The 59632-nt window shown below is 40.9% G+C and overlaps 4 protein-coding genes and 2 pseudogenes across 4 annotated transcripts; all 6 read left to right on the top strand.

Moving 5' to 3' along the window:
• Positions 1-20724: 20724 nt before the first annotated feature.
• LOC130437714 (zinc finger protein OZF-like) lies at positions 20725-25874 on the top strand. Its single transcript, XM_056769215.1, has 4 exons — positions 20725-20829; positions 22925-23083; positions 23227-23509; positions 24877-25874. Exons 2-4 carry the CDS (start codon positions 22925-22927, stop codon positions 25605-25607), a joined length of 1173 nt encoding a protein of 390 aa, XP_056625193.1. The 5' UTR covers positions 20725-20829; the 3' UTR covers positions 25608-25874.
• A 2222-nt stretch (positions 25875-28096) lies between these two features.
• LOC130437789 (zinc finger protein 501-like) lies at positions 28097-31337 on the top strand. Its single transcript, XM_056769375.1, has 2 exons — positions 28097-28514; positions 28704-31337. The coding sequence occupies exons 1-2, from the start codon at positions 28322-28324 to the stop codon at positions 29630-29632; spliced, it is 1122 nt and encodes a 373-aa protein (XP_056625353.1). The 5' UTR covers positions 28097-28321; the 3' UTR covers positions 29633-31337.
• LOC130435443 (zinc finger protein 501-like) lies at positions 30954-34573 on the top strand (annotated as a pseudogene).
• A 2162-nt stretch (positions 34574-36735) lies between these two features.
• On the top strand, positions 36736-56677 carry LOC130437855 (zinc finger protein 239-like; annotated as a pseudogene).
• LOC130411421 (zinc finger protein 239-like) lies at positions 41288-42694 on the top strand (the record flags this gene model as incomplete). The annotated part of the gene is made up of 1 exon (XM_056736043.1): positions 41288-42694. A coding segment is annotated over one exon (1092 nt), but the record flags the coding sequence as incomplete, so codon positions are not given.
• On the top strand, positions 55298-57780 carry LOC130435452 (zinc finger protein 239-like). Its single transcript, XM_056766108.1, has 2 exons — positions 55298-55301; positions 56541-57780. The coding sequence occupies exons 1-2, from the start codon at positions 55298-55300 to the stop codon at positions 57518-57520; spliced, it is 984 nt and encodes a 327-aa protein (XP_056622086.1). The 3' UTR covers positions 57521-57780.
• The last annotated feature ends 1852 nt before the right edge of the window (positions 57781-59632 follow it).

Here is a 59632-nt window from a genome sequence, read left to right on the forward strand (position 1 = left end):
ATATTACAAAACACACCAATTCGATTAGAGATTCCACCCTTTGATTTAAGATGTTCAGCAGAGATATGATCTAGACCAGTAGCTTTGTCATCATACAGCTTACTTATGACATGATACACCTCATGCTTTTATCAATATTGGATCATTTACTTCAATATTCCCCACATCGTGAGAGTTATTTTGAACACAGTTAAATAAGTTACAATAGTACTGCCTCCATAAATCAGCAATATTATCTGGTCTAAAAAAACGTATGAGTCAAGTAAAGTCAATATTAATATTAATAACTGACTATTTTTATTGTCACAAAGCAGCAGTACAACATAATTGACTATATGCAAAAAATAATAGCACACATTTAAGATAAGGGAGAGAGAAAAACAGCTCAAATATTAAACAGGCTAAATTCCTATATGAAATATGAATGTAATGCAGCCCCCCCCCCGGCCAGACAAACAGTATGCAAACGGTGGTGAGGAACCCAAAACTCCTGAGGAGAACCCAGGCCCAACCAGGGGATTCCAGTTCCCCTCTTGCAGCAGCTGCAGCCCCTGCACAAGCTCAACAGTGCTTGCACAACAAGGCTAAATAAAATAAAAAATTAATAATAAAGAAAATTACAGATTTAAGATTTTTATTAATAATCTAGTAGCAGTTGAATTTTTGTAGTGAAGACGTGTCAAGTTGCCGCGTCATTCTCTATCCAGCTCTATCATCTCAACTCTTGTCATGTCGCCACTCCCCATTCTCCACTTATTATGACATCTATCATAACGTTGATACTGGAAAAGGAAGATCATTATATGTGGAAGATGGAGCACTATGGAAAAGGGGGCGAAATCTTCTATTTGTGGAAAATAAAATGCAAAAAGCAGTGAATGAGGTGGAAAAATGGGCGAATAGTTGGCTTTTCATTTTTCTGTGGCAAAAACACAAGTAATACGTTTTTCGAAAAAAGTTAAATAATCCAAGCTTGAATGTCAAAAGGAGCCAGGTAGGATGACACTACAGTGTTTATTAAGGAGTTTATTAAAGTGGTAAATCTGAAGCTAGGCAAGACTTAGTATTTAAAGTTTGGTTAGAATAAGGCAGTTAAGGAGAGAGGTAAATTTCCTCTGGGTACCTGAACATGTGGGTGTGGAGGAGAATGAAGAAGTACACTTGATAGCAAGGAAAGCAATAAATCATCAAAGTTAGCTTTAAGTAAAGATGAATTCAAGAGAGTGACATCCTCAGAAGTAAGTAAGAAATGACAAAAGTTATGGAAAAGTGGGCTTAAAGGAAGACATGGTTTCCAGATTCAGGAGTATGTTGGAAATGAGAGAAAAATATATGGAAATAGGAAGAAGGGTGTCATTATTTCAAGACCAGGAATTACAGCATTAAAATATACTCTTTTTAAATAGGTAAGCATGAATCAGGAAAGTGTGACGAATGTGGAGAGTTAGAAACAGTGAGGCATATCATTAATGAGTGTTCTAAAGGGAGAGACTCAAATTAATACAAGAATTCGAATGGTTGGGAGTGGATAATATTTCTTTAAAAGTATTGTTAGGAAACAGGTCAAGGCAATCAACAGTACATGAAATATTATTTCCTGAAAAATTATTATACCTGAAAAACACAGGAACAATAGATAGAATATAGATTTCTTTTGTATTTCTTCCTTCCAAATCTAAGGAAACTCCACACACCAGATCAGTAGGAAGCGGTAATGCGCCCTTCGTGAGTTTACCAAACCACCATAAAACACCAGAAGAAGAAGAAGTCACTGAACTGACGTGTTTCTCTCCAGTCCAGCAGGAGTCGCTCTGCAGCTCTTCAGTCCGCCGATAAACCCACTAAAGAAAGAAAGAAAGACAAACATCAAGCGCTGCGTGTTTACATCACTTTGATTTTCTCTCTTTAGTGTTTTATTGACATTGGATTCAACGTTCTCTCGCTGTTTTGTGTTGGTCGCTTTGAGTCATTCACAGTTTCACAACAAACGAGAAGAAATGTAAGAATATCGTGTTTAAATCTGACGTGGTGTGATCCAGTGACCGATGTGTGTAAATTAAATGTTGTCTATCATCTGATAATATAACTGCTCAGTGACGCCACGATAAACGATAATATCAGTTTTAATATTGTGGTAGAAAAACAAAGTTACAAACAGTTGAGTTGTGTGTATATGCAGCCGCTGTCAAAAAAATTATGTTTGTTGTGTTTGTGTTGAGATGTTGCCGATGACGTCACAGATGTGCTGTAAATCAGTGGGAACTGATCTGTCCATGCTGGATATTGATGATTTCATCACAGAAATCTGTCAGCTGAAGAAAGAGGTGAAGTTACTGGAGGAAAAGCTGAGGACAAGAGGAGATGAACTCAACACAGAGGTTTGGACACATTCAACATCATTTACCTCAATCACTCACACTGTTTTTATTCTGTCATTCATGTCAAACTAAATGAAAGTTATATATCACACATATATTCTCTATAAAGCTCCAGTGCTGATGATGTGTTGTGTGTTTGTCAGATTGTGGTAAAGGTCGAGTCAAACCCCACAGACGCTCAGGACACTGTGTGTGACAGTAATCACACCTTGAATCAGGATGAATCTACTGATCAAACCTCCACAGAGTCTCTGGATTCTGTCTGTAACGCTGGAGAACAGCAGATCCTGAACACCAGACCACTGAACATGTGTTCGGTCACACTGATGGAGATCAAAACAGAACCCACAGTGAAGGAAGAACAGACTGATGAAGATGTTGTTCCTTCAGGTTTGTTTCTTCTGTTATCTTTTTTTACAATTTTTCATTGTCATGTGTGTTCCTGTTTCATATAATCAGGGTTGTTTCAATCAAGTCAAGTTTCTTATTGTCAGTCGACACTGATGTAGTTTCAGATGTGCTGGAGCTTCTTCTTAACGCTGTTGTGTTTGTTTCAGATGAGAGCGGTGATTCATGTCATGATGGAGAAACGACCTCTACATCAAAACACACAGAACAGAAACTCTTCACCTGCACCAGATGTGACATCAGCTTTCCTACCTTACAAGAGAAGAAACTTCATTCACAAGAGCACAGAGACAAGAAACACTTTCACTGTCAGCAGTGTGGGAGAGCTTGTGTCTCTGCTTCTAGTCTGAAGATTCACATGAGGACACACACTGGAGAAAAACCTTTTCACTGCAGTGAATGTGACAAATATTTCAGCACCAAAGAAAATCTTGTTGTTCATCAGAGAACTCACACGGGAGAAAAACCGTACGCGTGTCCTCACTGTGATGAGAGATTCAGTCTGAAATCCTTTCTGAAGACACACGTGTATCTCCACACCAATGAGAGACCGTATCAGTGCAGTGAATGTGAAAAAGGCTTCAGGGATTCAGGTAGTCTAAAACGACACCAAAAAATACACTCCGAGAAACTCTATCAGTGTTCACACTGTGATAAACGTTTCCATTATTCATCTCATCTGATAACTCATGAGAGGATTCACACTGGAGAGAGACCTTACCTCTGCCCTGAATGTGGAAAGAGCTTTTATGATCCATGTCATTTCAAAGCTCATCAGAGAATTCACACTGGAGAGAAACCTTATCACTGCTCTCACTGTGGAAAGAGCTTTACTCGGTCAGGTTCTTTAAAAGATCATCTGAGAATTCACACTGGAGAGAAACCTCATCACTGCAGTGTTTGTGGGAAGAGTTTCAGTCGACGTTACCATTTGGTGTCACACCAGAGAACTCACACAGGAGAAAGACCTTACAAATGTTTTCAATGTGACAAGAAGTTTTCTCAAAGAGTTCTCCTGAAAAACCATCAGAGAGTTCATATATAAGACAAACCTCAGCTCGATCTGTGGCGAGAAATTCACGTATTTCAGAAGTTTTCACATTCGGATGCTGAAGAACAAACTGCACTGGATTGGTTTTACAATCCCTAAAAGACTCCGTCTTGTCAAGAAATCTTGCAATGTAAAATGAGTTCATATTTTAATACAGAATCGTATCACAGAATACAAAAATAATTATCTCAGTGTGTGCATGATTCTACTAATAGTCTACATGATTAAAAGTGAATAGTTTGACATTGTTTGGTAAAGGTTGTCACAACGCTGTCAAAATGTTGTTTGTACTCTCCAAGGAACCTCCTCGTTGCCTGTTTGTCTCTTGTTGTACATTAGAGGTGTTCAGCTTGCTCATTATAAATCATATTGGAACATTTTTATATTCAAGAACCATCTGTAAAAAACATTAAAATAGTATTACGTTTGTTAAACAACACCTGTGAATAACTGTGAACCTCTTTGATTCGCGATAGTTTTGCAAATTTATTTAGTTTATCTCTTTATTTGGTAACTTACAGATGTGATAAATATATATCCCTGTTAGCAACATACATCTGGTTTATGTCTATTTGAGGTCTGCAATGCGTAGTTTGCTCATCTGCAATACGTCTCTGAGACGTCTGTACGTCTGCTGAAGATCTGGAAAACATCTGCTGCATAAAAACGTCTGAGCAGCGTCTGAGCAGCTTTAAATCCATTTTAAATCATAAACAGACATCTAACAGACGTCTTCTGGAGGTCTAAATGACATCTGACAGCAGACGTCTCCGAGATGTATTGTAGATGAGCAAACTATGTCTTGCAGATATGAATGCAGACGTTAAATAGACGTATTCCAGATGTATGTATGCTATCAGTGTTATGATTTCTGAAAGGTTTGACACATCTAACAGTTCCTGCCGTGATAGCACACATACATCTGGGAGATGTCTTTCTGATGTCTGTTGCATTACCATCTGCAATTTCTCTTGTCAGGTATGCAGTTCTGATCTTCTCATCCTAATATCATGTCTGTATTTAATTGGCTGTAGGTTTTCCGTTTATACATTTGGCAGACGTTTTTATCCAAAGCGAGTTACAGTGCATTATACTCAACTAAACTTTATTTATATAGCGCTTTTTACAATTTTCATTGTTACAAAGCAGCTGTACATGAGACACATTGAATACAAGAAAAACAACTAAAGGCATACACCTGTTAAAACAAGAAAAAGGTGAAAACAACAAAAGACAGACATACAAATGCTCCACACGCACAATATGCATACATACACACATTGACATAGACACACACACGCAAACACACACGCACATTGAAAGCACACATTTGAGATAAAGGAGAGAGAAACACAGGTGAAATATTAAACGGACTATAAATTCTTGTAATATTAGTTGTGTAAAACTTTTGAATTCTATAGCAGCCCCCCCGGCCAGGCAAATAGTTCAAAACAATATGCAAATGGCGGCGAGGAACCCAAAACTCCAATCGAGAAAGTTGCCGCCTCTGCACAAGCTCAACAGTACTTGCACAACAAGGCTAAATAAAAAATAAATAAACTTACTAATAAGATAAATTATAGATTTAAGATTATCATTAACAATATTATAGCATTTGAAGTGTTGTAGAAAAATCGTGTCAAGTTGCCGCGTCCTTTATCCAGCTCTATCATCTCAGCTCTTGTCAGGTCACCACTTCCCATTCTCAGCTCTGCCAAAAGGTCTGGGCATGAACTCCATCCTGCAGTAACCTTGGAACAAAGAGACAAGACTTGCTGAGAGTAGAGTACTGTTCTGCACTCTTTGATGCAACAAGTACATCATTTGTTGTTGGATGTGTTCCTGGTTCCGGTTGATCTAAATTATGCAGCCTTAATCCTCTGAGATACTATACATTTGTTTCATGTATGTGCAAATTGATTAATGAATGAATTAAATCTTAAACATCTGAATATTTTCTTAAGAAATGGGTCAACCTGGATGTCCAAGGAGTCAATATATAATAATCAAATCTTAATAAAAATGTCAAGGTTTTAATCTTCTAGCGCTGGATAAAAGTTTGTAACGTCAAAATAAAACAAAGTGCCTGTAAAGACAGAAAACGCTTAAAACTTTGCCAAGCCACTGGATTCCTCCATAAGGCCAGCGGGTGGTTGTGTGGGTGGTCTTTCCCGATCACTCCAACCTGTAAAGAGACACAGTCAGATGTCATATACAGTGGTGTTCAAAATTATTCAACCCCCACTGAAATTGATTGTTTTGGTCAGTTTGACATTGATTATGATCATTCAGTCATCCTGCTTACAATTAAATCAAAGAGGCACGTGTAGGTCAGACAAATATAACATAACATTTATAATGAAATAACCACAAATGTCTTTTCTGAGCTCACATCATTATCAGTTTTATTCAACCCCCAAGTGACATTCAATCTTAGTACTTAGTACAACATCCTTTTACAGTTATAACAGCTTTTAAACATGAAGCATAGCTTGACACAAGTGTCTTGCAGCGATCTACGGGTATCTTCGCCCATTCATCATGGGCAAAAGCCTCCAGTTCAGTCACATTCTTAGGCTTGCGCACTGCAACTGCTTTCTTTAAGTCCCACCAGAGGTTCTCAATCGGATTTAAGTCTGGTGACTGCGATGGCCACTTCAAAATGTTACAGCCTTTAATCTGCAACCATGCTCTAGTGGACTTGGAGGTATGCTTGGGATCATTGTCCTGTTGAAAGGTCCAACGTCTTCCAAGCCTCAGGTTTGTGACGGACTGCATCACATTGTCATCCAATATCTCCTGGTACTGAAGAGAATTCATGGTACCTTGCACACGCTGAAGCTTCCCAGTACCTGCAGATGCAAAACAGCCCCAAAGCATGATTGACCCCCCGCCATGCTTCACAGTAGGCAAGGTGTTCTTTTCTTCATAGGCCTTGTTCTTCCTCCTCCAAACATAGTGTTGATCCATGGGCCCAAACAGTTCTAATTTTGTTTCATCAGTCCACAGAACACTATCCCAAAACTTCTGTGGTTTGTCCACATGACTTTTGGCATACTGCAGTCGACTCTTCTTATTCTTTGGGGACAGCAAGGGGGTGCGCCTGGGAGTTCTGGCATGGAGGCCTTCATTACGCAGGGTGCGCCATATTGTCTGAGCAGAAACTTCAGTACCCACATCTGACAAATCTTTTCTCAGTTCCTCAGCAGTCACAGGGGGACTTTTCTCCACTCTACGCTTCAGGTAGCGCACAGCAGTCGAAGTCAGCATCTTCTTTCTGCCACGACCAGGTAGCGTTTCAACAGTGCCCTTTGCCTTGAATTTGCGAATGATGCTTCCTATGGTGTCTCTTGGTATGTTTAACATCTTTGCAATCTTCTTATACCCATTGCCCTTCCTGTGAAGAGTAATCACCTGTTCTCCTGTCTTCCTGGACCATTCTCTTGACCTCACCATGTTTGTAACCACACCAGTAAATGTCTAGAAGGAGCTGAGTATCACAGTCATTTTAAAGCTGCCTAATTGGTGCTTATTAGGCTTTATTGCTGCTCCCTGATATCCACAGGTGTTTTCAATACCTGATTGAAAACACTTCATTTAACCTCTGTTCTTCAGAGTGGTAGTCTTTAAGGGGTTGAATAATTATGTCAATGAAGAATGAACAAAATAAACATTTACTACTGTATTACAAAACTAATTGATGTCATTTTAGATGCATATGGTTCTTTAAGAAGTCCTTGTAGGATTTCATTCTGAATACAATTACAAATGTACACTAAATTCCCTAAAACCATTTACAGCATTGGGGGTTGAATAATTTTGAACACAACTGTAGACATCTAGAAGTCGTTGTAAAACCTCTGTTGTAATACAATACTTTAAATCTCAGCTGGAAGTTAATTGTTTTCAGAATCAGAAAGAGCATTATTGCCAAGTATGTTTGCACATACAAGGAATTCGTTTTGGTGACAGGAGCATCGAGTGCACAGAATCAGCAACAACACACAGAGACCATCAAAATCACTTAGGCCTACGTGGAATATAGTACGTAACTGGACCGTGGTTATCTTGTAACGTCAGGATTTAGTTCCCTTTCGAGAGCGGTCACTTCGGCATTGCGGAGAACCGCATATGAAACTCCTCCCCTTTTTCACTTTTCCTGAAGTCTAATAGGATAACGGCAGTAAAAAAACTGGCCAATTGTCGCAAGAATGCAACTGTATGCAAATACTGACGAATCCAGACAGTATAAATACAGTGCATGTGACGACAATCCTCAGAATCTTCTTTTTCACGCTGCCATCGTCGAAGACGCAACTGAAAACTTCTTCACCGCATCCGATGGCTTCATTCTGTTGTCTTTGCGCGGGTCCCATTGACCCGCAGGATACGCACGAGCACTGCATTGCCTGCCTGGGCCTGGCTCATGCTGAGGCTGCATTCTGCGAGTCCGATTGCGCGCACTGTGCGGACCTACCCATCCCAAGGGGGAGCGGCGACGACACGGCTCCGGGCCGCCGTCCTCTGCCGTCACCCCATTCCCCAGTCCTCTTCGTCGACGAGAGTCTTCGTCCCCCGCCTTCCGTCGCGGGCACCTTTTGCTTCGGCGCTGAGGAGGACGATGACTCCATGTCCATCTCAGCTTCGGACAAGGACTGGGCAGGATCGGAGCGGGATCGCCCCGAGACAGAGAGCACCCCGGACCTCCACAAGGAGTTCATAAGGGTCCTCGAGAAGGCCGTCAGCGAGCTCGACATCACCTGGAGTTCACCTGAGGAGCCGGCAAAAAGCAAGCTTGACTCCTGGTACCTTCAGGCGGGCCGCCGTCAGGCCACATCAAAGAGGAGTGCGCCATTTTTCCCAGATGTCCACGAGCACGTGGTGAAATCGTGGTCTGCTCCTCAGTCAGCGCGCGTTCACGCTGTTACACAGTCCATGTTCGCCCACGTAGTCGGAGCGGAGGCCCACGGTTACATGCGCATGCCACCCGTTGAGGAGACCCTCGCCGCTCATCTGTGCCCCTCCACCACCTCGTTGGGCTCGGACCCAGGCCTGCCGTCGAAGCCGTGCAGGTTTACCGCCCATCTCGCCCAAAAGCGCGCCAAGGCCATGAGTCACGTGCTCCCGCGACGCTCTTATCAACCGTCTCCGAGAGCCCGTCCTTCATCCGCGCCGCACTCCACACAGAGACCGGCTAAACAGCACACTGCTTCCGCTCCGGCATCTCGAGGTCGTGAGCCGGATGCCCGGCCTAAACAATGGTCGGGCCCGCCTAAGAAGAGGTACGGGCCGAAGAGAGGACCGCCGCGCCACGACGGCGGAGCGTCATCCTCTACCAAGCCGTCGTCCTGACGGACCTATAAAGAGGAGGAGAGAGTTTGTGAGCGTTCCGGTGGCCCCCAAACGCCGCTGTTTGCATCAGTTTTCCCCCGCGGTTGCGGGCGAACATTGCAATGTTGTAAATGTTTGTGTAAAAGCAATAAAAACACATACCTGTTCACAAAAGGAGCTCTTTCCCCCTCACCCAGCCAATGCTGCGTTCCTTGCCCTGCCACGGTGCAGCGCGAAGCCGCAGTTAATCCCGGCTATAACCAGCCTTCCCTCGTCCACAGTTTTTCCCGTGGGCGAGATAAGGCTGGAGTCTCTCGCACGGGCCAATTCCCCGCCAGTGCTATTAGCCTCGCTGCACCAGCGTGCTTCCCTAAACGGTCCGCTGACGGTAACGCCCAAAGAGATTCGGCCATTATGTCTGTTTCTGGACGCGTGGAAAGCCATTCCGGGCATTTCTGAGTGGCTACTAAATGTGGTAGAACCTGGGTACACCCTGCAGTTCAGACGCAGACCTCCCCGCTTCAGCGGTGTGGTTCCGTCGCTTCCGTCAGCGCAAAATGCGCCGGTGTTGAGACAGGAAATTTGCAGCCTGCTCGCCAAAGGAGCAATCGAGCGCGTCCCTCCGAACGAGCGAGAAAGCGGGTTTTACAGCCGGTATTTTGTAGTGCCCAAGAGAGATGGTGGTCTGCGTCCGATTCTGGACTTGAGACCCGTCAACCGAGCCCTTCACAAGCGAGCGTTCAGAATGACAACTCTAAAACAGATCCTGGCACAAGTGCGTCCCGTGGACTGGTTTGCATCCGTGGATCTGAAGGATGCGTATTTTCATGTTCAGATAAACAAGCGCCACCGAAAGTTCCTGCGATTCGCTTTCGCGGGTTCAGCGTACCAATTTGCTGTACTCCCGTTCGGACTGGCATTAGCTCCGCGCACATTCTCGAAGTGCGTGGACGCGGCGCTTTCCCCTCTCAGAGCGAGCGGTATGCGCATTCTGAATTATCTGGACGATTGGTTGATTTTAGCCCATTCACGGGAGGCGCTATCCGGTCATACGCAGATGCTGCTTCGTCACTTGACATCCCTGGGGCTGCGCGTGAACATGCAGAAGAGCAAGCTCACTCCGAGTCAGTCTATAACGTATCTCGGGGTATGTTTCGACTCAGTGGAGATGCGCGCTCGCCTCTCTCTAGAGCGGACGGAGTCCATCTCTTCAGCTCTACATTTGCTCAGGCCGGGTCGGTCTGTTCCCCTGAGGGAGTTTCAGAGGCTTTTGGGTCTCATGGCGTCAGCCTCGGCGGTCTGCCACCTGGGTCTTCTGCACATGCGACCGCTACAGTTTTGGCTGAAGGCTCGGGTTCCATGGAAAGCATGGTCCTCGGGTCGAGTGCGAGTCCCGGTTACACTCAGTTGACTCAGTGCTCTGAGCCCGTGGCGCGACCCGAGCATGTTCAGTCGGGGAGTTCCCCTGGGGCTGGTTACGAGACGCATAGTCGTTACGACGGATGCGTCGTCCTCCGGATGGGGCGCGGTGTGCGAAGGCATGCCGGCATCCGGCCTTTGGACACAGTCACTGAGAAAATGGCATATAAATTGTTTGGAGCTGAAGGCCGTGTCCCTAGCTCTCCATACTTTTCAGTCGAGGCTGCAGAAGAAACATGTCCTGATTCGCACCGACAACATGTCCGTGGTTTTGTACATAAATCGCCAGGGAGGAGTCCGCTCAGGAACTCTTTTCAAACAGGCTGCGAGTCTCCTACTGTGGGCAGATCGGCATCTACTCTCCGTCAGGGCAGCGCATATCCCCGGTCGTCTGAACTGCGGAGTGGACATGCTTTCGAGGAAGGGTCTTCCGCACGGGGAATGGAGGCTTCATCCCGACTCAGTGCGGTCAATTTGAGAGCGCTTTGGGAAGGCGGAAGTGGATCTATTCGCGACGAGCGAGAACGCGCAATGCCCGCTGTATTTCTCGCTGACCCACTCCCCAATGGGGAGCGACGCTCTGACGGTGCGTTGGCCGGACGTTCGGCTTTGCGCGTTTCCTCCGGTGAAGATTTTGCCCCTGGTGCTGTGCAAAATCAGAGAGGAGACGGCGACGGTGATCCTCGTCGCTCCGTTTTGGCCGAATCAACCGCAGTTTCCGGACCTGAGCGAATTGTTAACGGCACCGCCGTGGCGGATTCCCCTCAGGAGAGACCTGTTGTCCCAAGCGAACGGCACGATATTTCACCCCAGCCCGCAGCTGTGGAGCCTTCATGCCTGGCCTCTTCGGGGGTTTTAAATGCACTTCCTCAGCGTGTACTTGACACTATTTCAGAGTGTCATGCGCCTTCCACCAGGCGTTTATACGCTCTCAAATGGGGGGTGTTTGTTAAATGGTGCAGTAGTAACAATATCGACCCGATGTCCTGCCCCGTGTCTGATATTTTATGCTTCCTGCAGCACAGGCTGGACAACGGCGGACTTCCGTCAACACTGAAGGTTTATGTGGCTGCTATCGCCTCGTTTCGTTCCCCGGTTGATGGGCAATCGATTGGAAGGCACATGCTGGTGGTCAGATTCCTCAGAGGAGCGAGGAGACTTTTTCCCCCGCGATCCTCTTCGGTGCCGCCTTGGGACTTAGCGCTGGTGTTGAAGGCTCTCTCTTCTCCCCCATTCGAGCCTTTGGACGCGGCTTCCATGAGAGAGCTCACTCTAAAAACTGTTCTCCTTCTGGCCCTTGCTTCGGCTAAGCGCATAGGGGATTTACATGCGCTCTCAGTTGGCGCTGATTTCATTCGTTGTGGTACCGGCGACTGCAACGTCACTCTCCGGCCGAAATCGGGTTATGTGCCAAAGTCTATGTCTACCCCATTTAGAGCACAGGTCATATCTTTGCCTGCTTTGTTTTCCGAGTCGTCAGACTCGCAGAATGCTAACGCTCAGAGAGTGGTCTGCCCGGTAAGGGTTTTACGGGCTTACATTGATCGCACGGCCGGCTTTCGGCAGTCTGAACAGCTCTTCGTCTGTTTTGGTGGGGGAACTAAAGGTCGGGCTGTATCAAAGCAGAGACTCTCTCACTGGGTGGTGGACGCTATTACCTTAGCGTATGAGAGTCAGGGACAGAACTGCCCCTTCGGTATCAGAGCTCATTCTACTAGGGCTATCGCCTCTTCGTGGGCCTGGTCTAAGGGCACATCTATTCAGGACATATGCTGTGCGGCTGGCTGGTCTTCACAGAACACTTTCGCCAGGTTCTACAGATTGGACGTGTCCTCTTTGTCGTCTCAAGTCCTCTCGGTGAGTGCTGATCACTCTTTATCTTCTACATTATAATCGCTTATGTTACACAGTTGTTGCCGCGTTGCTGTTTACGCTGTGCTTGGTGTACTTTTATATCTCTGTTATATCCGCCCGGGAATCCGTGCTGGCTTATACTGTTGTGGTGTCTGCCCTGTTTCAGCGCAGCCCGCTGCATTAGTTGGGTTTGGATATGCAAATTTGGCAGGAGCCCGACCTAGCAGTTCATTGGCCGGTTCAGTGATTTAGCAGTTCATTGGCCGATTTAAGCCAATCAGCTGTTGACGCTTGGTGACCTCGTGAATGGTTAAAATAGTATGCTTCCCATGCTTGTGTGTTTTAACCCAGTTTTTCTGGCTGATTTTGCAAGCTCTCACGGCGGGATTGTACTACCGTTCCATGTGCGGTTCTCCGCAATGTCGAAGTGACCGCTCTCGAAAGGGAACGTCTCCGGTTACTTCCGTAACCTCGGTTCCCTGAGAAGCGGGAACGAGACATTGCGGAGATCGCCGTGCTCGCCGCTTATCACCGTGCAGGCGTTCTTCGTAGATTCTGAGGATTGTCGTCACATGCACTGTATTTATACTGTCTGGATTCGTCAGTATTTGCATACAGTTGCATTCTTGCGACAATTGGCCAGTTTTTTTACTGGCGTTATACTATAAGACTTCAGGAAAAGTGAAAAAGGGGAGGAGTTTCATATGCGGTTCTCCGCAATGTCTCGTTCCCGCTTCTCAGGGAACCGAGGTTACGGAAGTAACCGGAGACGTTTAGGCTACCTCATTGGTCGTTTAATGGTTATTATATTACGTGCATGTGACGTGCCAGCTACGTTGTCACCTGGTAAGTAATGAAATGACCATTACAATACCAATACTTAACCGGTGCGTCATGTGTTAGAATGTGTAGTAACCATGTTTTGTTGACAAACTGATTGGCAAAACCATGGTAATTTGTGTTTAATATTAAACCATATGGTTTTTTTACGTAAAGTTTTTTGACTTTGATGTGATTTGATCACAAATCACTGAACTGACGTGTTTCTCTCCAGTCCAGCAGGAGTCGCTCTGCAGCTCTTCAGTCCGCCGATAAACCCACTAAAGAAAGAAAGAAAGACAAACATCAAGCGCTGCGTGTTTACATCACTTTGATTTTCTCTCTTTAGTGTTTTATTGACATTGGATTCAACGTTCTCTCGCTGTTTTGTGTTGGTCGCTTTGAGTCATTCACAGTTTCACAACAAACGAGAAGAAATGTAAGAATATCGTGTTTAAATCTGACGTGGTGTGATCCAGTGACCGATGTGTGTAAATTAAATGTTGTCTATCATCTGATAATATAACTGCTCAGTGACGCCACGATAAACGATAATATCAGTTTTAATATTGTGGTAGAAAAACAAAGTTACAAACAGTTGAGTTGTGTGTATATGCAGCCGCTGTCAAAAAAATTATGTTTGTTGTGTTTGTGTTGAGATGTTGCCGATGACGTCACAGATGTGCTGTAAATCAGTGGGAACTGATCTGTCCATGCTGGATATTGATGATTTCATCACAGAAATCTGTCAGCTGAAGAAAGAGGTGAAGTTACTGGAGGAAAAGCTGAGGACAAGAGGAGATGAACTCAACACAGAGGTTTGGACACATTCAACATCATTTACCTCAATCACTCACACTGTTTTTAAATGTTTGTATTTTAATAATGTTTTTAATCTCACTGTCATAGTTTATATCTTTATCTCAATATATTTCCTCTCTGAACAGAAGTCCAGACACACACAGGACTCAGAGCTCAGCCTCACTTTACTCTGTTATACTGACACAAACCCCACAGACGCTCAGGACACTGTGTGTGACAGTAATCACACCTTGAATCAGGATGAATCTACTGATCAAACCTCCACAGAGTCTCTGGATTCTGTCTGTAACGCTGGAGAACAGCAGATCCTGAACACCAGACCACTGAACATGTGTTCTGTCACACTGGTGGACTGCAGGAAACTGATGGAGATCAAAACTGAACTCATGGTTAAGGAAGAACAGACTGATGAAGATGAGAATCATGATGATGATGGTGTTGATTATTTGATTCCTTCAGGTATGTTGCTCTTTTTATGTAGTTTCATTCTTTAATGATTTTATAGTCATATGGAGAACGTGGCCATGTCTCACAGGTGTTTGTGGAATTTTCACCTTAATTTGGACCCAATGAGTTTCAAAAGATAGCAGCATCATTATTTCAGTTTTACACAGAGATTGGAAAGATAATAACAGATGTTTTTAACAAACTTGTCTTCTGGGGGGTACATTTATAAGGCACTGTATGGTAAAGTCTCATAGGTATGACGATCTCAATGTGGCTCCATATGCAAATTGTAGAGTTGTACCCATTATCACAAGTGTTGTTCACTTTACATACAACTGATACTAGGGGTAGGGCAAAGATTAGATTTTTTAGATGCATTGATGCGGGCGTGGACAATTTTGAATTGATTCACAAATGTCAAAAATCGACTGTAATGCAGTTCAAATCAATCAAGGAAGGAGCCGGGAACTGGTGAATGTTCAACAAACTTTTAATAATATAAACAAACCACAAAACGAAAGTAAAATGTCTACTGCCAGCCACACAAACATTATAAAACATAACATATTCTAGACCTGGTTTTCTCACATTGTACACTCCTGTCTCTCCTCCTTTTATGCTTCCAATGCTTCGGAACAGTGCAGGATTAAGAGTGGGTTTCTTAAGTAGTGGGGTAATACAGGCCTGGGAAATGTACCACGGGTGTGAGACACGAGTTGATAATGTGGGTCCGAGTGGGAACAACCGATGGAGAGATGGCCTGGAGGAGATGGGTGGGGATGGGATCTAGGGGGCAGATAGTCGGGTGGTTAAAAGAAATTACCATGGAATCGTCTGCAGATAGGAGAGAGAAGGAGGAGAGCGAGCATGTGTCAGGGTATTGGGTGTGGTCAAGAGGCGGCGGCCCAAAGAAATGAATGCTGATGGTGGTCGTTTTCCTCTAACGACCTTTCCTCTAAAGACGCTAAATCTTCAGCTGTTAAGTCCGATGGAGGTGAGGGAGCAGGCGGGCAGAGAAGAGCAGAGAAGGTTTTAAAGAGAGTACGAGAGTCAGGATAGTTGTTGAGTTTAGCGTGGTAGTCAGGGCCTGAAGTTAACTTTTTTGACCACCAGCCACAGTAACTTTTTACCAGACAGTTTTTTTGTTTAGTTTTTTTGCCTCATAAAGGTGAAAAATAGAAATCACACAAACATTATTCTTTAACTTGTAAGAATACACAGTTGAGTGCTGTAAATTTATTAACTAAATCATTATAAGTAATAACAACTCTTAGACTATATATTTTTAAATCTTTTTATTCATTGATTTGCTGTTTCACAGACATAATCATTATCTCATCCCATCTCACCAACTGTTTAATACTTACTTGCACATCCAAACGTAGTCAGAGAAGGGCCTCATCTTCTTGCCAATCGCGTGAACATTCCGAAAACAGGAGTCGCATCTTCTCAAACTGCCTTGAACGCAGCGGTCTCCTCCGGAAGTGCAGTCTTTGATATTTTGCAACTTATCGTGTGTAGGTGGCTTTTTGATGACTCGTGGTCCTTAATTGCTTCTAATTTTAAGTTTTTAGTCCCGATTACAAAGGGATTTGACTTCGCTTTCTCTAAGCCATACGTACGGCAGTCACTGCAGTAAATTTCTTCTGTACTGCGGTCATAAATCAGCCACTCAAGAACCTTGCCATTGGTGCAAATTGTCCACTTCGTATTAAAACGTCGTCTTTCACTTTTCTTTGACTCATCCTCATCTTTTTGTTGGTTGTTCGTTTCAGCTGGCCTCTTTACCCCAGTAATGTACCGCCACATTTTGAGCTAAAATGCAACGAAATGGCGGACTTTAAAAAAAGACGCAAAAAACAACAACTAATGAATCACTCAATTCTCTTTGGCTACCCGCCAATTGCAAAATTCACCCGCATTTGGCGCATTTTGTCTGGTGTTAATTTCAGGCCCTGCTGTAAGTACTGGGTTTTCGCAGAGGAGACATCAGCAGAGAAAGAAGAGTGACTGATAGAGACGGAGGTCAGTAGGTTCTTTAGATTAACCAGGGGGCAGAATGTTACGCACGAGATGGCCTAGATGTAAGAGGGAAAAGCTGTCTAAGCAGGAGGTTAGTGTGGAGCAAAGGTCGTGGGTGGTGCTGTTAGGATCAAAGAGAGAGAGAGCTGTTCAGAGGGGGGGAGCGTGGCAGAGACCGCAGAGGATAAGCAGGAGGGAGAGAGTGATCGTATGTTCTGCCGGAATGGGACAAGTGGGGAAGCATGTGTAGTTTCTGGAGAAGTAAGGTCGAGATCAAGATTTATGAGCAAATGATCCGACATGTTCAGCGGGGTGACCTGTAAGTCATGAGTGGAGCAGTAGCGTGTGTAGATAAGATCTAGTTGATTACCAGATTTATGGGTTGCTGTGGGGACCCGCTTTAGGTCAAACGATGCAGTCAGGTTGTTGAAGTCGGCAGCCTGTGGTTTTTCAAGGTGGATATTGAAATCTCCAAGTACCATCCTCGGGGAAGGATGACGGAAGCGTATCCAACTCCTCCAAGAAATGTCCAAGCTGACCTGAAGGATGATGGATAACCACAACATGAGTTTTAACAGGGTGGATGATAGTAACAGCATGAGACTCGAAGAGGATATTGTCGCATGAGGGTGCCATCCGTTTGAATTTCCAGTCGTTAGGAATGAGTAGACCGGTTCCTCCACCCCTCCCTGATATGCGTGGGCTGTGGGAGAAAGTGTAGTTATTTGAAAGGGCAGTAGGTGTTGCACTGACCTCTGGCTTGATCCAGGTTTCAGTAAATACTAAAAGAGAAAGACCAGAATGTTAAGCATAGGTGTGATGACATCTGCTTTGTTTACAGCACATTGGTTAGTGTTAGTTAGTTTAGTTCCATAAACCAATGGGAAATGTAATTGAGGTAGTTTTGGATGCTGAAAGAGTGCGCAGATTATAAGCATTAAAATTACATTTACATTTAGGCATTTGGCAGACGCTTTTATCCAAAGCGACTTATATTGCTTTATCCTATACATTTTACATAGGTATTTGCAATCCCCTGGGATCGAACTCACAACCTTGCGTTGTTAACACAATGCTCTTACCACTGAGCTACAGGAAAGCTTTGCTTTGCCTTCTACATTGCGTTGCCTTATACGTGATACAGGTGATTTACGATTTGAAGTGTCAGTAGGGATTTGAAAACACATAGTGAAAAACGGGTAATAAGGAAAAACAAATAACAAGTGAATAAATACAAGTGCAAAAAGTTAAAACTGAGGTGCCTTGTCGCTGTCCTTGTTTGGTGGAGTTGCGCAGGTAGAGTCTAGGGTGGTGAATTACACTCAAATACCTGTCCGATTCACCCAATTGAATTCAGCAGGACACGCCTTCTAATATCTCCCAATAACACGCAAAACCAGCACGAGAACAAACGCAACTGACAACAGGTGACACGGTGATAGTAAACAAAGCAGCAAAACTGCGTTTGAACTCATAGGACAAGATTAATCAACTACACTTACGCGCTTCAGTTGATACTTCAGCTGCAACAAACTGCTTCTCCCACAAACTGGGCGGAGTGCAACAGTTTAAATACTTTAGCTGGTGTTTAACACGCCTTCCAATATCTCTCAATAACACGCAAAACCAGCACGCGTTGGTTTCGCATGCTCTTGACCGCGCTTTAAAGAGCGCTTTTTTGTGTTCTCATTAAACCGAGGAAAAACACTGTGTACGTGTGGACTAGGCCATTCACAACATGATATTTGCTCAGTCTAAATTTGTTGTCTTTGCAGTGGGAATTTGTACGATTTGAGGTTTTTGTGAAACGTTGTGTCTGTGGTGGATTTAATTTTGTTTTGCTTCTGAACCTACACGAGTGTTCACCTATGCAGTATAAAAAACTAGGTTTAATTGCTCTTAGGGCAACTTGCGGTTGGTCTCTGCACGCATGTTTATTGAATAAACCAACAATTGCCACACCTGGATTATTTTCTGTGTTTGTAGTTTTACATATTTTAATGCCGTTGTGTTTGTTTCAGATGAGAGCGGTGATTCATGTCATGATGGAGAAACGGCCTCTACATCAAAACACACAGAACAGAAACTCTTCACCTGCACCAGATGTGACATCAGCTTTCCTACCTTACAAGAGAAGAAACTTCATTCACAAGAGCACAGAGACAAGAAACACTTTCCCTGTCAGCAGTGTGGGAAGAATTGTGTCTCCGCTTCTAGTCTGAAGGTTCACATGAGGACACACACTGGAGAAAAACCTTTTCACTGCAGTGAATGTGACAAATGTTTTAGTACCAAAGAAAATCTTGTTGCTCATCAGAGAATTCACACGGGAGAAAAACCGTATGCGTGTCCTCACTGTGACAAAGGTTTCAGTCAAAAATCCTATCTGAACAAACACGTGTATCTCCACACCAATGAGAGACCTTATCAGTGCAGTGAATGTGGAAAAGGCTTCAGAGATTCAAGTTGTTTAAAGATACACCAAAGAACACACGCTGGGGAGAAACTCTATCAGTGTTCACACTGTGATAAACGCTTCCATCAGAAACCTCAGCTAACATGTCATGAGAGAACTCACACTGGAGAGAAACCTTATCTCTGCTCTCACTGTGGAAAGAGCTTTTCTGATTCAAATACTTTTAAACGTCATCAGCGAGTTCACACTGGAGAGAAACCTCATCACTGCAGTGTTTGTGGGAAGAGTTTTAGTCGACGTGACCATTTACTGTCACACCAGAGAACTCACACAGGTGAAAGACCTTATAAATGTTCTCAGTGTGACGAGAGGTTTACTCAAAGAGTACTCATGAGAATCCATCAGAGAGTTCACACTGGAGAGGAACACACCACTGCTTGATCTGCGGCAAGAGATTTGCTTATTTATGAGATTTTCAGACACATCAAAAGAAACATGCTGAAGAACAAACTGCACTGGATTGGTTTTACAATCCCTTCAATGCTCGGTCTTATCTAGGGCTCTTGAATTGTAAAATGAGTTTAAATTTTAATTCATCATCGCATCTCAAAAAAAAAAAAAAGCATATTTTTAATATGTGCAAGCTTCTAATAATAGTCTAGCGACATGATTCAAGGTAATGTTTCTTATTTACATTTAGTCATTTAGCAGACTCTTTTATCCAAGGCAAATTACAAAAGATTTAAGGAGCAATAAGTGATATGTCATACAGTAGCAATTATACAGTAGGTGGCGATACAAAGTTACTGGTTTCAACAAAGGCCAGATCACTACCTGTTGAGAGAAAGAGAGAGGGTTTTTTTCCTATTTTTTTTTCAATTGTCTGTCAGGTATTCACAGAAGAGATGGTTTTAAGTAGTTTTTTTAAATGTTGTGAGAGATGTGGTTGAACGGACAGAGATAGGAAGAATGTTCCACCAGGAAGGAGTTGTGAATGAGAAAGAGCGGGAGAGCGATTTACTGCCCTTATGAGAAGGCAATACAAGACGGCGCTGGTTTGCTGAACGCAGGGATCTTGATGGGGTGTAGGAGTGCAGGAGAGTGTGGAAGTAAGCCGGTGCAGATCCAGTGATAGTCCTGTAGGCAAGCATTAGTGACTTGAATCTGATACGGGCTGCAACCGGTAGCCAGTGAAGAGAGATGAAAAGGGGAGTCACGTGAGCCCTTTTGGGCTGTTGGAAGACGAGGCGTGCTGCTGCGTTCTGAACCAGCTGAAGTGGTTTGATAGCCTTTGCAGGAAGATCAGCAAGGAGAGCATTGCAGTAGTCCAACCTTGAGATGACCTGGGGATTGACAAGGAGATGTGCTGCATGCTCGGTGAGATATGGTCTAACCTTTCTAATGTTGAATAAGGCATATCGGCATGACCGTGTTGTCTTTGCAATGTAATCATTGAAGGACAGCTGTTCATCAAATATGACTTCGAGGTTCCTGACTGTTTTGGAAGGAGTGATTGTGGTATTGCCAAATTGGATGGTGAGATAGTGTTGCACCGTGGGGTGTGCCGGAAATATGAGTAGTTCTGTCTTTGCAGGGTTCAGCTGGAGGGGATGATCTTTGATCCAAGCGGAGATGTCTTCGAGGCAGGCTGAAATGCGAGCTGCCAATGAGATGTAGATCTGGGTGTCGTCCGCATAACAGTGATGTGAGAAGCCGTGCGCCCCTGTGATGGGTCCCAAGGATGTCATGTAGATGGAAAAAAGCAGCGGTCCAAGCACCGATTCCTGAGGGACCCAAGTGATCATGTGGAGAGCAGTGGACAGTGAGCCCCTCCATGACATCCTGAAGGATCTGCCGGCGAGGTAGGATTTGAACCAGCGGAGAGGAGAGCCTGAGATTCATAGAGATGAAAAATGTACCTTATCGGTAAATTTTAAAATTGACCTTATCCAGTAAATTAATTTAATTACATTTGTCATTATAATTTAGTAAAAGCTTTCCTGCAGCTCAGTGGTAAAAGCATTGTTTTAGCAAGGTAAGGTTGTGAGTTCGACCCCAGGGGTTTGCACATTCTTAGTATGAATGTATAGGATAATGGAATGTAAGTCACTTTAGATAAAAGCATCTGCCAAAGGCATACATCTACATTGAAACATTGAAGTAGAGACAGGTCTGTAACTGTCGGGAGTAGAGGGGTCCAATGTGGGTTTCTTCAGTAGGGACGTGACCTGGGCCTGTTTGAATCTGGATGGAAATGTGCCAGTGAGCAGGGAGGTGTTGATGATGTCTGCAGGTGTGAGTGTGCTGGATATGGCCTGAAGGAGATGGGATTGGGTCAAGGGGACAGGTGGTGGGGTGGCTGGAGAGAAGTCTTGAAATCAAAATGCGATGAAAGCCTGAGTAAACATTTCAATGTACTATAAGGTAATGTATTTAAACTGACCGTGATGTGACAAATATTGTCAGCTATAAAGTCAAAAATTGTATTAATCGAGAAGAGAGCTTGATAAGCTTTTTAAAACTATACATTAAATACAATTTTTAAAGTCATTTCATTACTTGTGATGATAGTTCTTTAGTCCATTGTATTCTGTCATGCAAATAAAATGGATAATATACACAGTCATATTTTATGCCTCATATGCCATAGACGGTTTCATCTTAACAACATAAACAAACGTTACTGCGCATGCGCTCTTTTGTGAACCCCCAACTGAACTTGCGGTACACTTTCACTAAGAATAGAGTGCCTTTAGATGATTTCTGACCATAATCAAAAGAATCCGAGAAGAAACTTGGCTCTCCAATATTTTCGGAATTTAGACTGCGATACCAAGCTCAACCGCTAGATATCAGTGTACCATACCGTTTCTTTAAAGGGGTAATTTTTTGAAAAAAAAAAACTTTTTCCATGTTTAAATGCTAAACTCGGGGGTTTTGGTGCACAGGCCAACTCAGAAAACGTAAAAAAAGACAAATTATTAACTTTTATTATGTGAACCTATCTCTGCAAGCCTTTGAGAAAACGAGCGCTTCAGAAATCGCGCTCTTACTGATGTAATTAGCCGTTCTTATTATAATATATCCGCCCCTTGTTCTGAATGTGTCCAATCGCGCCGCCGCCATTGTTGTTTTCACATGTGTGGAGTTTCAACAACATGACAAAAGTAGCAAAGCTTACAAACTGTTGTGTTGTTGACTGCACAGAACAATGTTCCCAGACTCACAGGAGTTTTCAATGGAAATCATCCACACTGAGCGAGGCAAAGCTACAAATAAAGACATTGTAAGTAGTGTGGCAGGGTAAGAGACACGACAGACACAAGACGGCAGATATCACAAACCCCAGAGGGGAGTTTATTCAAACACACAGTGAGAATGTCCAGACAGTGATATCCCGGGGGTGCTTGTGTTGAGTGTTTGTCATCCGTGCTCGTGCAATCTGGTCCGTGTTCTCTTACTCGCTCGTATCTGCTTGAGATATCAGACCCAGATATATTCACCCAGATCATATTTTAATCACAGAGTTGTTTCTTCTGGTAATGGAATTTGTTGGTAAATTACTAAAATAAGAATTTCAGGGTGAAAAAAACGTTGTTGTTTAACGAGTGTTACTGAGATTGTAACGGGTATAATAATACCCAAATTGTATTAGTAATGCGTTATATCACAGCGTTACAGTAAAAACTAATTAATTACTAGAATATCTTTACTTTTATAATGCGTTACTCCCAACGCTGTTTGGGAATGATCCGAGTCAGATATGAACTGTGTTGAGTGTGATGTGTCTCCAGTCCAGCAGGAGTCGCTCTGCAGCTCTTCAGTCCGCCGATAAACCCACTAAAGAAAGAAAGAAAGACAAACATCAAGCGCTGCGTGTTTACATCACTTTGATTTTCTCTCTTTAGTGTTTTAAACACAGTGTTGTGTGTCTGTGTGTTGTGTGTTTGTGTTGAGATGTTGACGATGACGTCACAGATGTGCTGTAAATCAGTGGGAACTGATCTGTCCATGCTGGATATTGATGATTTCATCACAGAAATCTGTCAGCTGAAGAAAGAGGTGAAGTTACTGGAGGAAAAGCTGAGGACAAGAGGAGATGAACTCAACACAGAGGTTTGGACACATTCAACATCATTTACCTCAATCACTCACACTGTTTTTATTCTGTCATTCATGTCAAACTAAATGAAAGTTATATATCACACATATATTCTCTATAAAGCTCCAGTGCTGATGATGTGTTGTGTGTTTGTCAGATTGTGGTAAAGGTCGAGTCAAACCCCACAGACGCTCAGGACACTGTGTGTGACAGTAATCACACCTTGAATCAGGATGAATCTACTGATCAAACCTCCACAGAGTCTCTGGATTCTGTCTGTAACGCTGGAGAACAGCAGATCCTGAACACCAGACCACTGAACATGTGTTCTGTCACACTGATGGACTGCAGGAAACTGATGGAGATCAAAACTGAACTCACAGTAAAGGAAGAACAGACTGATGAAGATGAGAATCATGGTGATGGTTTTATTCCTTCAGGTATGTTTCTTTCTTTGATGTTGTATTTGTATTCTTTTTTTATTGGGAGTCAATTTGACAATTTAACTCAATATTTTATGCCATAGCAGACGGTCATTATTTGTTTTTACAGAGATTGATAGATCTGTTAGTAGGATCATCATCTTCAACATTTCTTTTGCATGATGCCAAATGTTACAGTTTCAAAATGAGGAAACGCACATGTGTTGATTTCCCTTTACAAACTTGGCAAAAACACAGTCCATGATCAAAGGCTTTGTCGAGTGCGGGCACAATTCTCTCTATGCTCTCGCAACTGCTCAACACTTGCTAGCTCGTCGAGTTGACTTGTGAGACTTTTAAGGCGGGACAACGGCAGACTTCTCCGATCGTTTGATTGGTCACTTTTAACATGCACTCACCTACAGATGAATAACTTACCTAATATTTAGTGTATTACCTTGCTTTAGCTGTGTTTTAGTATTTTAACAAGTGATATTTTGATTTCTTACATCTGTCAACAAAAAATGATGCATTATAATATAATTAAACTTACATTTCATGTATGACCTATTTAAAGACAATAGGCTACTATAATAATATAAATAAATGTCTCCTGTAGTCGTTTAATTTGAGTTATAAAATAACATTGGTAATCCTTAATTCTATAACCCGTTTTAATATTTTCAAAACAAATAAATTGTTTAAATCACATTTTATAGAGCACATCATATTGTATTTATAATAACTTGTGCTTTAAGTTATACAGTTGAAGCTATTATTAATGCTCATTTTATAACAATTCATGAAAATTATTAACAATACACAAGCAATTATGAAAACATACCGAAATTTAAATTCCTGCCAAATATGTAGATCCAAAGCCAAGGGCAAACATAACTGTAACCCAAGTTTAAAAACTGAAAAAAGTACATGTGGTAGGATCAGGTCGGAGACTGTAGGTGCATGTTAAAGGTGACCAATTAAGGATCACAAGTCTGCCGTTGTCCCGCCTCGAACATCTCCGAAGTCAACTCGACATGTGAGCAAGTGTTGAGCAGAGATGTGCTCTCGCAAGGATTCTTTTCCGTGCGCGGATGCTGTTCTGCTCGCACGTGGAGCAAAAATGCACTCTCGCAAGGGTTTGTTTACACTCGGAACTGATCTGTGTGGTTTTCATGCGCGCAAGTTTTGGGTCTGAATAAACGCTTTGGAAGTGTCTTTAAAGTGCTGTTGAAAGTGTGGCAAAATGACTCCACCCCACGTTGCACAGTGCATGTAACATTCGTGTTAAATACAATTTCCTTTGCAACTTTCAATTTTCATTAAACATCTCCTAGAGATATAATCAAGTCAAAAAGATTTGAACGCTGTTGTGTTTGTTTCAGATGAGAGCGGTGATTCATGTGGTGATGGAGAAACGGCCTCTACATCAAAACACACAGAACAGAAACTCTTCACCTGCACCAGATGTGACATCAGCTTTCCTACCTTACAAGAGAAGAAACTTCATTCACAAGAGCACAGAGACAAGAAACACTTTCATTGTGAGCCGTGTGGGAGGACTTTTCTCTACCCTACTAATCTGAAACGTCACATGAGGACACACACTGATGAAAGGCCTTTCCACTGCAGTGAATGTGACAAATGTTTCAGATGCAAAGAACATCTTGTTGCTCATCAGAGAATTCACACGGGAGAAAAACCATTCAAGTGTCCTCACTGTGATGAGACATTCAGTCTAAAGGCCTATCTGAAGAAACACGTGTATCTCCACACCAATGAGAGACCGTATCAGTGCAGTGAATGTGGAAAAGGCTTCAGGGATTCAAGTTGTCTCAAGTCACACCAAAAAATACACTCTGAGAAACTCTATCAGTGTTCACATTGTGATAAACCCTTCCATCATAAATCTAATCTGACACTGCATGAGAGAACTCACACTGGAGAGAAACCTTACCTCTGTTCTCACTGTGGAAAGAGATTTACTAATTCAGGTTCTTTAAAACATCACCAGAGAATTCACACTGGAGAGAAACCTCATCACTGCAGTGTTTGTGGGAAGAGTTTCAGTCGTCAAAGCGTTTTAGCAAAACACATGCAAACTCACACCGGATAAAGACCTTAGAAATGTTCTCAGTGTGACAAGACGTTTACGCAAAGAGTTCTCATGAACACCCATGAGAGAGTTCACACTGGAGAGAAACATCATCACTGCTTGATCTGCGGGAGACATTTTCTGAGTCATCAGAAGAAACATGCTGAAGAACAAACTGGACTGGAATCATCTTAGCTCAGTGATCCATAAACTGTAGAGTCTTGGTCAGAAGTGATCTCAAATTTTTGGCACTTAACTTGAAATTAATAAAAGATGAAGATGAAGGACTATTATTAATATTTGTAATCATGTTGTATTGGGTATAAAATGAACATACATACAGACATTGATCAGGAGAACGGCTAAATATTATCACAAGAGAACAAAAACAAACATTATTAACATAAAATGTACAGTCAGTGTAGGATTTATTTCCTGCAGTGTCTTGTTTTTTTTTTTTGTAAGACATGCAGTTTTACATCCGTTCTAAATCATAAACATCTTACTGACGTCTTCTAAATGTATTGCAGATGAGCAAACCATCAAAAGAATACGTCTAACAGATGTGAAGTCAGACATCTAATAGACTTCTCCCAGACATATGTTTGCTTTCTTCCCAGCTAACACATAACGTACCAGTTACGTAATGTATTGCTCCTTTTTGGTAATTGGAAGTAAACGCCCACTACATGATTGGACAGTCCCAAAAGACCGGAGTGTGCCCTGTGATGTACATTTCTTTGTGTGTGTTTGACAAGAAACATACTTAGTTTGAGGATTGTGTAAACGTGGTTAGACACGTAGGTGACACTTGATCAGGACATATAAAGTGATCTCTAACATACCAATAGTGACGCTTATATATTTTTACATATATGTAAAAATGTATTTTTACGTACATATATTTTTTCTCACGTAAGATTCCGGTCAGATTCAATATTGACCGCGCAGCATTACTTTTTCATCTCTGTCTCTCTGCAAATCCAGCATCAACATGTGTGTTGTTTTTTGGGGTTAAAGGAATCCACGGTGAAATAAAGCGAACAAACCCAGTTTTACCAAGGTGAGCTGGAACGACTCTAAAAGTAAACTTCAACCAAATATTCCTAACATCAGAATCCTAATATTCTTTCACAACCAGTTACTGCACCATGTTGCATGTTTGTTGCTTGGGGCGCTCTAAATAAAAATAACAGTAAAAGAAGACCAAACAGCAAGCATAAATGAGCTTTTATATTCAATTCAAGTTTCATTTTTATAGCGCTTTTCACTATGTGCGTTGTTCTAAGGCGTTACAGCTTTACAGGAGCAAATAAGAAAACAGAAAACACAGAAAGGTGAAAAACAGCACAGTGCATGCAGAGAACAAGCAAGATCATTCTTATACATCATATCTAATAAATAAACATAATAAATGCAGTCTCCCGGTGAGCAAGCCAACACTGGCCTATATAAGAAAAGCTCAGGTTGAAATGTATTTCTTTAATCGTGACACCTTTAACATGCTATACAGGCTACTCTGTGTTGAATAGGAATTTTAATAGCGCGCGCCTCCCGCCTTGTTCAGAGCAGCGCGCGCACAGCTGAACTGCGCCTGACAGGACCGCTCGTTTCTCCTCGTGAGACATGTTTTAATTTCACAACAGTGGATAAAAAGTTGTAAAAAACCGCCTGGCAGCATTATCACCACTTTTGATGACGCGCTTATGAAAATAAGAGTAATTATTGCCTGAAAACACTGTTTAAGGTTTTGTTTTATTTTTAAGGTGTCAGCGGCGGGAACAGGAACATTTCCTCTGACAAAAAAAACATTCAGGTCAGACATAAGTGTTTTTTTACATCTGCGATTGTTTAGTGTCGAGATGCACACCATGTTTTAAAAACGACTTTAATAGGCTATTTTAACTAAGGCTTAGTCCTGGTTTGAGCTATTCCTGTCTGGGAAAACTTCCCTAAATGTATAAATGATATGTTCAGAAATGATCACGAAGCTTTGAAGAACGTTCTCGGAACTAATGTGATCAGAGTTTAGACAGCTTTACTGTGGAACTCTTATGAGTGTGATGTGTCTCCAGTCCAGCAGGAGTCGCTCTGCAGCTCTTCAGTCCGCCGATAAACCCACTAAAGAAAGAAAGAAAGACAAACATTAAGCGCTGCGTGTTTACATCACTTTGATTTTCTCTCTTTAGTGTTTTAAACACAGTGTTGTGTGTGTGTCTGTGTTTGTGTGTGTTTATGTTGAGATGTTGGCGATGACGTCACAGATGTGCTGTAAATCAGTGGGAACTGATCTGTCCATGCTGGATATTGATGATTTCATCACAGAAATCTGTCAGCTGAAGAAAGAGGTGAAGTTACTGGAGGAAAAGCTGAGGACAAGAGGAGATGAACTCAACACAGAGGTTTGGACACATTCAACATCATTTACCTCAATCACTCACACTGTTTTTAAATGTTTGTATTTTAATAATGTTTTTAATCTCACTGTCATAGTTTATATCTTTATCTCAATATATTTCCTCTCTGAACAGAAGTCCAGACACACACAGGACTCAGAGCTCAGCCTCACTTTACTCTGTTATACTGACACAAACCCCACAGACGCTCAGGACACTGTGTGTGACAGTAATCACACCTTGAATCAGGATGAATCTACTGATCAAACCTCCACAGAGTCTCTGGATTCTGTCTGTAACGCTGGAGAACAGCAGATCCTGAACACCAGACCACTGAACATGTGTTCTGTCACACTGATGGACTGCAGGAAACTGATGGAGATGAAAACTGAACTCACAGTAAAGGAAGAACAGACTGATGAAGATGATGATTTATATTCTTCACTGAAACTGATGAACGGCGGGAACATGATGGAAATAAAAACTGAACCCACGTCAAAGAAAGAACAGACTGATGAAGATGAGAATCACGGTAAAGATTATGATAATTTTATACCTTCAGGTTTGTTTGTTTTTCAGTTGTGAGTTCACTGTCATGTGAGTTTCTATTTCATAAAAAAAGTTTTTTTTACATCCTTAAAAAAAATTCATTCAACATTCAACACTGATGTAGTTTCAGATGTGCTGGAGCTTCTTCTTAACGCTGTTGTGTTTGTTTCAGATGAGAGCGGTGATTCATGTGGTGAATCTTCATCAAAACAGCGACTGACAGCACAAACTCTTCCCTGCATCACAGAGGAACATTTAGGGGGACATGAGAGGAGTCACACAGAACAGAAAGTTTCACAAGATCAGCGACATCATTCTGAAAAGCACAAGGAGGAGAAAGAGTTTCTCTGTGAGCTCTGCGGGAAGAATTGTGTCTCCTCTTTCAGTCTGAAAACTCACCTGAAGACACACAATGGAGAAAAGTCTTTCCACTGCAAAGGTATCAGCATCGAAACCTATCTTGTTGCTCATCAGAGAATTCACACGGGAGAAAAACCTTACAAGTGTCCTCACTGTGAGAGGACATTCAGCCATTCATCTGATGTTAAGAAACACATGCGTGTCCACACCGATGAGAGACCGTATCAGTGCAGTGAATGTGGAAAAACCTTTAAGAGGTCAGACGTTTTAAAGTCACACCAAAAAACACACTCTGAGGAGAAACTCTATCAGTGTTCACACTGTGATAAACAATTTCGTGAGAAACTTTATCTGATAACTCATGAGAGAATTCACACTGGAGAGAAACCTTATCTCTGTTCTCACTGTGGAAAGAGCTTTTCAAGACGAAGTACTTTAAATTTTCATCAGAGAGTTCACACTGGAGAAAAACCTTATCACTGCAGTGTTTGTGAGAAGTGTTTCACCACATACGGGACCTACTCCAGGCATCAGAGAACTCACACAGGAGAAAGACTTTATAAATGTTCTCAGTGTGACAAGACGTTTGCTCGACCAGATGTCCTAAAAACCCATGAGAGAGTTCACACTGGAGAGAAACCTTATCACTGCTCCATCTGTGGAGAGAAATTCAGTTATTTAAATGGTCTTAAAGCTCATGAGAGGAAACATGCTGGAACACAAACTGCACTGGATTCATAATCATAGCATTTTCGATCAATATGATAATTTTGCTTGAATTTAAAGTTCTAATATTTCTGTGATCTTGAATAATAATTTGCAATCTGCAGACTTAATTATCAGAGTAAATCGGTAAGGGAGAATTATTTAAGTTTATTTTGTAACATGATACATTTGCAAATGTACAAACATACTAAAATATCTCATAGGGCTGCACGATAATTTATCGCGATACTACTAAATCCTATTGAAACTGAGTGTGGCTGCGATATGCAACGTGTCAATATTTTTTCATGCGTATCTTGCCCCTTAAGCACAGCTCTGGGATCAGTAGGAAATGCCACTCGATCTAAAAGCAGTGTGAGTTTGAGTCGCTTATAATGTGCACTTGAAAAAGCAACACCCGTCAAACAAGATCATAATAAATATACTTTATTATCATAAGAATCCCTGATGAGGCTTCAGTGAGAAAAAGATGTCCATAGGCATTTCCTTGATTCTAGAACTTCTTATGGTCTTCTTCTGCAGTGTGTATTTGGAGTTTCTGCACTAGAGCGCCGTCGGGAGTTTTGATGCAGCTGCATTTTCCCGTACTTCACTCAAAAGCTGTGCATAAATCACGTGATATTTATCGTCGGTTTATCGTAACACCCCTAATATCTCATCATAAAATCTCATTTGTATTTGTAATACCGAACATTTATCTGATTTATCGTTTTCTTGGATTTACAGGTTTTACCATAATAAATCGCTGTGCAAAACCACCTTGCTTCATTGATATGTTGACATTACTTTGGATTTATGAGCTCTACATTATTATACCGGTGTCTGTGACACAAAATAAACACATCTGTGCCTATAACATTGTTTGAGTAGCAATTGTGTGGATATTACAATGATAGCCGCGTCCACTGCGCCCATATCTGTATACCTTAATGCAGATATTAATCTGCATATAATCACTTCTATAGTTCCGTATTAGCCAAACATTTATTCTAATTGTTGTTTCCCTGTAGACACCCTAATCAGATGTGCTGGTGCCTCATTGGCATGGCAAATTACCCCTTTATAAAAAAAAAAGATTTGCATTTTAAAAGGAGAATGGCCCACACTGATATATTTACAATAAGCGCTGCAATATTTCATGAAAAAATAGGCATTGTTTTTTTATTTCACTGGGACTTTAACGCCTTCTAGCATTTAAGGCTGTATTAATGGCGAGAACTAGTCAATCCGTACACTCAAGTCGACCATACACACGTGGGGAGAGGGACAGTTTGGAATCCTCAATTAACCTAAACTGCTTTTTTGATGGGGCTGTGGGAGGAAACCGGAGTACCCCATGAAAACCCACGCTGACACAGGGAGAACATGCAAACTCCCTGGGCCGGGAGTTCGAACCGGAGACCTTCTTGCTGTGAGGCAACAGTGCTAACAGTATTGATTTAAAAATTGGACTATACACTATAAAGTATCAAAATATTTCATTGAGCACAAACCATTGCGATATCCACTCATGTGTGTTACACACAGTGTTGTGTGTGTGTGTGTGTGTGTGTGTGTTTGTGTTGAGATGTTGAAGATGACGTCACAGATGTGCTGTAAATCAGTGGGAACTGATCTGTCCATGCTGGATATTGATGATTTCATCACAGAAATCTGTCAGCTGAAGAAAGAGGTGAAGTTACTGGAGGAAAAGCTGAGGACAAGAGGAGATGAACTCAACACAGAGGTTTGGACACATTCAACATCATTTACCTCAATCACTCACACTGCTTTTAAATGTTTGTATTTTAATAATGTTTTTAATCTCACTGTCATAGTTTATATCTTTATCTCAATATATTTCCTCTCTGAACAGAAGTCCAGACACACACAGGACTCAGAGCTCAGCCTCACTTTACTCTGTTATACTGACACAAACCCCACAGACGCTCAGGACACTGTGTGTGACAGTAATCACACCTTGAATCAGGATGAATCTACTGATCAAACCTCCACAGAGTCTCTGGATTCTGTCTGTAACGCTGGAGAACAGCAGATCCTGAACACCAGACCACTGAACATGTGTTCTGTCACACTGATGGACTGCAGGAAACTGATGGAGATCAAAACAGAACCCACAGAAGAAGAAGAGACTTTCATTCCTTCAGGTATGTTTCTAGCTTTAATGTTGTTGTTGTATTCTTTTTTTATTGGGAGTTAAAGTGACAATTTAAGCTAATATTTTATGCCAGAGCAGACGGTAATTATTTGTTTTTACAGAGATTGATAGATCTGTTAGTAGGATCTGTTGGCTTCTAATTTTTCAGTTTCAAAATGAAGGAACGCAATTATGTTTATTTTCCTTTAAAAACTTGTCTTTAAATGTCTTTATGGTACAATCCCAGCCAATTGTAGATTTGTACCCATTTTCAGTGGTTTAAAACTAAATGCGAGTCAATTTACATGTACAGCTGGTAGCTATGCACAACGATATTGTATTTAAACAGATGTGTCTAAATGTGTTTAAAGTGTTGTTGAAGGTGTGGCAAAATGACTCCACCTATAAAGTTTCATCTATGTTTCAAAGTGCATGTAACATTCGTGTCAAATACAATTTTCTTTGCAACTTTCACTTTTCACCATGTCCAGTCATTCTATATCTCCTAGAGATATAATCACATCGACATTGTATTCGGTCACTCTAATCTTATTGTCTTTGCAGTGTCAATTTGCACAAGTTTTTCTTAAATGTGGTGTGCCCAACAAAATGCTCAAAATCACTCCGGCTTTCCCTGTGCATGGAATGATTTTACTTCACTTCCCGATACAAACACGCATATTGCAAAAGCCCATCCCGCCATTGATTGACAGGTTTCTGTCTCAGAGGGCATGCAAGTGCAAAGAGATTTGCGATTTCATTTGAGATTTGGCAGAGTCATTGAGAGAGAGAGAGTTCTGCCAACGGAAGTCCAAAACGCGGGAGAGTCATGTGATTCATGGACCTTTCAGATAGTTCCAGGAAGTTATGCTTTGTCTTTAAATGCTTTATTTCCTTCATTTTTTTTTATTAATTTAAAGTTTTTCGTCTTAAAATGGGTAAAAAGTTTACCTTAGTGGGTCTGTTTAGTCGCAGCTCAATGCGTTACTAGTAACTTCCGGGAACTATTAAAACGGTAAAAACTGTTCCATTGGAGTCAACGTAGAAGACGCGACTCTCTCTCTTACTGGCTCTGAGTTTTGGCAGGCTTATTATGTGACGCAAGAGGAAGTGAAATAGCATATTTGGAATTGCCATTGCGAATTAAATATGGCAGGGTTGCAACTCGTTAGATAGAGATCACTTATTTGTGAAAAGACTTTGCTTCTCCTTTTGAAATTTGGCAGACATGGTATGTTCGAGTAAATGAAAATGTAAACGGTTTCTTACGTCACAATTTTGACACAAACAATTAGAAAACACATTTGCAAATGCATTTAGCAATTCCTTTTTAATTTAGTCTGCAAAATCATTCCAAAGATTTGAACGCTGTTGTGTTTGTTTCAGATGAGAGCGGTGATTCATGTAGAGATGGAGAAACGGCCTCTACATCAAAACAGCGACTGACAGCACAAACTCTTTCCTGCATCACCTGTGGAAAGACATTCAGTTCACAGAGACGTTTAGAGACACATGAGAGAAAACACACAGAACAGAAACTCTTCACCTGCACCAGATGTGACATCAGCTTTCCTACCTTACAAGAGAAGAAACTTCATGCACAAGAGCACAGAGACAAGAAACACTTTCCCTGTCAGCAGTGTGGGAAGAATTTTGCCTACTTTTCTAAGCTAAAGGTTCACATGAAGAGACACACTGGAGAAAAACCTTTCCACTGCAGTGAATGTGACAAATATTTCACCACAAAATGAAGTCTTGATGCGCATCAGAGAACTCACACCGGAGTGAAACCGTATGCGTGTCCTCACTGTGATGAGACATTCAGTCTAAAATCCTATCTGAAGAAACACGTGTATCTCCACACCAATGAGAGACCGTATCAGTGCAGTGAATGTGAAAAAGGCTTCAGGGATTCAGGTTGTCTCAAGTCACATCAAAAAATACACTCTGAGAAACTCTATCAGTGTTCACACTGTGATAAACGTTTCCGTCATAAATCTTCTCTAACATGTCATGAGAGAGTTCACACTGGAGAGAAACCTTCCGTCTGCTCTCACTGTGGAAAGAGATTTTCTCATCCAAGTACTTTCAAACATCATCTGAGAGTTCACACTGGAGAGAAACCTCATCACTGCAGTGTTTGTGGGAAGAGTTTCAGTCGACGTTTCTATTTAGTGACCCACGAGAGAACTCACACAGGTGAAAGACTTTATAAATGTTCTCAGTGTGACAAGACGTTTACTCAAAGAGTTCTCATGAACACCCATGAGAGAGTTCACACTGGAGAGAAACCTTATCACTGCTCCATCTGCGGAGAAAGATTTGCTCAGTTAGGACGTTTTCAATCTCATAAGAAGAAACATGTGGAAGAAAGAAACGCACTGGATTCATTTTAGAATCTCTACAAGGCTCGGTAATCCAGAAACGTTACCGTATTAAAAGTGAACTCAAACTTTGGACAATTGACATTCTTGAGGATGTATTAATAACTTTGCATTCGTGTTACATACAGACGTAGCTCAGGAGAATGGCTTCCAAATATTATCACAATAGAACACAATTATTAACGGAGAAAATTTAAGTCAATTTGTGATTTATGTCCTGCATGCTGTTTGTTTTCTTTTGTATATTCAAAAACATATTCCCTAAAATATATATAGTGTAGTATGCTTTTTGGCCAAACTTTTTTTTCAGGTTTCATCGAACCTGAGGGAGCATTTAAAAGCGAATAATGCAAAAAATAAACGAACGTCAATTTTGGCTTTACATGGCTTTGTACTGCCAGCATTTGGCGGTTTTGGAAATAAAGATGAAACGCAAAGTTGTCCGGTTGTGTGGTCTTTTAAGGTTCATTGCGAATACATACTTTAACACACTGCTATGTCTCTCCAGTCCAGCAGGAGTCGCTCTGCAGCTCTTCAGTCCGCCGATAAACCCACTAAAGAAAGAAAGGACTCGTGTGACGTGTTTATAATTCAAGTGTCTTTTGCTGAATTGTTTTGTATTTATTTCATATCTTGTGTGCCAGTTACTCTTAAAACCTATACAAGCCGTTCTCCATTTCCACGGCGTTCGGTCAGGAACAACAACATTTGGTCGACATGAATGCATTGGAGTGTCGCATTGCTGCGCTCGTGCAAATGTATCCGCACCTCTACGATCGCGAGCGTCGAGATTTTAGAGATCCGGAGAAGGGTTTCAATTCATGGAAAGAAATTGCAGCCAAGCTCGGTGTCGACGACCCGAAGACCTGCAAAGCGACCTGGAAAAACGCCCGAGACAAGTTTTGCAGAGCAATGAAAAAAGTGAAGGAAGAGAGAGGAGATGGAGCGTCGAGTAACGTTACCAAGGTGCCCAAGCGGTTTTTCGAGATGTCTTGGCTCAAACCTTTTATTCAGCACCGACCGGCTCAATCTAACCCAGCATCTACTAAAAAGGTAAATTTAACTTAACACTATAACGTTTGTAATGACTTTGCTCCAAGATGTAAATATCATAAGCGGACCGCAGTCAAGTAAGTCATACCTTAGTAGTCATACCATGGTCTGTTTCAACTAGCGATACCACTTTTTTGATGCGATATCATACCGATACTTTTTCTTGAAATTTTATCGATACCGATATCGATACTGATGATGGAGATTATTTTTTATATATATATATTTTTAAATAAAAATATAATTACAATTAAAGAGAAATTACATACTTGTACTGGCTATTATTAGCAAATTTACTAAAAAAGTAATTTAAAGAAATAAATACAATGTTTTATCAACCTTCTTACAAAAATATTGATTAAATAACATAAATCTTAATAAAATAAACAAAAATACCACCAACAAAAAATTGCATATTTTCACTGCCGTCTTATTTTTAAACAGGGCATTTTTCTTAGGGTTTAACATTTTGTTTGTACTGTAATATATTGTAATTTGAAGGAAAAAAGATTGATTCACTAACAAAAATCTTAATAAAATTAATAAAATTACAAACAATATAAACTGTGCATACATTAACTTAACTTTTACGCTTCCTCTAAGCCATCTTGCAATTCTCTCCTCTGTTTAATGCGGAAGTGTGCAATTCATGTGTGCGCTGCGCAGCCAGAGACCGATCCGTGTGTGACGTCAAACTGTCGCGAGAGCGAGTACTTTCATAACATAGTGTCACTGATCGGCATGCACAGAGCTAACAACATTTAGTTAAGCTGAAACTATTAACGTAATTAACCAGATAATCAATACTTTTCTGAAAATATCGATACCTAAATAGCATCTTTTGAGTATCGATAAATCGATAAATCGATACTGCAGCATTGATGTGCACATCCCTAGTTTGAACACTTCTCATTGGCTGGAAGGTGTGCATGAAAATTGAAAACCGTTATTGCGCGGGTAGTTCCAGTTATTTTGATCAATGTTTGAAATTAACTGATGAAAATAACCTGAACACCGTAAACCACAGCTTTAAATGGGCAAATGATCATGGTATAAATGGGATAATCCACGGTTAGCCCTTAGATATATATAAAGTAAAGAAAGAACATAAATTATCCGCTAAAGCAATATGTCAGGCAGTGAGATAAAGCACGATGACCGTTAATGTTTAAATGATGCTAGCGCACGGTTTTGTCCTCTAGCAAAGAAACAGTGTAAACACAGTGTTGTCTGTGTGTGTGTTTATGTTAAGATGTTGCCGATGACGTCACAGATGTGCTGTAAATCAGTGGGAACTGATCTGTCCATGCTGGATATTGATGATTTCATCACAGAAATCTGTCAGCTGAAGAAAGAGGTGAAGTTACTGGAGGAAAAGCTGAGGACAAGAGGAGATGAACTCAACACAGAGGTTTGGACACATTCAACATCATTTACCTCAATCACTCACACTGTTTTTAAATGTTTGTATTTTAATAATGTTTTTAATCTCACTGTCATAGTTTATATCTTTATCTCAATATATTTCCTCTCTGAACAGAAGTCCAGACACACACAGGACTCAGGGCTCAGCCTCACTTTACTCTGTTATACTGACACAAACCCCACAGACGCTCAGGACACTGTGTGTGACAGTAATCACACCTTGAATCAGGATGAATCTACTGATCAAACCTCCACAGAGTCTCTGGATTCTGTCTGTAACGCTGGAGAACAGCAGATCCTGAACACCAGATCACTGAACATGTGTTCTGTCACACTGATGGACTGCAGGAAACTGATGGAGATCAAAACTGAACCCACAGAAGAAGAAGAACATCTAACTGAAGAAGATGAGAAACATGACAATGATGATTTTATTCCTTCAGGTATGTTTCATCCTTAAATGTTGTTGCATAAATGTGTACACTTAGTAAGAAACTAGAAACGTATAGATTATTGAGATCTGCATTAGAGGTCAAGTAATATTGGATTTTGCTGATAACTAAAGGGGGATTTTACTTCTGTGTCAGACCTACGCCGACAACGCTTCGGTTCTTGTTTATCATTTTTCGTCGTTGGCAATGGCCACTAGGTGTTGGTGTCCACAGGCGTGTTGCTTGTGTAACCAAGCCAAGAAATAAAGAAGCAGTTTGTTGTGGACTGTGTCTGAAGCATTTAGCAGGGATAGCGGCAAGTACACAGTTTTGTTAAATACAGCAAAAGAGTAATTTGTTTAGATAATTCATTCGGAAATGCGTTTGAGTTAACCCGGTGCTATCGCAGAGTTTTTTCACCTGAAGAGAGGGGGTTCAAGCAGACCAATCACAGTGCTTGTGGTTCACTTCACATGGAGGCACAGTTACATTTTTTGAGGGGTCAGTCACGTCCCACGCAGAAGTAAAAATCCCCCTGATAATGATTAATTACCAAATGTTTTTATAATAGATTCTGAATCAAAACAACATGAAGTAAATTAGCAATCCAGTTTATTGAACAATCCACAGTATTTCCTTTTTGAGTTTTTAAATAAAACGACTACGTTAATAAACATTAAACTTTAGTGTAGTGGTTGAAGAAAAATGATAAGTAGGTGGCACCAAATTAATGACATCTGACAGATTACAGTATATACAATACTGTTTTTACTAAGATGTAGCCTTTGTGAGTATAGTCTATGAAAAGTAAAATACTGTTCTTTAAAATCTGCATTGCTGGTCATAAATGAGTCCATAATATATATGGTGTCATCTGCATCTGTGTGTAGCGTAGACTGGAAATACTGTCATTATATTGATCAACACAAGAATACAAAGCGCTTTACCAAACTTGGTCTCTCAGCAATATTCAGAAGTGTGTGCTTCAAGAGTCTCCGCAGACTGTCAGAGGTCATTTCTTTGCAAGCGGACTTTTCCCCGAGCACATAGATATGCTGGTTCTCAGTTAAACATGTCGTCATATTTACTTCATTGATTTATCACATGAAATATAAACATGACATCCGTGATTAATCAATTTGTTTAAAAAGCAAATATTTGTCACACCCTTTACATTTAAAGGTCCAGTTTGTAATTTTTTTGGAGGATCTATTGACAGAAATGCAATGCAATACAATATACTTAACTATGTCTTCAGAGGTGTATAAAGAACTAACACAATGAAGCGTTATGTTTTTATGACCTTAGAATGAGCTATTTCTATCTCCATACACCCCTTGCATATAATTCCCCATGTTCTTTCTGCCATCGTAGTGTTTCGAGCGGGAGGGGGAGGGCTGGAGTGAGCGATTGGGTGCAATTTGCAACCTTGCCGCTAGATTTTTCTGACTGGACCTTTAAGTCCATTGCACGTTGACTCTGAAAATTGAGTCCGAAATTTCCGAAATCTTTGTTAGAGATCGCAATCACAATTTTTTCCTGCTATGCCAATGGCACATGTCTCTGCTACTTTGGCGAGGGATGGAACACGGAACGGTTCTGCTTTACACAAACAGTATTAACAGTAGCATCAGTTCAGACCCGAGCTTGATAATAAAACGAGCAGATTGACCAGAAGACATTTGAAAGCAGGACTTCAAAGGACATAGAAGTGTTTCTGGAGGTACGTGAACACACACACACTCACACTATATCAGTGTTTTACACAGAAAAGCTTTCACAGCAGATGATAAAGTCTTGGATGAAATCAGTGGCCGTTAGCTATCTTTTAGAACGCGTGTAGCTGAATCTTTACAGCAGTAAACAGTAGGGGTGGGAATCACAGGTTACCTAACTGAAGGATAGAAGTGAGAGACTATGAAAACAAAATGCCCATGAAAAGGTAAAGTGTCTCTTTATTCAAGTCCAAAACAATTTTTCAATAGATAAATTAATAACAGATTACAAAATGAGTAACATTTCAAGTAAAATAAACATTTTACGCCTAAATTAATCTTTGTATACTAACACATTAAAAAAAATTGTATACTCGCACATTTCTAAATTTGACCCCCACTTATTTAAACTTGGTGGGAACGTCATGTTAACCAGCTTAAATAAAATAAAACGTGTATTAAATCTAAGCACGTTTACGATCATTCACAAATATGCATAAAGCATATTTTATTTTACCTGCAATCCTAAACTCTTTCTCAGACTAGTTTGTTCATGTTTCCCTCATTTGGGTGTTAAGTGTCACCCAGTGAAGCCATGATGTAATAACGCTTGGAAATAAATTTAGAGCATCTTGTTTTATAAATTAATTAAAATATCGATATTTGCCGCAGCGTATCGATTCTGGTATAGCACAGAGAAGAATGACGATATATCGCAATATCGATATATTGTCACACACCTAGTAAAGCACGCAGTTCAGTCAAGCGTTTTTCGCAGTAACACTACCGCTCTTCGTCTTCTCTAAAGCATCTCAAAATTGCCTCCCCCCTGTTTTGCGTGTTCCCTGGGGCAGAGGTTATTCAAATTCTCGGACATCGTTACGTATGGATCACCGGAAAAAGAAAGTTGTAGTTCGTTTCAGCCGTTTCTGAAGTCTTTAAAATGATTTCTATTAAAGAGAATTTCTCTCTTCCCAGTGAAATTAAACTTTGTAGATGTGTCTTTATACCCTCTAAAAAATATAATAAACACATATTTTAAGTGTTTTAAAAAAAGGAATTTATAAAACATGAGTCCTTGAACATGCTTAAAAACTCATGAAGTAGGCACAAATGTCACAGTCATCAGCCATTAGGACCCGGCAAAGGCTGGCACATGTGTACGGCAGGACACGTGTCTGTAGCGCTGCCCAGTATGTAAAAAAAAATTTGGTGCATAGATCACACATACGTGAGTGCACACATACAAAACTTGGTACGTATATACACTCACCTAAAGGATTATTATGAACACCTGTTCAATTTCTCATTAATGTAATTATGGTGGTGGTGTAATGGTGTGGGGGATGTTTTCTTGGCACACTTTAGGCCCCTTAGTGCCAATTGGGCATCGTTTAAATGCCACGGCACACCTGAGCATTGTTTCTGACCATGTCCATCCCTTTATGACCACCATGTACACATCCTCTGATGGCTACTTCCAGCAGGATAATGCACCATGTCACAAAGCTCGATCATTTCAAATTGGTTTCTTGAACATGACAATGAGTTCACTGTACTAAAATGGCCCCACAGTCACCAGATCTCAACCCAATAGAGCATCTTTGGGATGTGGTGGAACGGGAGCTTCGTGCATCCCACAAATCTCCATCAACTGCAAGATGCTATCCTATCAATATGGGCCAACATTTCTAAAGAATGCTTTCAGCACCTTGTTGAATCAATCCCACGCAGAATTAAGGCAGTTCTGAAGGCGAAAGGGGCTCAAACACAGTATTAGTATGATGTTCCTAATAATCCTTTAGGTGAGTGTAGTTCTCATTAATACATTAATTAATAAACATTAACTCATTAATTAATAAAACAACTTTCACACCGACACCCATTAGCTCCACCCATCAGGAAGTAGTCACCCACCATTTAAATATTCCTAGCCAATTCATGTGGTTACCACCAAAATTTGTGAATATGATGCCAAAGCATTTGAGATGGTAAATTGTGAAAAAGATCTTTGATATCTTGAACCGTGTCGGCACGGAGAGGCAATACATTTATTATCTACTGCATACATTCAGTGATTTTGATTAAACTTGAGATTCATGTTAAGTCATGCGGTCTGATCACTTTGATGTAGCTATGGTGAGTCCCATGGTATAGCGCCACCATCTGGCAACAAGTATATCACTCACAACATACTTTCAAATCGTTATATTTACTTTAAAATTTGAAACTTTTTATTAGTTTTGGCTGTTTATTTACATGACAATGGCGCTTTGGGGGCTCGAAAATGCTACCTTTTGAAAACATACTATAGCTGACATAAAATTGTAAAAGATTTTGTTCTTAAATAGTGTTGCCATGGTAACGGGTCACATTTTAAAACTGTGTTCGATGTTTTTGAGGCTTTTGGTATTCTTAGAATGCCGTCAAACTCAGTATGCATAGACAACGGCTTACAAAGGAGATGAAGATGCTCAATTACAAAAATGTTTTTGAAATCTTGAATGATGTTGCCATGGTGAAACACATTGCACACAGACTTTAAACCAGGCGTGACAGTTGTTTTCCTTTTCTGTTTGTGTGAACGCAAGTCGGAAGAGGTTATTAACTCTGTTGTGTTTGTTTCAGATGAGAGCGGTGATTCATGTGGTGATGGAGAAACGGCCTCTACATCAAAACAGCGACTGACAGCACAAACTCTTTCCTGCATCACCTGTGGAAAGACATTCAGTTCACAGAGACGTTTAGAGACACATGAGAGAAAACACACAGAACAGAAACTCTTCACCTGCACCAGATGTGACATCAGCTTTCCTACCTTACAAGAGAAGAAACGTCATTTAAACATTCACAGAGAGAAGCTTCAGTGTGAGGTGTGTGGGAAGAGTTTTTTCAGCTCTTCTCATCTGAAGGTTCACATGAGGACTCACACTGGAGAAAAACCTTTTCACTGCAGTGAATGTGACAAATGTTTTAGCACCAGAACATATCTTGTTATGCATAAGAGAATCCACACAGGGAACAAAGTGTTCAGGTGTCCTAACTGTGAAAAGAGATTTTATACTCCATCCAATCTGAGGAAACATGTGCGTGTCCACACAAATGAGAGACCATATCAGTGCATTGAATGTGGAAAAACCTTCACACAGTCAAGTTCTCTAAAGTCACACCGAAGAACACACTCTGATGAGAAACTCTATCAGTGTTCACATTGTGATAAACGCTTCAATCATAAACCTCCGCTGATATGTCATGAGAGAGTTCACACTGGAGAGAAACCTTATCTCTGTTCTCACTGTGGAAAGAGATTTACTAATTCAGGTTCTTTCAAAGATCATCTGAGAGTTCACACTGGAGAGAAACCTTATCACTGCAGTGTTTGTGGGAAGAGTTTCAGTCGACATTACAATTTTAAGACGCACCAGAGAACTCACACAGGAGAAAGACCTTATAAATGTTCTCAGTGTGAGAAGACGTTTACTCAAAGAGTTCTCCTGAGAATCCATCAGAAAGTTCATATTGGAGAGAAACCCACATTTGCTCCATCTGCAGCATGTTTAAAACCTCTGAAAAAGACCTCAAATGATACAGATGGCAAAACACCAGTCTCATGTTAGAACATCTAGAAATCCCACATCAAATTTGAATTTATATGTCTTGTTTTCTCTTTACTGTGGTTTACTAACAGCGGCTCTATATGGCTCTCTACATTCTTAGATTAGATTTAAGTAACAAATCAGATTTATATCTCAAAACAGTTGATGTGCTGTGAGGTTCTGATAGACTCAAGCAGATGTTAATACTGAACACATCACAGATTCACTTTGACTGGATCATTCATGACAGTTTAACAATAACTCTGTTGTACATTTTTACTACATTTCTGCTTATGTTATTAATCAAATTCTTTATTAAAATGTGTATTAACTCTGGTGAATTGTCTGCTGTCAGTTGTCTTGAGGCACCTAGGGACACAAACTTGACCTTGTTGTAAATTTTCAGAACAGAAAATGTCTTCTCCTGTTTGACGTGGTAAACTTGTCAAAAAACGAACTGGACTTATTTTGTAGTATTAATTAGGGGTTTAACAAAACATCCATATGGATCGATACATTTTGTAATGATACGATGCACCGATGCCACGTAAAATATTGATATGAGGAATCTTTATTTTGACACTCTCCGTGTACCCATTCCTCATGTAACGTCTGTAAAAGTGGGTTTTTTGTCAGTTCCGATTTCGCTGTATTCATTTTGCTCTGGAGCGCCGTCACACTAAAAATTCTGACCACCATTGCTGCAGCTTCTTGATTACGGACTGTTTCCCATTCGTTCCTAATTTGTCCTGCCAGTGTTGCTAAATTGGCAACTCTTTCACTAGTTTTAGTGACTTGTGTTCAGTAGAGGCACATACAGACAAACTTGCCGTCTTTTGGGATAAACCGAAGCCTTCATTCAGTGGGAAATTGTTGGCAGTACTACTGCCCCGTGAGGGCAAGGTCTCGCTTTCCCGGAGCAGGGATCACCTCTCTGCATCTAACTTACTACTCTGCCACTAGATGTTAAGCGTAACTGCTAATGCTAAAGTCCTGGATTCAGCAGGACAGGGGTCCATATATAGTTTTCCATCTCTATTTAATAAGAGTGTTTCTGGGGAAGCAGTATTTACATTTATATTTAGTCATTTAGCAGACACTTTTATCCAAAGCGACTTGCAGAGAGTTGAAATCATACTATAGCTGACATTTACATTTAGGCATTTCGCAGACGCTTTTATCGATTTACATTGCTTTATCCTATACATTTTACATAGGTATTTGCAATCCCCTGGGATCGAACCAGGGGATTGCATAAAATTGTAAAAGATTTTGTGATATCTTAAATAGTGTTGCCATGGTAACGCGTCACATTTTCATGGCTTTTGGTATTCTTGTGAGGCTATTTTGGAATGACATATCTCTTATTGTTTGTATAGCAATAAGAGATATGTCATTCAACAAAAGCTAGGCCTTTCCCTTTTGAGAGAAAGCGAGAATTTGTCCTGACAGAGATTTGTCTGTCTCCTGACAGAGATTTGTCTGTCTCCTGACAGAGATTTGTCTGTCTCCTGACAGAGATTTGTCTGTCTCCTGACAGAGATTTGTCTGTCTCCTGACAGAGATTTGTCTGTCAGGTATTCACAGATGAGTTGGGTTTAAAGTCGTTTTTCGAATGTTGTGGAGATGTTGTTGACCGGACCGAGTTAGGAAGAATGTTCCACCAGGAAGGAGTTGTGAATGAGAATGAGTGGGAAAGTGATTTACTGCCCTTATGGGAAGGCAATACAAGACACCGCTGGTTTGCTGAACGCAGGGATCTTGATGGGGTATAGGAGGGTGTGAAAGCCGGTGCAGATCCAGGTATAGTCCTGTAGGCAGGCATTAGTTACTTGAATCTGATACGGGCTTCAACCAGTAGCCAGTGGAGATGGATGAAAATGGGGTATATAAATATGAAACAAACAATATGTATACGAGAACAGCTGTTTTAAAATCTGCATAGTTTTGTTGTGTGCAATTTCAGACCCTGTTTATTTCTTATACAGCTCATTTCTCCTGCCACAAGAGTAGTCCAAAGTACTGTACATTACATTCGATAATCATACACGGAAAAAAAATGGACAGAGCCAATAACAACAAAGGAAATAGAAAATGCATAGCACAAAGCTCCATTCATCTCAACACATACAGAAATACATTAAGACAATACAGATGTTACCACTCTCCTAAACCTGTTTAGAGTGCCACAATACTTTGCCAGAGCCCACTTAATCATGATTAAACGACATGTCAAGGAAATGCTTAGTCAAAACAGATTTGAACAACAGATGGAGATGAAAGGGAGCGAATGGCTAACCGAAGGTTTTCCATTAGCGAGGCCCTGCTATTGAAAAGGCCTGATCACCCTTCCTCTTTGATCTGGAGGAAGGAACCTGGAGCAGTAATTTATTAGCCGATCGTAGAATTCTTCCTGGTTTATAGAGGATAGTCAAATACAAGTGAGTACACCCCTAAGATAAAATGTCAAAATTGGGCCCAAGGTGTCAATATTTTGAGTAGCCAACATTATTTTCCAGCACTGCCTTTACCCTCATGGTCATGGAGTTCACCAGAGCTTCACAGGTTGCCAGTGAAGTCCTCTTCCACTCCTCCATGACGACATCCCGGAGCTAGTGGATCTTAGAGACCTTGCGCTCCTCCACCTTCCATTGAGGATGCCCCACAGATGCTCAACAAGGTTTAGATCTTCACCTTTACCATCAGCTTCTTAAGCAAGGCAGTGGTCGTCTTGGAGGTTTGTTTGGGGTCGTTATCATGTTGGAATACTGCCCTGCAGCCCATTCTCTGAAGGGGGTAGATCATGCTCTGCTTAAGTAAGTCACCGTACATGTTGGTATTCATGGATCCCTCAATGAACTGTAGCTCCCCAGTGCCGTCAGCACTCATGTAGCCCCAGACCATGACATTCCCACCACCATGCATGACTGTAGGCAAGACACTTGTTTTTGTTCTCCTCACCTGGTTGCCGCCTCACACGCTTGACACCATCTGAACCAAAGAAGTTTATTCTTGTCTCATCAGACCACAGGACATGGTTCCAGTAATCGGTGTCCTTAGTCTGCTTGTCTTCAGCAAACTGTTTGTGGGCCTTCTTGTGTATCATCTTTAGAAGAGGCTTCCTTCTGGGACGACAGCCATGCAGACCAATTTGATGCAGTGTTTGGCATATGGTCTGAGCACTGACAGGCTGACCCCCACCCCTTCAACCTCTGCAGCAATGCTGGCAGCACTCATATGTCTATTTCCCAAAGACAACCTCTGGATATGACGCTGAGCATGTACACTCAACTATGCCATGTTGAACTTCCAGTGAAAGAGAGAGAGCGATAACACCAAGTTTAACACACTTGCTCCCCATTCACACCTGAGACCTTGTAACACAAAAGAATCACATGGCACCGTGGAGGGAAAATGGCTAATTGGGCCCAATTTGGACAGTTTTATTTAGGGATGTACTCACTATTGTTGCCAGTGGTTTAGACATTAATTGCTGTGTGCCGAGTTATTTTGAGGGGACAACACATTTACACTGTCACACAAGCTGAACACTCACTACTTTACATTGTAGCAAAGTGTAATTTCTTCAGTGTTGTCACATGAGAAGATATAATCAAATGTTTACTAAAATATGAGGAACGTACTCACTGCTGTGAGATACTGTATGTGCTCGATACACATTGAGCACATTCTTAGTCCCTTAATGGGCATGTTTCCTGGAAAAGAAAAATCCTGCCCACGCGTCAACCGACAAGAAAAGAGAACTGTGTCAAGGTCGGCTGCAATGTAGGCCTTCTGCTTTAGCTCGTTACTCTTGTGATAGTGAAGTTTAGGTGTGTTTGTTTGTACACAGCATTTCAGGGATGGATGTTATATAAACGGTGGATATAATGCTGGATTTCAAGATGGTTTGAAACTGATAGATGGATCGATCCCAGTGCTAAAAGATGCCGGACATGAACTCTAGGCGGTAAGTGAAACTGAATCATGTGTCTGTGTTTTGTTGGCAATGGGTGCGCACTAGGGGTGGGCGATATGAACAAAAAATAATATCTATATATTTTTGGCGATTTTAACGATAACGATAATTAGACGTTATCCATTAAAAATGTGATTTTAAAAGTCTGAGTTAGTTAATAACTGATAATAATAATGGGCCCAATTTTTAATGAAGACAGTGCTTATTTATTTTCTTCAGCATATAAGTATTCAAGCAAAAACAATTCAAAGACAAAAAAAATACTAATTGAACTAGTGTAAGAACATAGAACTCTGAGTAAACATTCAGTTGTACACCTCTGCTGTAATGTAAATTGTGCAGCATACAAGCAAGATGAAATAATAATAATAATGAACAAATAGCATCTGTAAACAAAGTACTCTGATCTGTAACAGATTGCACACAACCATGTCTCCTTACGGCCTTATTGCCTTACAACCTATGGCCTTATTGAACAAATATCTAACTTCGAGTACTGCCCAGTACAAAGATTGCACAAATATAAAAAGGAGAATCTGCCCAAAAGGTGCATTTCCAAATCAGATTATCTTAAATAATATAATATTAATTTGTTTACAAATGACATCAAATTAAACAAGGTCCACAATTTACAGACAAATAAAATATAGTCACTATTATTAAAGCACACACTGGCATGGACCGATGCTGAAACTTTATAGAACATTATAGGCCAACTGCTCACTGTTCACATGTAGATTTACTTCAAATTATGAGCCAAGAACACCAGTCTGTCCACAGTGTCAGGTTTAAGTGCAGCCCGGTGACATGTTACAACATTTCCACCAGTGCTGAATTACCTTTCTGTAGGGCTGCTTGAGGCAGGGATGCATAGATATTTTTTAGCAAGTGTCCCCAGCCTGGGGAAATTTACCTCCTGTAAATTCCACCAATCAAGTGGATTGACGTCACTGTCCACCTCAGGTATCATTAAGTAGCTCTTGAGCTCCTTTTCAATGGCAGTGGCCAGTGACTCCTCTCCTCCGACTTTGTGTTTTTTGAAGTAACTCCCAAAAGACTTTTTGGTCTTTTTTGCTGCCTCCCTGGTGTCATCATCCCCACCACCACTTGCTCCACCTTCTGCAGCTGTAGTCAAAGCTGCAGCAGTTGAGGGGCCTGAGGTAGGGATGTCTTCCATTCTCATAGCAATGAGCTCAGTGGTTGTTGTTGACGTAATAGCTTTAATCTGGTCATCATCATTGTACCGTTTTTTGAAGCGGGGGTCAAGTGTGGATGTCAAACTTAACAGTTCATCCACACAGTCTTCTTTGTACTTGGTGTTCAGGTACTCCAGGATGGTTGTTTTTATTCGTTTGGTTAGATCTGTGTCATCAGATTTCACTGCCAGGACCTCAGAGTTGAACAATGCCAAGACAGGTTTTAGGTAGGACACTGCAACAAGTTGCTCACCTGAAAGAGCATCTGTAAACTCTAACAGAGGACTAAGCGCTTTGCTCACTGATTCCAGCACATCAACATCTTGCCATGTTGGAATAAGATGCCTGCGCTTTTTGTCTGCACCCAGCACATGACTAATAGCCTTTTCTTGCTCAATAAATCTCTCTATCATGCGCTGTCTTGAGCCCCATCTTGTTGGCGATTCTGTAATGAGTTTATGGTCTGGGAGCTTCAGCTGATCTTGGGCATCACCTAAGTGCTCTACTCATTTTCCAGCTATGGGAAAAAGCTCCAACGACCTTTTTGCAAACTCCAATGGCTCTGTCTACTCTGGGATCCCTCATGCTCCTCTCTGGAAAACATTTAATACCAATATTTATTGTGAGCCAATTTCACAGTTTAATGATGTGATGTCCTTTTCAAATATGTAGGCCTTATAGTAGCCTGCCTTTACACTAAATTTGTATGCATTTGTTTATTGCAGTTATGCATTTGTCTATTAAAGTATAATTACTGTTAATTTCATGTAGGCATAGTATTTGTTCAATTGTCAATTTCATACACCTAGCGTTACCTATTTTTGTCTTTTATTTGTCATTACAAACAAAATAACTTTAAAAAATCAACTGCATTTCATAGAAGCAATCAAAATAGGCCACTTAACAATGGCAATATGGAGTCTGTGCCCAAAACACGGTAGCCTCGTCCTGCTGTTAACTCGGAGTGCACTGACAACGTTTGCACCGCTGTCTGTGGTCATGCAAACCATACAATCTTCCCTTAGCGACCATGATGCGAGGGCGTCCTTTAGACCTTCAGCAATGATGTTGCCTGCGTGGTAATCTGGTAAGTAAGATGTTTGCAAACAAAAGTGCTGGAGTAGCCAAGATTCGTCGATGAAATGCACGGTCAAGGAGAGGTACGGCTCGGATGTTCTGCTTGACCATAAATCCGTAGTGGTTGCGAAGTATGACATCTTCTGCAGGTTATTTGTCACAGTTCGGCAACAAGAGTCATATAAGTTGGGGAGGGCAGTTGAGCTGAAATACTTTCGACTTGTCACTGTATATCTGGGGTCTAGGGTATTCATGAGTTCTATAAAGCCCTCTTTCTCCACCAACTGAATCGGCAGCATTTCTTTTGCTATAAACTTGGTGATAGCATTTGTAATTGCCACCTGTTGCTTTCTTATCGTAAGGCACATTTCTGCTAAACGACTCCGCTAAAGTTTGCTGAGTGTGTTGTGCAGCAGGTACCTTAGCCGATGTCTGCTTTTCTCGGGCAGCGGAGTCTCTGAACTTTTCATACTCTTGGTATTCCTTGCTATGGTTGGTCCGCAGGTGGTGAAACAAGTTGGTCGTCGAGCTGCTTTTAACAGCTACATGTTTCCTACACACTTTGCAGAGTGCTGTCTTTTGAGCAACATCAGTTTTCTCAAAACCAAACCACTTCCATGCAAGTGAGGTTGAGCCACGTTTAGCAACTAAGTCATCCAAAGTAGATTGCGCGGCTGTGGGTGTCTGCATGTTGTCTCCTTCTGTCAAATGTTTAGCCTAACCACATTCGTTATCAGGTGTTGAACTTGCGGGCGTCCATGCGCTAACCATGCGCACGTATACGTGACGCACGCAGAACAGCAATCACGTGACACCCTGCTGCGGCCTCTGAATGTGTGGAGTTTTAATGCACGTTTTGGGGAGTTTTTTCGCAGTAATTTAAATACTCGATAATGAGAATTTGCACATCGTTTACACAACAATCACGTTATTATCGCAGACGATATATATCGCCCACCCCTATTGCGCACATGCTTTAGGTCCTTCCCCACCATTCCCCCAGCATGTGTCAAATGTCTTCGGAAATAATGGTACAGCTGTATCTGATCAAAGTGAAGACTCTACGGACTCTACGTGTTATACAGTTGTGTTCAAAATTATTCAACCCCCACTGAAATTGATTGTTTTGGTCGGTTTGACATTGATTATGATCATTCAGTCATCCTGCTTACAATTAAATCAAAGAGGCACGTGTAGGTCAGACAAATATAACATAACATTTATAATGAAATAAACACAAATGTCTTTTCTGAGCTCACATCATTATCAGTTTTGTTCAACCCCCAAGTGACATTCAATCTTAGTACTTAGTACAACATCCTTTTACAGTTATAACAGCTTTTAAACGTGAAGCATAGCTTGACACAAGTGTCTTGCAGCGATCTACGGGTATCTTCGCCCATTCATCATGGGCAAAAGCCTCCAGTTCAGTCACATTCTTAGGCTTGCGCACTGCAACTGCTTTCTTTAAGTCCCACCAGAGGTTCTCAATCGGATTTAAGTCTGGTGACTGCGATGGCCACTTCAAAATGTTACAGCCTTTAATCTGCAACCATGCTCTAGTGGACTTGGAGGTATGCTTGGGATCATTGTCCTGTTGAAAGGTCCAACGTCTTCCAAGCCTCAGGTTTGTGACGGACTGCATCACATTGTCATCCAATATCTCCTGGTACTGAAGAGAATTCATGGTACCTTGCACACGCTGAAGCTTCCCAGTACCTGCAGATGCAAAACAGCCCCAAAGCATGATTGACCCCCCGCCATGCTTCACAGTAGGCAAGGTGTTCTTTTCTTCATAGGCCTTGTTCTTCCTCCTCCAAACATAGTGTTGATCCATGGGCCCAAACAGTTCTAATTTTGTTTCATCAGTCCACAGAACACTATCCCAAAACTTCTGTGGTTTGTCCACATGACTTTTGGCATACTGCAGTCGACTCTCTTGACCTCACCATGTTTGTAACCACACCAGTAAATGTCTAGAAGGAGCTGAGTATCACAGTCATTTTAAAGCTGCCTAATTGGTGCTTATTAGGCTTTATTGCTGCTCCCTGATATCCACAGGTGTTTTCAATACCTGATTGAAAACACTTCATTGAACCTCTGTTCTTCAGAGTGGTAGTCTTTAAGGGGTTGAATAATTATGTCAATGAAGAATGAACAAAATAAACATTTACTACTGTATTACAAAACTAATTGATGTCATTTTAGTTGCATATGGTTCTTTAAGAAGTCCTTGTAGGATTTCATTCTGAATACAATTACAAATGTACACTAAATTCCCTAAAACCATTTACAGCATTGGGGGTTGAATAATTTTGAACACAACTGTACTTATCTGTAAGTACTCATGATTAACTTGAGGTATGCAGAAACTGTCTGATATGGCCACTTTAAATATTTGTTTGTGAAATTAAATGTAATACTGTGTTTGGGGAAGGGGTTCCTTTACGGAAAGTAATGATCACATGACTATTGTTAAATCTGTGGCACACCGAAGCTGTGGATCAGTACAGCACTGCAGATGAGGTACATGTTCAATTCAATTCAAGTTTATTTATATAGCGCTTTTCACAATGTGTATTGTTTCAAAGCAGCTTTACAGGGGCAAACAGGAAAAACAGAAAAGTTAAAACACAGCACAGTGCATGGTATTTATACAACGAGTAAGTTCATTGCATGGTATTTATACAACGAGTAAGTTCATTCTAATAAATAACATCTAATTTCTAAATAAATAAATAAATGAATGAATGCAGTCTCCCGGTGAGCAGGCCAACACTGCCCTGCTGTGGCGAGGAACCCAAACTCCAATGATTGATTAATGGAGAAAAAAACCTCGGGAGAAACCAGGCTCAACCGGGAGGGCCAGATCCCCTCTGACGTGTCATAGCTGCACTCAGACTGGTGACATGTGATTTTAGTTTAGCATTTAATACCAAATATTGTAACTTCAGCATTAATAAGATAAATAGCCCGTCTTTGCTCTTGGTTGGGGATGTAGTGGTCTGAGCTGGGATGGTCCGATGGTCATATTTCTCTTGGCAGCTGGTGGAATTGCCTTAGATGGAGCTGGGATGGTCAGTCAGTCTGCAGCTGTATCTGGTGTAATCTCAAATTGGGGATGGGCATCTATCCATCGTCTGGACATGGTGGAACTTCTTCCTACCTCGGGATGGGCATGGGGATGGGCATCTGTCGGTCGTCTGGACATGGTGGAACTTCTTCCTACCTCGGGATGGGCATCCCGAGGCAGAGGCGGAAAGAGAATAAAGAGAATAATTAGCGTAGCTGCTGTTCATTAACTATGCATTAAGTGAAAGCTTGGCTGAAAAGATGTGTCTTTAATCTAGATTTAAATTGGGAGAGTGTGTCTGACCCTCGAATAGTATCAGGAAGGCTATTCCAGAGTTTAGGTGCTACGTATGAGAAAGCTCGTCCACCTTTGGTGGATTTTGTTATTCTAGGTATTGTCAAAAGTCCTAAGTTTTGAGATCTCAGCGAGCGTGATGGGTTGTAACGTGATAAAAGCTTGGTTAAGTAAGTAGGTGCTAAACCGTTCAGGGCTTTGTAAGTAATTAAAATAATTTTAAAATCAATGCGATACTTAATGGGTAGACAGTGAAGCGATGATAAAACTGGGGTTATGTGATCGTATTTTCTTGATCTAGTAAGAACTCTGGCAGCTGCATTCTGAACTAACTGTAGTTTGTTTATTGATGATACAGGACAAACACTAAGTATTACAATAGTCAAGTCTTGAGGTCACAAATGCATGAATAAGCTTTTCTGCGTCTGCAACACATAAACTATTTCGTAATTTGGCAACATTTCTAAGGTGGAAGAAGGCTGTTTTTGTGATATTTGAGATGTGATTTTTAAATGACAGTTTGCCGTCTAATATAACGCCTAGGTCTTTAACTGTATTTGTTGGAGTAACAGTGCAGCTTTCAATTTGCAGGCTGTAATCGGAGATATTCTGTTTACTTGATTTTGGTGCTATAAGTAATATTTCTGTTTTGCTAGAGTTTAAAAGGAGGAAATTACTAGTCATCCAATGTTTTATGTCCTCGATGCACTCTGCCAGTTTGGATAGCTTAAAGGAATCATCTGGTCTTGATGAGATATATAGCTGAGTATCATCTGCATAACAGTGGAAGCTAATTCCATGTTTTCTAATAATGTTGCCGAGGGGCAGCATGTATATGGAGAAAAGCAAGGGTCCTAAAACCGATCCCTGAGGTAATCCATAATTGACTTGCGTAAGATTTGACGATTTCCCATTTAAATGGACGTATTGATATCGGTCTGTTAAGTAAGATCTGAACCATTGCAGTGCCTGTCCCTGAATACAGATATAATGGTGTAAACGATCTAGTAGTATTTTATGGTCTACAGTATCGAAAGCAGCACTAAGGTCAAGCAGGACTAAGAGTGAGATGTTTCCTTTATCTGAAGCAATAAGAAGGTCATTTGTAATTCTAACGAGCGCAGTTTCAGTGCTGTGATGCGGTCTAAAGCCAGACTGAAACTTTTCGTGCATGTCATTATTTTGTAGGAAGGTACACAGTTGAGTTGACACTACTTTTTCTAGTATTTTAGACAAGTACGGGAGATTTGAAATCGGTCTATAGCTTCCAAGTTCATTTGGGTCTAAATTTGGTTTTTTGATAAGAGGCTTAATTACAGCCAGTTTAAAGGGTCCTGGGACATGTCCTAGATTAATAGACGAGTTGATTATGTTACAAATGGGCTCAATTACAGCAGGTAGTAACTCTTTTAATAAAGTAGTCGGAATGGGGTCTAATAAGCATGTCGTCGGTTTGGATGTTGCAATAATTTTAATTAAATCTTCCTGATTTATAGGAGAAAAACACTCTAGCTTTTCTTTTTGGGTGACGGTTGAAACTAATTCTTCCGACAAACTTGGAGGTTTGGTTTTAGCTATGTTGTCTCGTATTATTTCGATTTTCTCGGTAAAAAATTTCATGAATTCATTGCTACCAAGGTGCGGCGGAATACCCAGGTCAGGTGGAGTCTGTTTGTTTGTTATTTAGCAATTGTACTAAATAAAAACCTTGGATTGTTTTTGTTATTTTCTATGAGGTTACGGAAGTGCTCGGCTTTTGCTGCTTTTAGTGCCTTTTTGTAACAGCTTGCACTCTCTTTCCATGCAATTTTAAAGACCTCTAATTGGGTTTGTTTCCATTTTCGCTCCAGTGAAAATCATAATTGTGCCCGCTGGTTCTGCACCACATACAAACAACAAACAGATTATCCGTCAATCCTCTTGTGTTCTGACTTTACAGTTTTACAAGTTGATAGAGATTTGAACGCTGTTGTGTTTGTTTCAGATGAGAGCGGTGATTCATGTCACGATGGAGAAACGGCCTCTACATCAAAACACACAGAACAGAAACTCTTCACCTGCACCAGATGTGACATCAGCTTTCCTACCTTACAAGAGAAGAAACTTCATTCACAAGAGCACAGAGACAAGAAACACTTTCACTGTGAGCCGTGTGGGAGGACTTTTCTCTACTCGAGTAGTCTGAAACGTCACATGAGGACACACACTGATGAAAGGCCTTTCCACTGCAGTGAATGTGGCAAATATTTCAACCGCAAAACTAATCTTGAACTTCATCAGAGAACTCACACGGGAGAAAAACCGTTTGAGTGTCCTCACTGTGGGTGGAGATTTAGCCATGGAGGCAATCTGAAGCAACATATGCGTTTACACACCAATGAGAGACCGTATCGGTGCAGTGAATGTGGAAAAACCTTCACACAGTCAAGTTCTTTAAAGTCACACCGAAGAACACACGCCGGGGAGAAACTCTATCAGTGTTCCTACTGTGATAAACGCTTCAATCATAAACATCACCGAACATGTCATGAGAGAACTCACACTGGAGAGAAACCTTACCTCTGTTTTCACTGTGGAAAGAGCTTTGCTCATCCAAGTTCTTTCAAAGATCATCAGAGAGTTCACACTGGAGAGAAACCTCATCAGTGCAGTGTTTGTGGGAAGAGTTTCAGTCGACGTGACATTTTAGTGACGCACCAGAGAACACACACAGGAGAAAGACCTTACAAATGTTCTCAGTGTGACAAGACGTTTACTCAAAGAGTTCTCCTGAGAATCCATCAGAAAGTTCATATTGGAGAGAAACCCACATTTGCTCCATCTGCAGCATGTTTAAAACCTCTGAAAAAGACCTCAAATGATACAGATGGCAAAACACCAGTCTCATGTTAGAACATCTAGAAATCCCACATCAAATTTGAATTTATAAGTCTTGTTTTCTCTTTACTGTGGTTTACTAACAGCGGCTCTATATGGCTCTCTACATTCTTAGATTAGATTTAATTAACAAATCAGATTTATATCTCAAAACAGTTGATGTGCTGTGAGGTTCTGATAGACTCAAGCAGATGTTAATACTGAACACATCACAGATTCACTTTGACTGGATCATTCATGACAGTTTAACAATAACTCTGTTGTACATTTTTACTACATTTCTGCTTATGTTATTCTAATCAGTGATATAAATCACATTCTTCATTAAAATGTATATTAACTCTGGTGAATTGTCTCCTGTCATTTGTCTTGAGGCATCCAGGGACACAAACTTGACCTGTGTTAGAATTATTTGTCCAGAGTCGAAGTGACGGAGAGAAAAAATGGGTAAAAGATGGCGACATTGAAAATAACTGACTTAAATATTAGATTATTACAGTTCATTAATGGGACAACCATGATAGAAAAGCATAGAAAACGGCTGTATTATATATAGTTTGTGTAAATTATTACTGTGCAATAAGTATAATTGTATTATGTCTCTGTCAAATGCTTAGCAAATTGTCTCACCATGTTGTTGTAATTAGCTCTAAGACCTGCCAAAAATCAGGATTTTCAAATCTCAAGGGAAACGACATAAGAATACAAAGAAATTTCTTTGTATGTACTGTAAAATTAGTAAAGTATGAAGGTTTTTAACGCACAGGTACATTTGTAACTTTATGTTTGTGAGTGGATGCAGCAAAATCTTGTGTATAAAAATGGCCAGAAACACACTTACAAACACCGCTCACACTTTGGGAATCACCCACTCAAGGTTGGTATCTATGTAAAGTTTAGAATTTCTGCTATTGGGTTCACCAAACTCTCTTAATGTCTTAAAATAAACTTGTTTCTACTTACGGCCTGCTACAGCGCCTCTGGTGGACAACTTTCTATCCTGACACACCAGACATCGATTGAAAGATCATTTATTCAGATTTCAAATGACTGGTTTAGTGGTCCAGGGTCACATTTGTTATCTCTCGTCAGTATTGTGTTGAGTGTGATGTGTCTCCAGTCCAGCAGGAGTCGCTCTGCAGCTCTTTTGTCAACCCATAACCCACTAAAGAAAGAAACAAAGAACTTAAATGTGATGTGTTTACATTCAGTGTTGAAATGTTTTGTTTGTTTATTTTATATCATTGGTGCAAGTTGATACTTCACCCAAAAATGAAAATTCTATCATAATTTCCTCACCTTTAATTTGTTCCAACTGTGCATACATTACTTTGTTCTGATGACTACATTGAAAGGTATTTGGCAGAATGCTTACAACCAAACAGATCTCAAAACCCATTGACTCCCATCGTAGGAAAAATACAATGGTAGTCAAAAGTGCTCCAGAACTGTTTGCTGTCCTACATTCTTATCACAAAACAAAAATTATAAATTAATTTTTCCTACTATGGGAGTCAATGGTGTATGAGATATGTTTGGTTACTGACATTCTTCAATATTTTTATGTGAAATTAAATGTAGTACTATGTTTGGGGACGGGTTCCTGCACAGAAAGTAATGATCACATGACTATTGTTAAATCTGTGGCACACCGAAGCTGTGGATCAGTACAGCACTGCAGATGAGGTACATGTGAAAATCATAATTGTGTCCGCTGGTTCTGCACCACATACAAACAACAAACAGATTATCCGTCAATCCTCTTGTGTTCTGACTTTACAGTTTTACAAGTTGATAGAGATTTGAACACTGTTGTGTTTGTTTCAGATGAGAGCGGTGATTCATGTCATGATGGAGAAACGGCCTCTACATCAAAACACACAGAACAGAAACTCTTCACCTGCACCAGATGTGACATCAGCTTTCCTACCTTACAAGAGAAGAAACTTCATTCACAAGAGCACAGAGACAAGAAACACTTTCACTGTCAGCAGTGTGGGAAGAGTTTTAGTTCGTCTTCTAATCTGAAGAGTCACATGAGGAAACACACTGGAGAAAAACCTTTTCACTGCAGTGAATGTGACAAATATTTCAGCACCAGAACATATCTTGTTATGCATAAGAGAATGCACACAGGGAACAAAGTGTTCAGGTGTCCTAACTGTGAAAAGAGATTTTATACTCCATCCAATCTGAGGAAACATGTGCGTGTCCACACAAATGAGAGACCATATCAGTGCATTGAATGTGGAAAAACCTTCACACAGTCAAGTTCTTTACAGAGACACCAAAAAATACACTTTAATGAGAAACGCTATCAGTGTTCATACTGTGATAAACGTTTTAATCAGAAATATAATTTGATATGTCATGAGAGAACTCACACTGGAGAGAAACCTTACCTCTGCTCTCACTGTGGAAAGAGATTTACTTTGTTAGGTTCTTTAAAAGATCATCACAGAGTTCACACTGGAGAGAAACCTCATCACTGCAGTGTTTGTGGGAAGAGTTTCAGTCGACTTGACAATTTAAAGACACATCAGAGAACACACACAGGAGAAAGACCTTACAAATGTTCTCAGTGTGACAAGACGTTTACTCAAAGAGTTCTCCTGAAAATCCATCAGAGAGTTCACACTGGAGAGAAACACACTCAACACCAGTGACAGATTTGAATGAGAGCATCAGTGACTTGAATTTAATGTGTGCCGCAACCAGTGGAGAGACATGAGGTAACGTGTCACTTTGACTGAATAATTCATTACAGTTTAATACTTTTCTGGGCTTCATTTAAATATATATATTTTTTTTTTTTTTGACTTGTCTGCTGTCTTATGTTGACTGTTCAAACCAGTATTTCGCCTTTTCTGATTCTGTTTCTTAAAAAAAGTCTGATTTCATCATTACCAAGTACCTTGTTTCATCATCATAATACAGTTGAAAGAAAAAGTATGTGAACCCTTTGGGCTTACTTGGATTTCTTCATAAATTGGTCATAAAATGTGTTCTGATCTTCATCTAAGTCACAACAATAGAGAAACACAGTCTGCTTAAACTAATACCGCACAAACATTATACGTTTTCATGTTTTTATTGAACACAACATGTAAACATTCATAGTGCAGGGTGGAAAAAGTATGTGAAACCCTAGTCTAATGACTTCTCCAAGAGCTCATTGGAGCCAGGAATCAGCCAACCTGGGGTCCAATCAATGTGATGAGATTGGATGTGTTGATTAAAGCTGGCCTGTCCAATAAAAAACACACACCAGTTTTGAGTTTGCTGTTCTGAAGAAGCGTTGTCTGATGTGAACCATGCCTCACACAAAAGAGCTCTCAGAAGACCTACGATCAACAATTGTTGACTTACATAAAGCTGGAAAGGGCTACAAAAGTATATCTAAAAGCCTTGATGTCCATGTGTCCACGGTAAGACAGATTGTCTACAAATGGAGAAAGTTCAGCACTGTTGCTACACTCCCTAGGCGTGGTCGTCCTGTAAAGATGACTGCAAGAGCACAGCGCAGAATGCTCAATGAGGTGAAGAAGAATCCTAGAGTGTCAGCTAAACACTTACAGAAATCTCTGGCACATGCTAACATTTTTGTTGACAAATCTACAATAAGGAAAACATTAAACAAGAATGGACTTCATGGGAGGACACCACGGAGGAAGCCACTGCTCATACTTGCCAACCTTGAGACCTCAGAATTAGGGAGATATTCAACGGGGGGGGGGGGGGTTGGGTATGTGCGCAGCATGGAGCATTGTCATAGGTTAATGGAGGAACACTGTTGTATACAGTGTTGGGTGTAACTAGTTACTAAGTAATTAGTAACTGTAATTTAATTACAGTTACTTTTGATGTAATTAAACCAAATACTTTGTGAGATACATCCGTGTGCAATAGTGTAATTGACATCAAAATTCTAAGTCTTACTTTAAAATCTGTGCTTTAATGTATAATTCTCACATTTGGTCAGTTAATAATATTATTTATTTGAATGAATTAAATAAGCCGTTTCATGTATATCCTTTAATCACTTAACTAATCAAGGTTGATGTAGGATATAGAAAGTAATTTGTAATGAGTAACTAAATACTTTTTGGACAGAGTAATTTGGACAGTAATCTAATTACACTATTGAATATGTAATGAGTAACTAGTAATTAATTACTTTTTCAGAGTAACTTATCCAACACTGGTCGTATACTAAAATAAATAAAACCTCAAAAACTAAACAATTTGATTTATCTCGAACAATTTATCAAACAATAAAGTAATGTTTCTATAATTTGGTAATTTGCGCGCGCGCACACTCTCACTCATTTGACTCTCCCTCTCACGCGCATTTGCTCCTCGTGCACACTCGTTCTTTCTCGTGCACACTCGCTCCCTCTCGCGCGTATTCGCCCCCGTTCGCGCGCATTCACTCCCTCTCGCACGCCTTCACTCCCCCTCGCGCGCGTTGTCTCCCTCTCTTGGCATTCGCTTTACTTTTGTCAACTTCCGCGCCTCATATGAAACGGCGCCCAGTGACGGATGTAGCAATATTGTTGTCCGGGTGGAAATCGGGAGAAATTCGGGAGAAAGTTCGGCCCGGGAGATTTTCGGGAGGGGCTTTGAAATTCGGGAGTCTCCCGGAAAAATCGGGAGGGTTGGCATGTATGCCACTGCTGTCCACTGCTGCACCTGGATGTTCCACAGCACTACTGGCAAAACATTCTGTGGACAGATGAAACCAAAATTGAGTTGTTTGGAAAGAACACACAACGCTA

Source organism: Triplophysa dalaica, chromosome 2 (genome assembly GCF_015846415.1).
Source record: "Triplophysa dalaica isolate WHDGS20190420 chromosome 2, ASM1584641v1, whole genome shotgun sequence".
Taxonomy (NCBI): Eukaryota; Metazoa; Chordata; class Actinopteri; order Cypriniformes; family Nemacheilidae; genus Triplophysa; species Triplophysa dalaica.

Coding starts and splice junctions, on each gene's coding strand:
- LOC130437714 (XM_056769215.1), top strand. CDS start 22,925: ATGTTGACGATGACGTCACAGATGTGCTGTAAATCAGTGGGAACTGAT. Junction 23,084..23,226: donor GAGATGAACTCAACACAGAG/GTTTGGACACAT, acceptor TGTGTTTGTCAG/ATTGTGGTAAAGGTCGAGTC. Junction 23,510..24,876: donor TGATGGTTTTATTCCTTCAG/GTATGTTTCTTT, acceptor TGTTTGTTTCAG/ATGAGAGCGGTGATTCATGT.
- LOC130437789 (XM_056769375.1), top strand. CDS start 28,322: ATGTGTTCTGTCACACTGATGGACTGCAGGAAACTGATGGAGATGAAA. Junction 28,515..28,703: donor TGATGAAGATGAGAATCACG/GTAAAGATTATG, acceptor TGTTTGTTTCAG/ATGAGAGCGGTGATTCATGT.